This window comes from Cervus canadensis, chromosome 26 (assembly GCF_019320065.1).
Source record: "Cervus canadensis isolate Bull #8, Minnesota chromosome 26, ASM1932006v1, whole genome shotgun sequence".
In the NCBI taxonomy this organism is placed as follows: domain Eukaryota; kingdom Metazoa; phylum Chordata; class Mammalia; order Artiodactyla; family Cervidae; genus Cervus; species Cervus canadensis.
Genome location: NC_057411.1, coordinates 2,821,431 through 2,893,519, shown reverse-complemented (window position 1 = coordinate 2,893,519; position 72,089 = coordinate 2,821,431). Strand labels below are relative to the sequence as shown.

Below are 72,089 nucleotides of genomic sequence, written 5' to 3'. Positions count from 1 at the left end.
TAGTATTTAACATATTTGTTGAGAGCTGATTCTGTTCTAGAGTCTCATTTCTTTGTCCTCAGGTCACTTTGTCTCTTGGTCACTCTATCTTGACAATGGAACTGGGATGCAATAGATTTGAAAATCAAATCAAAGTTGTAAAGCAGTTTGGTAGAAATATGGGATTAGTAGTCAAGAGTCTCCTTTAGCCAACCAGGTGCCTTAGAAGGTTGGCCCGAGCACTCTTCTCCTTATCCTAGCCCATCTGATAGAAACAGAGTGAATTAAAGAAATGCTAAGGTAGCATTCAGATACCTTGCCTTGTTTTCTTTCCAAAAGACTTCCTTTCCATGTAGACCTTAGATGTTTTCTGATTGATTCGACTTTGTCTCCACAGGGCTGTTGACAACTTAGCCTGCCAAGAACCCATCAAGTAGGGCAGTCAGATGTTTATGGTCTGGTCCTGGGCAGCAGCATCGCCCAGATTCCCAGTGTGAGTCAGAATCCCACATGACTGTTCCAGGTCACAAGATGTTTGTATTTCCTTAAGGACTTCAAGTGCTTGCAAAATGCTCTGTCATAGCCACCTCCAGAAAGAAGGTTGCTCATCTTTGAGTTCCCAGGTAGATGAAAAGAGCAGGGAGAAATGGTAAATCATTGCACAAAATCATACACCTTTGCACATACCTTTATCATCAGCTATAACTTTTTATTTATTTTTCATTCATCACCTCATTACCTATCTAACTGCCCACATCCTAGTACATTCTGGACCAACTTCTCTGTTTTAAGCAGTCAGGCCTGTTTGTGGTCCACAGCACATAGAGTTCTGTGTTTAGGGCACTTAAAGTGCCTCTACCCATTTTTTCTACCTTTTTCTTCCTAATAGTGAAAACTCAAGTCATCTAAAATTCCTCAATGTTTACGTAAATAGTAGCTATAAGTTTTATCTCTACATAGTATACACTGGGGTGTAATTTCTCAGGTTCTATTTACACAGATGCTAATCTTTCAAGAGCAGTATCTTATAGACTAGCCCTAGCATCACCTAGAGAGATGGTTGAGTTAAATGGACTACTCAACTAAGACAATTTGAAGTTTCTTAAATGATGAGTTTAATAACAATAGTAACTATCATTTATTAAGTGTCCACTATGCCAGACTAATGGAGACAGGCGTGCCAGCCCACTCCAGTATTCTTGCCTGTAGAATCCCATGGACAGAGGAGCATGTCAGGCTACAATCCATAGGGTCACAAAGAGTCAGACACAACTGAAGCGACTTAGCACACACGCACACATGCCAGACTAAGCATTCTGCCGTGTTATTACATTTGATTGAGTGAGAAGATACCCTCCTCATTTTACAGATGAGAGAATGGAAGTTTAGAAAGGTTAATTTGCCTGAGAGCACATGATTAGTAAAACTCAGAACCTAGATTCAAATCTATGTCTTTGAGACTCTGCCATTCATAATCTTACCAAAACACCATATGTTTACTGTTCATTTTTTAAAGAACAAAAATAGTTTCTGTATTTTCTTGATCTCTTTCCATTCCACCTTGTACAGGGCTGTGTACTGAGTGCTGTAATTAAATGGGCTATTTTTAGTTACAGGAACACACAGATGTTCAATTTTCCTGTGTGGATTGAGTGTTTTTGGTAAAGATAAACAGAGAAGTAAGGATTTGCTGAGGGTGTATCTCAGTAAATGTGAAGCCAGACCAATGGAGAACTGGAAAAATTGTTTCATCTTATGCCCATTTCTTTCAAAGAGACTTACTTAGAGACCCATGGATCCTCCTTCCCTTTGAGAACAAAGCTTGCTAATGTTCGGATAAAAGAACCTTTTTTAGAAATTAGTTCCTTCATTAATTCCACAAATATTTATTGAGTGCTCATTATATGTCAAGCAGTCTTCATGGCACTAGGGCAAAGAAAAGAGATAAAGTTTTCTCCTAATTGGGCTTATTTTCTAGTAGTTCCTTATATTAAGTTTCAGGGATATGTTGATAAATTTCATGGGGCTCATCTTTTCTTAATGCTTATTCTACAGATTTTGAGTCTTCTCCATTTTTAAGATTGCACTTGAATTAAGAAGTAGGTATACGTCAGTATTTCCCAAATTTATTACATTGGTTAATTATTTCTGCAGCATTCGTAGTGTTTGATTTCAGCCTTGGAATTCTAGAGAAGCTGACACTCTCTATGGCTCCAAAGAAGAAGCTGTAATCTGGACTAAGCTGATCAGTGTATATTATCCCTTCCATTATGATTGGCTTGGTAAATAGCTTATAATCTGTGAGGGTCCAATAAGACCAAATCTCAGAACTTCTGTGGGTAGGAGGAGTTTAAGAATACTTAGTCTCCCACATGCTCTGGAGAGTGTGATGTGTAAGTATGAAGGATGGATCTGCTGCAGTCATTTTTCAGAGAAGAGCAGAAATGTAATATATAGATATAAACAGAGTTCAGAAATGGAGCTGGAGGTCTGATCAAATTGTACCATGTTTGTCCCACCTCTAGACTTTAATCATCAGTGAAGTCAACAAATGTCTACCTACTGAGACAGTTTGAATTCAGTTTCATTAATTACACCTTAAAGCATAACAATTGACACCAAACAACAACGACAAAAGGAAGAAAGGAAGAAAAGGAAAAAGAAAAAATACTTACCTTCCCTTTTTATTTTTTCTACAAGCATTTCACTGGACTAGATATTCTCAAAGTGACTTCACATTGGGAAATGCTGATTTTGACAGTTGGTGGCTATTACCCAATGTCAGTCCATCCTCAAGGAGATCAGTCCTGGGTGTTCATTGGAAAGACTGATGTTGAAGCTGAAACTCCAATACTTTGGCTACCTGATGCGAAGAGCTGACTCATTTGAAAAAACCCTGATGCTGGGAAAGATTGAGAGCGGGAGGAGAAGGTGGTGACAGAGGATGAGATGACTGGATGGCATCACCGACTCAATGGACGTGAATTTGGGTAAACTCTGGGAGTTGGTGATGGACAGGGAGGCCTGGCATGCTGCCGTTCATGGGGTCACAAGGAGTCGGGCACGGCTGATTGACTAAACTGACTGACTGACCCAATGTCCTAGATAGGAGAAAATATGCATCCCTTTGTTCAAGATCTTTCCAAGTTTTAAGAAATATCTTTAAACCCACTGTTCTGTAATCTAAGTGTAAAGAGGTATTCTTAAAAGCTAGTCTTAAAAAAATGGCATGTATTTTAAATTTTTAACACAATTTTTCAGTGAGTGATTAAACATCTTTGAAATATTGCATGAATGCAAGCTCAGTCACTCAACCATGTCTAACTCTTTGAGACATGGGATTTTCCAAGCAAGAATACTGGAGTGGGTTGCCATTTCCAACTCCAAGGGATCTTCCCAACCCAGAGGTCAAACCCGTGTCTCCTGTGTCTCCTGTATTGGCAGGCAGATTTTTTTTTTACCACTCCTCCACCTTTGAAATATTAGCTAAGAAAAAAAAAAAAAGAAAGAAAAACAGAGGACACTATAATTATGATGAAAGAAATAATATATCTCAGGGGAAAGAAAATACAGAGAAGTTGGAAGAAAATAAAGATAAAGATAAAAATCAGTTTTCTGCAAAGGGAAGTTTTAACACTAACCTAGAAGAGAAAGTATGCAATAAAATTTCTAAGGTTGTGTAATTTAATGTCATGTAGGAAAAATATAAAGATAATAGTTAATAAGTCATAAGATCTCTTAAGATTGAATAGACAGAAAAATGAAAAGAAGGCTCAATATAGATAAATATAATTCAAATTTTATTAATAAAGTTATTTCCATGTTACTTTAGTTATGATACAGAAACAAAAAGGGGATTAAGGATCGTAGGACTGTTCCTTAATGTTATAAACCTAATCTGACTCAATTAAATCAGATTGAACAGCTCTTCTCAACATAACCATCAAAATGTTGTTTTTGATGATTTTAGGAATGAAAACAGAAAGCAATATCTGACTCTGGCAGTGGCATTTATCAAAATGACATTTGATGCATATGTGATGGTAGATCCTGAGTTACCTAAAGTTTGTAAACTCATTTCAGTAATCTGAAAAAAGTCTCTACTAGTGGGTACTAATTATAAAAATAACATGTTGGAGACATTACATTCAGGGTTTGATTGGTATCACTCATAGTTGATCTGAGATTATCATTTAAAGAGCTTTTGATTTTGGATTCATTTGCCAAGTTGCATCATTCATAAAACATCTCAGATCAGGCATGACAGGATAGAACCACATGCTGGTGCTATGGAGTGTAGCTGGGCCCGAATGGACCCTGATTTAGTCAACAGTCATGCTGTCATCATGAATGATCAGCTGCTCTATGATATTAACGAGAATGGTCACCTGCTGTGTGACATGCCCTTAAACTGGTCCTCATAGTTGGCGGTGGGTGGCAGGAAGGCTGCTCTGGGAATGAAGATACAGGAATCTGACAGAAGGAGGGCGGAGTGGGACTCTGAGCCAACATGAAATCACTTCTAAGGTGAGTGGGAGCTACATCAGCCCAGCAAGGACATTTGGACGAAGCATCTCCTTAGACAAACTGCTCACAGGCTAATCACTATGCTAATCCACAGCAAAGCAGTTTGTCCATTCCTTAGATGATACATACAATACCACCTCAATGAGCCTCTTATAGATAATGTAAACTGTTGGGTTAAATCTCAGAAAACAATTAAGTCAAGTTGACTGTTCCTTCCAGTTCAGCCATTGAATTTTAAGTTGCCCGGCAACTGTGTAGGTCTGAATGGATGGCTACTGAAAAACCCCTTCACTGTCTCACAGTGTGGCTTTGCTCAGAAAGTCAAGGAGGGAGAAAGACAGGATGAGAAAAATGGTTGCGGTATCTTCTTATATTTCTGTAGGGCTTTGTAGATGCTCAGAACATGATCCAGCATGGTGAATTATTTCTGCAGGAGCAGCTAGGAAGTGTATTGTCTTCATTCTCTAGATAAGAGTATTGAAGGAAAATAATTTAGAGTAGGTTGATTATAATGCAGCATGCAAATACATGTCTACCACTCTTTATTCTAGTATCCTCTCCACACTGATTAAAATGACATCATCATTAGTCATAACAACTAGCGCTTATTGAGTACTTATCATTCCTTACAGGTATTATCTCATTTAACCCTCCCAACAGCTCTGTGCAATAAGCGTTATAATTAGCTCTGCTACATAGATAAGGGTAACAAGTATTGAGTCAACCCCAGTTTCCTGTTTCTTAAGTATCATCCTGGGATTGCTAAGTGTTTGGGGAGGCAAAGAATTTTTTTTTTTAATAACCACTCAGCAGCTCCTCATTATGTTGCATAAAAATAGTTAGCCTCGTTTTCTCTTTAAGTTTCTATTTTTTTCCTTCCTTGTGGTGGAAACTTACCCTCAGAATCAAAGAGTCTTAGGTCTTCATTGTATCTCAGCCTTTTAGGAGCCAGTTGAACTTGAGTCTCTCATTTAACTTCAGCTTCCTCTAAAATGTGTAGAATGGAAATAGTATCCCTCTGTTTTTATTTCACTGGAGTGTTGTGACGGTCAGATGAGACATTCTAAGTGAAGATGTTTATGACATGATAAGCACTATGTAAACATTGATATAAATATTTATTCTACTTATAAATTGTCTTTTTTCTTTGCCTCATTTTCCCTTATTTTTCTGAAGAAGAACATTGCATTCTTTTATATGTTCCTATCCAAAGTCTTCTGAACAGTGCAATTAACTGTAACACAAAAGATAATAGGAAGATTCCTGAAAAAGTTCACTTAGAACTACTGTGTTCCTCCAGATCTGAGTTTTCCCAATGGTAACGGGTACATTTAATTTTCAGAGCCTCCAGATTACCTCTCAGCGAGTTATATCTTCAAAGGACACTTTGGTGATCTTTAAGTACATCAAGTACAGAGTTACTAGATGATTTCCCCAAACCTAAAATTATTCATGCATCTTCTTAGGTGCTTAGCATCACTAACAGAAACATAATGTGTTGGGTACTGAAGCCCTGAAGTTCATTTGCTTGAGAGAATTTGTTTACAATTTTAGTTCAACATAAAAGTAACTCAGGTTTTACGAAGAGGCTGAATCATAGTAGGCAATGAAAATAGAAATGAAAGACATTTCAAAAGTATGAATGTAAAAAGCAGGTGTTCAAAAAGAAAATAATGAGGAAAATATCATAAGAAAACAGCAGATGTGATTGAAAGCACGGCATGGCAAGCCTATCCTGTGTGTGTTGGAGGTTCAGTGAGCAGTGCAGAGAGAGAGGCCAGGAGCGAGTTCTCTCCTAAGTTCCCATGTGAAGCTGGGTGTTGTCTAAACTCAATCATGTGAGAAGTCCAGCATGATTGGAACCAGGAAGTCCCAAGTCTTCCCTGTATCATGTTCAAAGAAGCGGAGAAGAATCTCGACATTAGTGAGTAGCAAGGCCATTGGTTCCCAGTGAGAGTTCCCAAAAGGTAGAAAATAGATTTCATCACACCCAATTCAAGAGCAAAGATTGGTTATGTCCCTCAACCTTAAAGATGAAGCCCAATATCACAAAAGTTATGTACTGAGTGTCTATCTAGGGGGGCTTCCCAGGTGGCCCTCGTGGTAAAGAACCTGCCTGCCGATGCAGGAGATGAAGGAGATATGAGTTCGACCCTTGGTCGGGAAGATCCCCTGGAGCGGGGCATGGCAGCCCACTCCAGTATTCTTGCCTGGAGAACCCCAAGCACAGAGGAACCTGTCAGGCTACTGTCCATAGGGTCGCAAAGAGGCAGACACAACTGAAGCAGCTTAGCACACACGTAAGTAAGGCACTGTGGCAATGTACAGAAGCATAAAACAAAACAACCTAACTACAAAAGGTACCAAACACATATTTACACATGGACACACATACACAGATTTCCCCCAAACTGTACAAATTGAGAGTTTCGTCAGTCCATTGAATCTGTTTTTCTTTGTCTTTTTACTGTTGCTACCAGGGTCAAGAAGGAAATGTTAGTCTCTTTATCTTCTGACTTGGCTGTAATAATCATGTATCCCAGCATAACAGATTACCCCAAAACTCAGTGCCTTAAAACAATAGTAGATGTTTGTTATTTTGACAGCTTCCATGGACTAGGGATTGGTGGTCTGGCACAGGATCTCATAATGTTGCAGTTAGCCGGGGCTGTGGTCATCTAAGGGCTTGAGAAGGGCTGTTTTCAGGATGGCTCTCACGGGCGTGGCAGGAAACCTCAGCTCCTCTCTTCGTGAGCCTCCCTGTAGGGGAGTGTCCTCCTGACCTGACAACTGGCTTCCCCCAGAGTGAGTGATTTAAGACCATGAAGTGTATGTTGCCATGTCTTCTATAACCTACTGAGGGAGGGGTCCACGGAAGGATGTGAATACCAGAGGTTGAGGCTCATTTGGGATTATCTTGGACATTGACTATCATATTGGTCAAATCACACTATGTCTGGTCTGAACCCCAAATAATAAAATGGCTATTGACCCAGCAAAGCTGATAAGAGTCAGATATAGCCTCTGAAAAGAGTCAGAAAACTCGAAACTACCTTCTTGGAGGAAAAATGGTGGAAGTAAATGGGCATGTTTAGCTTAAAGAAAAAAGATTTTTTTCACTTACTTGAAGGACTGTTACATAGAAGAAAAAATAAACTTGATTTGTTTCTTTCCAGAAATTGGAAAGAGAATTAATAGAGGAAGATATAGTGAATGACTCTTGAATTCCAGGCAATAAGAAAGGGCTCGGAATAAAAAAATAAGGCCAAGACACAGTCCCAGACCATAAAGAATCCAGTCTTTAAGAACTGTGGAAAATATAATAAAGCATTTTTGCATATATGCAGTACATTACAGATATTTAATATAGCTATCAAAGATGTTCAGTAGAGCAGGACACACCACATGATTTAGGCTGAAGCATGGTTTTGGAGGTTAGTGTGGACAAAATGACTTCTGGATTTCATTCTGGTTTTATGAGCCTATGATTTTAGGAATAGACTCTAGAATTTTGTGGATTTAAAAGATGGCAATGAGGAAAACACAGTACAACTTACATGTCATATTTATAGCACTGGTTTAAATCAGGTGAGCAGCTATAGATAATTATTCTAGGGTAATCTAGGAGATTGGCTTAAAGTTGGCTTAAAGCTCAACATTCAGAAAACAAAGATCATGGCATCCAGTCCCATCACTTCATGGCAAATAGATGGAAAAACAGTGGAAACAGTGGCAGATTTGATTTTGGGGGGCTCCAAAATCACAGCAGATGGTGACTGCAGCCATGAAATTAAAAGATGCTTACTCCTTGGAAGAAAAGTTATGACCAACCTAGACAGCATATTAAAAAGCAGGGACATTACTTTGCCAACAAAGGTCCAGCTAGTCAAGGCTATGGTTTTTCTAGTAGTCATGTATGGATGTGAGAGTTGGACTATAAAGAAAGCTGAGTGCTGAAGAACTGATGTTTGGAACTGTGGTGTTGGAGAAGACGCTTGAGAGTCCCTTGGACAGCAAGGAGATCCAACCAGCCCATCCTAAAGGAGATCAGTCCTGAATATTCATTGAAAGAACTGATCTGAAACTGAAACTTTGGCCACCTGATGCGAAGAGCTGACTCATTTGAAAAGACCCTGATGCTGGGAGGGATTGAGGGCGGGAGGAGGAGGGGACGACAGATGATGAGATGGTTGGATGGCATCACTGACTCAATGTACATGAGTCTGAGTAATCTCCAGGAGTTGGTGATGGACAGGGAGGCCTGGCCTGCTGCAGTCCATGGGGTCACAAAGAGCTGGACACGACTGAGTGACTGGACTGAACTGAACTGAATCTAGGAGAATCCATATGGATTTTATAGATTTTTTATAAAAATATTTGGAGACCAGACATTGAACTAAATATGTATGTACAGTGTGAAATGATCAAAGAAAAAAATGAGAACAAGTTCCTGTGGGTAGTCCCTAATATTTATAAATCACTCACTGTGTACTACGCACTGTTGTAGGTGTTGGGAAAATGAAAGGGATCTGTATTTCTCTGCTGGTGTCTGAGATGGGAGAGCTTAACTGGTAAGATCATGGGGTGAGAAAACATGCTGTTTAGGCTCAAATCCTGGTTCTACCATTTCCTAGCTGTGTGACTTTGGGCCAAGATACTTTAATTTCCTTTTGCTTCAGTCTGCATATGTATGTGTAAAATAGGAATGAAAATGGTACCTATGTTAATAGGATGTTTGTGAGGCTAAATGGGTTGATATATGCAAAGTGCTTAGAACAGTGTCTGGGATACTATGTATGCTACATAAGCATTTGTTTCTTTTCCCTAATAGAGGAGATTCTGCCCTCAGGAAGCTCCCAGTCTAGTTTATATCACCTTCTTTTCCCCTTCCTCAGTCACCACAGTTACTCAGATGACTGTGGAAGCTAAAAAAGATAACTGTCCCTCCCCAAAGGCCTTTCACATGCTTGTATCACACATGACCTTTCCCTAGGTGCTGGAGTGCTGGAGTGAGTGCTGTTTTTCACTAGTTATACTCTGAGCACCACAAACTTGAGGAATTGGGACACACTGTGCCAATTTTGTGTTAAAAATTTTTTTTACAATGATCAATGTGGGTTGAAAGAATTAATTTCTTTTTTGGAATTATATCTTTGAGTGAAGACATTTTGTTTGTTTTCCTGGAGAACCAAGAAATTTGAATTTCTCCAGATAATCTAAAACTCTCCTGATGCAATTAAAAATTCTTCTTTTTTTAAAAAAGTTTTTGTTTTAAAATATTTAGTTATTTGACTGTGGAGGATCTTAGTTGCTGTATGCGAGATCTTTAATCTTTATCTTGGCCTGTGAGATCTTTAGTTGCAGCATGTTTAGTTTAGGCAGGCAGGATCTAGTTCCCTGAGCAGAGACTGAAGCCTGGGCCCCAGCACTGAGAGATCCGAGTCTTAGCCACTGGACCACCAGGGAAGTCCCTAAAATTCTTCTTACCTAAGTACTCATGGCTGGCACCAAATATTTTTTCTCCTAAGGCTATGTTCCCTAATATCACATCTATCCTATCCAAATATCTAAATAAATTATGCTCAAGAACATACAAAATCAAATGTTATTATTGATATTATTGTTCCTATCACTCTTGTTATAGAGTAATAGAGACAGAGTAATAAGAAGAAAAATAGCATCTAACATCTTCTGTGTAATTACCAGGATCTAGGCACTATATTCTAGACCCCACCCCATTTGTCTTTTTCAGAGTTCATATGCTAGATATGATTCCTCCTTCAGCCAGTTTCTTAGCTTGGCCATTCCTATAATACAAGTGTGGTGTAAATTTAGACATAGCGGTAAAGCAGGGTGCAGGCCTGAAGCTTTGATTTTTCACCAAAGATCTTTATTTCCCCAACCCAGAATTCCAGCAGGAAAATTTTCGACATTGCTTCCTTGTCCCATGGACAGAGTTTTTCTGGTTTCTCTCCTGCAGCCTTTCCTGGTTGGATGTTGTGGTCCTGCTTTGAACCTTCCCAGGGTCAAGTCTCCTATCCCAGCATGCTAAAATTCCTACCTTTAGCAGCTGGGACCTATTTCTGGTCCAGTAATTCCCCCCTCCCTTCCCCTCCTAGTCCTATAGTGTATTCTATGAGTCTATTACTCAAGCTTTAAGCTTTATCTTTGCTTCTGGCACTAAAAAATTTCTCCTATTCTTTGAATTCAGTATTTACTATACTACTAACTTTTAAAAATTAGGCATTTTTTAAGAGCTGTTTTAAACTATAAGGGAAATTGAGAATATAATACAAAATGTTCCCTACACTCATGCATGCAGTTTTCTTTATTATTAACATCTTACAGTATGTTTGCTAAAAATAATGAGGCAATATTGATACATTACTATTAACTAAAGTCTATAGTTTATTCAGATCTTCCTAGTTTTTACCTAATTTCCTTTTCCTGTCCCAGAATCCCATCCAGCATGCCATATAACATTTATTTGTCATGTCTCCATAGACTCCCCTTGGCTGTGACAGTTTCTCAAACTTTTCTTATTTTTGATGACCTTGGCAGTCTCAGGAGTACCGTTCAGGTATTTTGTAGGATGTCCCGCTATTGGAATTTGTCTAGTGTTTTTCTTTGATTAGAAAGGGGTCATGGATTTGGGGGAGCAAGATCGGAAAGGTTCAGTGCTATTTTCATCATATCATAAAAAGGCACAAACTATCAATGTGATTTATGGTCAACATGATGTTGACCTTGACCTTGACTGTTTAAACAGTGTTTGTCAGTGTCACCACTGTAGAGTTAGTCTTCCCTCCCTTTCCTTGGGAAGGAAGTTACTATGTACGGTCCACACTTAAGGAGTGGAGAGTTATGCTTCCCTTTATTACTGTTTTTTTTTTCTTTTTAACAGTTATATGTAACCAAGGGGTTTTGTGTTGGCTCTGTCTGTCAAAATGCTACTTACAGAAATTAAGTCCTTTCTCAGGATTTTCTGTTCTCTTTAATACACCTGACACCGGTTGCGATCTTACCTTATTTCTGCAGCATCTCACATGAACAGTTACTCCTTTCTTCTTTGACTTTTCTCTTCCTTTACTTGAAACAGCACACTCTCCGAGTTGCCTTTTATACAACTTTGGTTAGGCTCTCTCAATTTCCTTTGTCAGTTTTTCCTCCTCTCCCCATTTCTGCTCACTGAAATTCCTTCAGCCTACATCCTCTTAACCTTCACTCTCTCCCAGCCACCTCACCTCTTGGCTTCTGAGCCATCCTGCTCACTACTATGGCGAACTTTACCATCTATGAGTTGATGGATCCCATGTATTTATTTTCTACCAAGATTTATCTTTTGAGCCTCTCCCCCAACTCATTCTTTCTCCTTTCCTCTCTCTGTTTTCTCTACCTCTTCATTTATCTACACATACATCTATCCATCTATCTAATATCTCTGTCTGTCTATCCATCTATGTTCTACTGGACATCTCCACTGGGTATCTCATATTTCACAATAAATCCATTATCCTCTCCTACAAACCTGGGAGATTTTAAGTGTAGCTGAACTCAGGGGACTCAGGACATCATTAGGAAAAGTCATGTTTGCTTCATCCCTTGGTTCTGCTTTCCTCAGTGCTGGCATCATTCTTAGACTATTTCTACCATAAGAATGACATGGTTCCTAGTAGATCATAAAAAAGAGGTCCCCATGTTCCCAATAGTTCTATTAAAAGTCCTGATATTGTGAGGATTTCCCTGGTGGTGCAGTGGATAAGAATCTGTCTGCCAATGCAGGGGACACAGGTTCAATCCCTGGTCTGGGAAGATTCCACATGTTGCAGAGCAACTAAGCCCACACTCTAGACTCTAAGAGCTGCAAGTACTGAGCCGGCATGCTGCAACTACTGAAGCCCATGCATCTAGGGCCTGTGCTCCACAACAAGAAAAGCCACTTCCTTGAGAAGCTCATGCACCACAATGAAGAGTAGCCCCCACTCTCTGCAACTAGAGGAAACCCACGTGCAGCAATGAAGACCAGCACAACCAAAACTAAATAATTTTTTTAAAAAAGAAAGAAATTTGAAACTGCCCAAGACCACTCAACTAGGTAATGCAAAAATTTGGAAGTTTTCAAATCTAGGAATATTTGCCTTAAAAGCAACTGCAGATTTGTTGCCTCATGACACCCCCAAGGCATTATCTTGTTTGGCTTTGAACCATTTGGTGTGAAGGTTAAGTGTGAAAGTGTGTGAAGCAGGGATAGAAAGGGGAACTCAAATGGAATGAGTCCATACTGCAGAGTGCAGGAGAGCACATAAACAGTGAGGGAAAATACACTAAGGAGGGAGATTTGTCCCCAGGAAGAAACTGGGGATGGCACGTGACAGGAAGTTGGACCCTGGAGGGCTGGAGGTGGAATTTGGGATTATGATGTCAACCATCATCAGGGAAATGTTTGACTCATTTTCCCTCACCCTCTTGGCATTGTTGCCAGGCCCCATATCCTTTTGCTGGCTCTGACAGGTTTTTCAGAATAGGACAAAGAAGCGCAAAATAGGAAGAGCAAAAATAAGGTAGCCCCCACCTTACACTGAGGTAGTGGGAGTTACAAAGGTCTCTCTGCTGCATAGATCTTAGAATAAAGAACATTTCTCCCACACAGAACCACTGTTAGATAAGGGTGAGGTTCTCACAGTCCTCCGAAGCCTCATGAACTCATGATGTTCTGGAAATAGCACCAGTAACAATGCATCTCAATTCAGATAACATTTATTGAGCCCCTTCTTTGAAGCAGGAGCTGCAAAAGTGCTGTATGTGACTTCCCCTGCCCTTGGGAAGTTGTCAGCTATGTGATGATTTAGATATTTTGGAGCATCGGCCCCTTATCTTGGCCACTATTTCTACAGAAAGGTGAATTCTCAGTCAGAGTACAGAGGGTGTGGGCCATGTGTGGGACATACTGACCTTTCTTCCTCTGATTCCCTTTGCTCACTCTCCCATTTGCTGTCATTCCTTTAACTGAGTGCAGCCACTTGGCCTTCTAGTTCCTGCCAAGAAGGAAATTCAGGAGCTTGGCCTACCCAGTGCACTGAATTGAAGCCCTGAATTAGACTCTTAAATAGTTATTTGGCTATAAGGCAGTCACGTAGCATCTCTGAAGCTGAGGAGTAAGTTACAACCTTGGTTACCTCGCACAGTTTTGGGGGAATGTTAAGTGATATATGTGCTTCATAAACAGTAAAGCATTACATAATGCAAAAAAAAACTGAGCTGATCCTCAGAGAGTTAACCACTTGGATGGGACCATAGAGATACCCTCTTGCCACCCAATGTTTACTATGTGCAAGGCTTTCTTCTAAGCATTTCACATGTAGTGACTTATTTAATCTGCAGAGAGCCCAGTGGGGTAGTACTATTATTATCCTCATTTTACACATGAGGAGCAGAGAAGTTAAGACTGGTCCAGGGTCACACTGTAAGTGACAGAGCTGAATTCAAAGCCAGGCAGTCAGGCAGGGAGTTAATCACCAAACCAAGCTCCCTCCTCTGTGCTTTCTTACCACCCTCTCTGTACTCCTCTGGGAGCACTCAGCAGGGTTATGATTGCTTGCCTTAGTGATAAATGAGCTACTAGAAGGCAGAAACTATACCTCATCACACACACCCCGCACCGTGCCTGCCACATGGTTGGTGCTCAGTACATATCTGTTGAATGAATAAATGTCCTCAGCAGAGACACATAGCAAGTCTGATTCCATCTACTATGTTTTTCCTTCATCTTGTCTTGGCTAACTATGTTCGTTTTTTTTCAACTATTACTAGTAGGAGGTTTTTTGGCATGTCTCACTTGCCCCGATTGCCCGCCTTTGCCCTTTCTCAACTCAACAACGAATCATCTAAACTGGTAGGAAGTGAACACTGTACTTGGGAGAATATTCTGACCAGCACCAGGTCCGGTGTGACTATCCTTTCCTGCTGTCAGTATATATTCCTTATCCTGGACTCTCTCAGGAGCCCACTCCTGCCCCTGAATGATTTGTTTGCCTGGGCAGGTTCTTGACTATGAATACAACCAAGTACCCAGAGTGAACCTTGGGCCTTTAGTGATGATCTAGGCAGGTGAGAGGAATCCACTAAATTCTGCCTCCTCTCTCCGCCCTTCACCTTTCTTTTCCTGGGAGGAGCTGGAAGGAAGGGAAAGGGATTCCCTAAGTTCTTAAAAGAGAAATGAGGTTATGGCTGGTGAAGAAGTTGAGGGAGGCAATTGCATCTTCTAATCTGGAATCCAGAGTTTGTTAATTTTGTGTCATGGCCTGACTACAATGAGCTTTCTCGTAAGAAAAAAAAATGTATCAGCATCACTGGCCTCATCTATTGGACTATATTTAAGGGGACGATGGGACAAGATGTTTGAACTTGGACATATTTTGAAAAATCCTGTATTACAGTGGGCAAACATATTTGCGCTGTGTCTGTTGGGTTCCTCAAATTGGAAAAGTACAGACTCCGGTTCTCATCACAGACTAAAAAACCTGACGAAAAGTGAGATTCGATTGTTGGATAAACCGGCAATCACATGCACAATAAATTCTCTACTTCAAACTAGGGCTTTTATTTTTAGTTGTTTTGGTTAGAGATTACTCTGGGGAACCAAGTGCCCCACTGGACACTCAGAACCCTGTTCTTTGGGTCGGGTCAAAACCACCAGTTTCCAGAGACATTCTCCTTAAGCGTCAGCGACTCTTCTCCTGGAGGGCGAGGCCGCGCCGGCGGGAGCGCGCTCCAGGAATAGACCGCGGGTGCAAGAGGAGGAAAGCGACCTGGGGAAGCGCGCGAGGCCTCACGTGCGCGCTCCCGCTCGCCAGCCCGCGCGCTCTCGCTCCCACGCGCCCGCTCACCCGCCCGCCTGCACTCCCGGGAAGTCTCGCGATGTCGTAGCCGGGTGCTCCCGCTGCGGGAGGCTCTGGCTGTTGCTGTGGTTGCCTGAGTTGCTGCTGCGGCGGTCGCGGCAGTGCTGGTGGAGGTGTCGGCCCTTGGGCGGATGTTGACATTGTGTTGTTGTTATTGCTGACGGTAATGGCGGCGGCGCTGCCGACGGCCAGGACCCCATCTCCTCTGTAGCCGAAGCTGAGACTGCACAGAACGAACTCCGCGGCCTCGGAGCCCGCGGCAGCGACTCCCCTCAGCCTTCGCCGCCTCGCCAGCCCGTATCTCGGCCTCAGCCTCTGGACAGGCCCCTTCGGGCTGGGGGTCTCGGAGTCTCAGGATGGCGGATTTCGACGAGATCTATGAGGAGGAGGAGGACGAGGAGCGGGCCCTGGAAGAGCAGCTGCTCAAATACTCGCCGGACCCGGTGGTGGTCCGCGGCTCCGGTCACGTCACCGTGTAAGGCCCGGTGGAGGGCGAGGGCGAGGACGGGAGGTGCAGGGCTGGGGTGGGCCTCTTACTCCGCGGGGGCCTTCTCTCCCTAGTGTCCGTCGAGTGTCTGAGGCCTTCGGGAAGAGTAGGCGACCAGGAAGTGAGAACTTGTTTTATTTTCATTTGTTTCTGTCTCCGGAGTGGGGACAAACGCTGCCCTGCGTCCCCTCACACTCCTGTTAGCAGGCCCCACGGGCCTGGGCGCTCTGACGGATCCCAGGAGGAAGGTTATTCTTTAGGGTCTGCCCTTCCGGCCACCCCTTCAGCTTCGGGGTGGAAATACACGTATTTCTCAGGTGCCTCCCACAGTTTTCTCACCCATTTACTCTGTGGTTCTCTTTGCTCGTTTGTGCCTTTGAGCCTAGTGACATATGGCTCAGAGACCGGACCTGGGCCGGGTGAGACCCTGGCGACGATCAGTAATGAGTGGTTCCCTGTCTTGTCTGTTTCACTCATACCCACAAGTCTTCCCAGTTTCTTGCAGAGTCAGTTTCTGCGGAACTAATGCAAGTTCCTGTAATTGTATATGATAAAAAAATGTATGGATGAACATATGTATTAAAGATGCAGAATGATGTATGTTTACACATAATTTAAAAATCTACGTGATGGGCACACACTGCTCAGGTTACTCAGGGTTCTCTGTAATCTAAGTCCTTCCTTGGGGCATGAACTCTGGGATGGCTTCTTCATTTGATAAGGGTTCCTGTAAGTTCAGTTGGCAACATTTTAAAAGCCTGATATTATTCAAACAATAAGGAAGGAGCACTTTCTGAAAGGTCATGACTAATAAAGGAATGTGAAGACTTGAACCAAATAATGAGCTGTCCGGAAGCAGGAAGTTTTGTAATGTTTGAGAAGTTCAGAGTTTTGTACAAGTTGAAGAATTTATCCCTTTTCATTTTAGAGCTCTGTTTAAATCCTAGGTCAAACTTCATGCTTGTCAGACATCTCTCCACTTCACCTTTGTAGTAAAATACAAAGGGCCAGTAAGTTTGAAATTGCCTGGAACACTTTATATTTTATTTTTGGCTTAGGGTGAGTGGGATGTGCAGTGAATAACTTTTAGTGAAATAGTAGGACTTCTCATATAAGACAGTCAGCAAAATCCTTGCGTGTCTCAAAACATGGTATGACCAGCCATATTGTTGTTTCGGTGTGCTTATGTAATGCTTTGATTTCTTTAGTACCTGTTAGTTTATATTCTGGTGACTTAGTATAAAAACACTGCATTATCTCTGTCACAGTGCCATGAGAAGACAATAAAATTTATCACTGTACTAACAGTTACTTAGTATTTTAAGTGTCATCACTAGCATAATTAAGACATACAGCCAAATACTGTGGGATATTAAATCTTTTTAACATATATCACAGAAATGTTTATATCTCAGAGCCTGCCATTTGTTTTGTTTGACTATTTGAACCTTAATACATTCTTTTAAACCTAAGGAGTGCTTAAAGATTGGTTTTCACACTTCGTCATGGTATCTGTCCACCTTAATTTCCTTAAATTCCTCATATCAAAGAAAAGCTGGGAAAATTTTATTTTAAAAGGTGCAGCTATAGTTATAATGTTTCTTCTGTTTGAGTAAAAGAAAAGCTAAGTACATTGTTGGGCATGATGGAAAAGTCAGAGAGCTCAGAACCGAATAGGTGATTAGTAAATTTGATTTTAGTTGGCTACTTACAGAGGTTAACAGAGTAGGAGAGAATTATTAGTGGTTCCCAATCTTAATTGCCCATTAGAACCACTTGGGGAGTTTTTGTCATTGCCCCAGTGAAAGCCAAGTATCTGAGTGAGGTCCTAGTTTAAAAAGTTCCACCAGTGACTCAAGTAGGTAGCCAGGATTAAAAACTGCTATTCCAGAGTATTAAGAGAAACTAAATGCCCCGAATAAACAGTATGTCTTTCTACATAGAAGTTAATTTTTCTGTGCTCTCTCTCAACAACTTCACTTTCTTTCCTGTTACTTTGGTTCTAGGCTCTGGGTTCAAATCTACCCTTTGCCACTTCTTGGGTAAATTATTTATCTATGACTCTTCATTTAAGATGGGGCTAGTTGTAGTCCCTGATTGTTAAAATTAAGGATTAATTGAGACAGTACATGCAAAGAATTCATCACATTGTGTGGTACTGTGCTCAATAAATATAGCCTTTATTAATCATCCACACATAGAGTGTTCCTCTTTGAGAAACATAGGTATAAAGCACAGTACTAAGAAATCCAACTGCCATTCTCAAACCTAATAGTGATTCACTTTAGTCTTATTTTTCCATTTCTGGGCAATTTGTATGAGGGTAAATTGTGTGAAATATTTCAAGGAGAATTAATAAGAATCTTCTGCATTGAAGACCTGATCCTGTTTTGTGGTGACATAGATAAGTACCGTTAATAGTAGTACAAAACTTTTTGTATCATTCACAGGCATACAATGCCAGTAGGAGCCAGTTAATACCTATAATGGTTTTTGAAATTGGTATTTGTGGGTTGCTGTAACTGTTGAGCATGTTCAGTTTCTCTTGCCTGCAAGTATAAATGGGAAGAGCCATTAAAATAGTTAAAAGACTACTGGTTAAGCTTATCACTGCAGCTGCCCTATCTGCTCCTCCTTTATTTTAACTAAGGAGCTGCTCGGAGCTGTTTTCCCTTACTGGTTTGGAAGTGAATGTAGTGTAATGTATTGAATCATCTGTAATCTACATCAATCTGAAACTATATAGATCCATTCATGTGTGTTTTTCACAGATTCCACTTTTTTTTTTTTTTTTTTTAATTTTTTTATTAGTTGGAGGCAGATTCCACTTTTGAGTAGACCTTTCTGATTGATTATTTCTACTCTTTTCCCCTCTATGGTATCATACATCATATTATAATATTACTGTTATTTTATAAATCACTGTATTCTCGTATGACATGCGACATGTCATTTTAGTGATGTGAGAAAGTAAGTCATCTTTCATTTTCTACTACACAGGCAGGGCTTGGTTAGTTTTGTGGCATAATCAGATTTTGGGGATACAAGTATTTAAAATGTATAGTTTGCCTAAATGAAGTTTGCTTTAATGTAGTTTCTAGTATTTTCATGTTGACCACAGGTCAGGCTTAAACTGTGTACTTCCATTAAGATCAGTATTCTCTCTTGATATTTTTCTAAATGAGTGTAATAATTTCCTTTGTTTTTGGATTTGCATGTAGCAATATGGAACAAGGTGGCAGCTCCAATAGGAAGAAATCTTATACAAAATAGTATTTTGAGGAAAAGTGGTATTTGAAGGAAGAGAGGGAAATGATAAGTTCCTGTTATTGCATAATTTTTATGTACATGTAATTTAAAAGACGTGAGCTCACGCTTCAGTTAAAAGATTTTTCTGTGTGTGTGTGTACTTCTCAGTCTATTATGTAATGAAGATGAAGGAAAGGTGATTAATTTATTAGGAGTTAATTGGCAAAATTGGTTAGTATTTTTTAAAATTATGACATTCTCTTCCCCGTAGAATAAATTTTTGTAACTATCATTTGTTGAAGAGTTTGATTTTTCACAGTGATGATAGCAGTGTGTTTAATATAAAAATTAGAATTTAAAACTAGGTTTTAGGCCAGTATTTCATGTCTAATCTGTCATCATAACTGACATTATCAATTCCCATCTCATTTCATGCCCTCCCATATAAAAATCAAACTTGGAGCCTCCCTAGGAAATGTGTAATTTTTGACTTCTAATATAAGCCTTGTCATAGAACCAGCTTATTTCTAGGTTTGTTTCTAATGTTATTCTCTTCTAATTTCACTAAATTACTGTGTCTTTGGGTACTTTCCTCTGAGGTATAATCTTTCTACCATGTCCACAAAAATTCTGCATCCTTTACCAGTTTTTATCGATAGCTGTGAGAAATCACTCTCTTTATCATTCATTTCAGGTAAGCTGTGGAAAATTGAAAGATTTAGAAATGTGACTTGAAAAAACATGGAAACACTTTGGAATACAATAGGACTTTTGCATAGGAGACATCACAGAACACCTCAGTATATATTGACCTTTCAGATGGTAGAGTTAAAAAAAATTCTGTCTTGAAATGTACCTGACCAAGATTCCTACTGCATGCTGTGGTAAGCAACAGGAGACCTGAATATGATTTGCTCAAGTAACAGATTCCCTTCAGTTAAATAATTTTGTAAACTTTTGTAACTCTAACCTCCTTACCTCCACTCAGCATAAATATTCCATTTTTAATAAACTTTTTGTCTGGAGACTTTTAAGGTTCTTCTTGATATTCCTCCACAAAGCTGGATAGTCCTTTGAAGGCAGGAATTATGCTTACTGGTTTTTATTTTTCCACTACTTAATACGGTGTCTGGAATAGTGAAGTGAAAGTCACTCAGTTGTGTCTGACTCTTTGCCACCCTATGGACTATACAGTCCATGGACTTCTCCAGGTCAGAATACTGGAGTGGGTAGCCTTTCTCTTCTCCAGGGGATCTTCCCAACCCAGGGATCGAACCCAGATCTCCCGCATTACAGGCGGATTCGTTTCCAGCTGAGCCACAGGGGAAGCCCAAGAATACTGGAGTGGGTAGCCTATCCCTTCTCCAGTGGATCTTTCCGACCCAGGAATTGATCTGGGGTCTCCTGCATTGCAGATGGATTCTTTACCCTTTGAGCTATCAGGGAAGCCCTGTCTGGAATATGATGGGTTCTGAAATGTTCTGTAAATAAATGAGGTAATTCCATACATCTTTGGATCTTGTAAAACTTGTCAAAAGAATAACTGTTTTCTTCTTTTTCTTTTGTACCTCTGAGTGAAGGCAAACTATTTTGCAATAGAACTCTTATAATCACATTCGTAAGATAAATGGGTTATCATTTTTTACTTTATTTTTTTATTTTTGGCTGCACTTTCAAGATCTTAGTTCCCTGGCCAAAGATTGAACCCTGGCAGTGAAAGCACAGAGTCCTAACCACTGGACCTCCAGGAAATTCCCTGGTTGTCTTTTTCTAAAAAGCAAATTTGGTGATTGTGAGAAAATTGTCTCTTTAAAGTAGATATTATTTTCCCAGAGATTTTTCTTGCTCCTTATAATTTGAGAGGAAATTACTTTGATTTAGAACATAGCATTGAGCATATTTCTGACACTATAAAGAAAAAAGTGCTCAATATCTTAACTGGACCAAGTGCTAAAACTTCTCAGTGAGTAAACTTTCTTGAAGAGATGAGAAATATGGTAGTAAGCTTGGTTCAAAATTTTACTGTAACTTGAAATTCACATGATCAGTTCAGTCGCTCATTCGTGTCCGACTCTGCGACCCCATGACTGCAGCACGCCAGACTTCCCTGTTCATCACCGACTGCCAGACCTTACTCAAAATCATGTCCATTGAGTCTGTGATGCTATCCAACCATCTCATCCTCTGTTGTCCCCTTCTCCTCCTGCCTTCAATTTTTCCTAGCATCAGGGTCTTTTCCAATGAGTCAGTTCTTTGCATCAGGTGGCCAGAGTATTAAGAGTTTCAGCTTCAGCATCAGTCCTTCCAATGAATATTCAGGACTGATTTCCTTTAGGATGGACTGGTTGGATCTCCTTGCAGTCCAAGGGACTCTCAAGAGTCTTCTCCAACACCAACAGTTCAAAAGCATCAATTCTTCAGTGCTCAGCTTTCTTTATAGTCCAACTCTCACATCTATCCATGACTATTGGAAAACCCCATAACTTTGACTAGATGGACCTTTGTTGGCAAAGTAATGTCTCTGCTTTTTAATATGCTGTCTAGGTTGGTCATAGCTTTTCTTCCAAGGAGCAAACATCTTTTAATTTAATGGCTGCACTCATCATCTGCAGTGATTTTGGAGCCCAAAAAGATAAAGTCTGTCATTGTCTCCATTGTTTCCCCATCTATCTGCCATGAAGTGATGGGACCAGATGCCATGATCTTAGTTTTCTGAATGTTGAGCTTTAAACCAACATTTTCACTCTCCTCTTTCACTTTCATCAAGAGGCTCTTTAGTTCTTCACTTTCTGCCATAAGGATGGTATCACCTGAATATATGAGGTTATTGGTATTTCTCCTAGCAATCTTGATTCCCGCTTGTGCTTCATCCAGCCCAGCATTTCTCATGATGTACTTTGCATGTAAGTTAAATAAGCAGGGTGACAATATACAGCCTTGACATACTCCTTTCCCAGTTTGGAACCAGTCTGTTGTTCCATGTCCAGTTCTAACTGTTGCTTCTTGACCTGCATACAGATTTCTCAGGAGGCAGGTCAGGTGGTCTGGTATTCCCACCTCTTGAAGAATTTTCCACCGTTTGTTGTGATCCACACAGTCAAAGGCTTTGGCATAGTCAATAAAGCAGAAGTAGATGTTTTTTGGAACTCTGGCTTTGTCAATGATCCAATGAATGTGGGCAATTTGATCTCTGGTTCCTCTGCCTTTTCTAAATCCAGCTTGAATATCTGGAAGTTTACCATTCATGTACTGTTGAAGCCTGGCTTGGAGAATTTTGAGCATTACTCTACTAGTGTGAGAGATGAGTGCAACTGTGTGATAGTTTGAACATTCTTTGACGTTGCCTTTCTTTGGGATTGGAATGAAAACTAACCTTTTCCAGTCCTGTTGCCACTGCTGAGTTTTCCAAATTTGCTGGCATATACAGTGCAGCACTTTCACAGCATCATCTTTTAGGATTTGAAATAGATCAGCTGGAATTCCATCACCTCCACTAACTTTGTAGTGATACTTCCTACGGCCCATTTGACTTCGCATTCTAAGATGTCTGGCTCTAGGTGAGTGATCACACCATCTTGGTTATCTGGGTCATGGAGATCTTTTTTGTATAGATCTTCTGTGCATTCTTGCCACCTCTTAATATCTTCTGCTTCTGTTAGGTCCATAGCATTTCTGTCCTTTATTGTGCCCATCTTTGCATGAAATGTTCACCTGGTATCTCTAATTTTCTTGAAGAGATCTCTAGTCTTTCCCATTCTATTGTTTTCCTCTATTTCTTTGCATTGATCACTGAGGAAGGCTTTCTTATTTCTCCTTGCTATGCTTTGGAACTCTGCATTCAAATGGGTATATATTTCTTTTTCCCCTTTGCCTGTGGCTTCTCTTCTTTTCTCAGCTATTTGTAAGGCCTCCTCAGACAACCATTTTGCCTTTTTGCATTTCTTTTTCGTGGGGGTGGTCTTGATCAAAATTTTACCGTAATTTGAAATTCACATGATATTCCAGTCCAAACAGTTCAGTGTGGGATTTCTGCCTGCCAACAGATGTGAAATTATCTACTACTTAAAATGTTATGTGTTTAGCTAAGTGGAATATAGGAACTAAATGGTGGAAAGTAAATGATAAGAGATTATTTATGATGGTAATCAGAAGGTCTTATTATTCTAAATAACATTATTCTAAAGAATAATATTTTTGAGAGCTGCTCTTGAATCCCAACTTGAGTTTATATTCCTAACAGGTTAAATGCCTAGGATATTAGATCAACTGTATACTCCAAAGGGAATCTTTTTTTCTGTTTTTAGTAACTTTACTTTATTTTTTGTGCTGGATCTTTGTTGCCCTGGGCTGGCTTTCTCTGAGCAGGGGCTACACTTGGCTGCAGAGCATGGTGTCTAGAGCTCAGTCGTTGTGGTGCACGGGCTTCGTTGCTCCATGGCACGTGGAATCTTCCCAGATAGGGATCGAACCCGTGTCCCCTGCATTGGCAGGCAGTTTCTTATCCATTGCACCACCAGGAAAGTTCAGAATGGACTCTTCTTAAGTCTTTTTAGTATCTGTGGCTTAGCTTTTTAATCTACTATAAAGCTACTTAAGATATTATTCTCAATGAAATTAAGCTTTAAAATATAACAGCAACAGATGCTTTTAAGTATCCTTACTCTGATGTCTTCTGTGTAAGATTTGTTGGTGACTTTTCACAATTTGTTTCAGAATCCATTTGTAAAATCAGATGTATTATACCAATGTTTGCATGTTCATGCAGTCTAACTTAATCTCAGTACAGTATTTCTTAAACTTGCCTGATTATTAGAATCACTTGCCTGATTATCAGAATCACTAAGGACATTTTAAAAAATACACATTTCAGACATCCCCAATTAGAATCTTTAAGGGAAGAGTCTAGGAATTTTTATTTTTGATAGGAGCTTGGTTGATTCTTAGACACGTTTGGCAAGCAAGAGATGGTTCTGTGGAAAGAGTGGTCTTTGATGTCAAGCAGATTGATTTCAGTTCTCAGAAACTTCCAAACTGTAGCCATTAACCTTTCTTAACTTTTGTTTTCTCATCTGCAAAAGGGATATCTATCTCAGGGATTAGGTGTGACAGAAATAACTTATCTGATTCAGTTCAGTTCATTCGCTCAGTCGTGACCGACTCTTTGTGACCCCATGAACCTGGCAGCACACCAGACCTCCCAGTCCATCACCGACTCCCAGAGTCCACCCAAACCCATGTCCATTGAGTCGGTGATGCCATCCAACCATCTCATCCTCTGTCGTCCCCTTCTCTTCCTGCCCTCAATCTTTCCCAGCATCAGGGTCTTTTCCAATGAGTCAGCTCTTTGCATCAGGTGGCCAAAGTATTGGAGTTTCAGCTTCAACATCAGTCCTTCCAACGAGCACCCAGGACTGATCTCCTTTAGGATGGATATTACCTGAACCCATAATAGACATTTGGCAAATTATTGCCATATATTTTTATATTTATCCCTGCATGCGTATTTTTTGGTTAATCTTTATCATTGTCTTGAAAATCAGTCTGAAATATGCTCTCCTGCTTTAAGATCCTATCAGAATTATTTGACTGAGTAGAGGAAACTTTTAATGAAAAGAAAATATTGACAGATTGGTACATAGTGATGTTCTTGGAGGCCTTTGAGGTATTTAAAGTTTGAGGATCTTTTCTAAATGGCACTTGCTTTTGAATTTTGCATATGAGAGCTTTTGCTTTCTGTTTATGTTCTTCTTTTCTTTCTAATTGATCAGCTGTAGGTTAGAAATGAGACAACCAACTTTAAAAGACCAATGTATAAAGTAAGAGAAGTTGGTTCTGAGTGCTGGATTTAGATGCTTGAATTTTAATACTTGGGTTTTGAGATTCTTATCTCCTCAGAGTATTTTTCAATTAATCCTTCATTATCAACTGTCTTGTTGAGGTTTCCTGACAAGTAATTTAACAAGTATTTATTAAATTTTATGCCCAGTATTATGTGAGGCTCTGAGTTTACAGTTATGAATGAAACATACATAGTTCCTCTACCCTTCTGGAGCTTACAGCTAACAGATAAATTATGTCTAAGAAAGTTACTGAGAAGGAGACATTAGCATCTGTGGCAGAAAATAATGTGATATAGAGAACCCCTCTGAGAAGGTAACATTTAGGAAGGGTGAAAGAGTCCTGTGAAGAGCCCCGCAGGTCTGGAGAACAGCAAAATAAGTTTGGCTTGCCTGAGGAACTGAAAGGATGCTACTACTGTATTGTGGCTAGAACATAGGAAACAAAGGAGATAGTTCCTTGAAATGAGGTTGGCAAGTTCAGGGACCAAGAAGGATTGTTAGAGAGATTAGAGTGAAACTGGGGAGAGTAGTTAGGAGCTGTTGGAACAGTAAAGATGAGATGTTAGTGGCCTGATTTAGGGTGATGGACTTTAGATAAAGGAGGAATTACAATTCTGGCTGTAAGCCATCAAATTTAGCAGCTTTTCTATGAGGTATGGCAGAACATTTTCTTGGTCACTTTTGCCATCTCATTTCCCAGTTGTGTTATTTTTTGTTTTCTTTTGGTCTTTGTTTTGGCTTTGTGGAGGGTGAGGTCAAAGATCGGTGGCTACGCTTACTATTGACTTGAGACTGTCATGATGACATACCTGCATTTCCTGTTCTGCTGCCACAGGGCAGCTAAGTATGACAAGAGAGCAGTAGCTACTCCACAAGATCGTGGCTTTCCCACAAGGACATAGATTTTGAAGTGAGGACCTTTGTACCCTTTAGCTACAAGATGTGTGGTGTTTGACAGTGATCTGTTCGTTAAATTTGAGGAAAAGACTGCTTTTTACATTTTTACTCTTAAAGCTGAATTGTCTACATAAGGACTGAAATTTCCTCAAAGATCTGGAGAAATGATTTTCTTCTTGATGCTCTTTTCCATTCTACATGTAGTAAGTGAAGTTTACTTAGCATAGAGTTGGTTGGACTATTGTTTTAACTTACTTTTGTTTTTTGATAAGAAGTGAATATATATGTCTGTATCTCTGTCTGCCTCATCTGTCTGTCTGTCTGTTTGCTTCCTACAAGAGTAGCTGGTTTTATTCTCTTTCATCATGCATTGTAAGTAATTACAGTGGAGTCCTTGATTAGTCCAGTGAAGGAGTTCCTATGTATCCAGCCTTCTTTCTCTGCCCTTTCTAAACTATCCAATTATAGATGTTGGAAGTGGGAGGGAAGTTCATGAGGGAGGGAATATGTGCATGCATATAGCTGATTCATATTATTATATAGCGGAAACTAATACAACATTGTAAAGCAATTATATTCCAATTAATAAATTAAAATTTTTTTAAAAAATTGTAAATGTTACTTGAAGTTGATATTTTGGTAGTCTGTGCTCCAAACCAGTTCAACTGTATATTGCTTCTTAAATGGACATAGTTTATCATCATTGTGTTGCTCATCATGTTATATAAATTATGAAGCATACTCTAGACTGTATACAGATTAGATCTATAAAATCTTTTTTCCTTAGTCTGATACAGATAATGTAAAGTAGTTAAGTTAGATTAGTTGAATCCCTATATTATCAGAAGTAATACCATGAAGTTTAATTAGTATATATATTTTACAAAACTTTTACTGCTTAACAACATGTCTGTTGAAAATATAATCTTAATAGTTGAAAATTAGTAAAATTCTAATACTAGAATATTATAAAACTGTATAGTGATGAGGTATAGTGATGAGTGATTGTAGTACATGATTTAAGTAAATTTTTGATGTTGCTAGTTTATGAATGAGATTATACTTTCACAGAGCTGGTTGAACTCAAATGTATAGAATTTTGTCACACAGTTAAAATTTTTAGACTTATATTCTGAGACTCATATATTTATGTCTCTAACTCCAGGGGTTCTGTATCTTCTGGGTGCACTTTCAGTTCTATCCTTCCATGAGCCACATTGATATTTAGATGTGTATTAAGGCAGCCAGATGATTTTAAAGCATGATTTTTATGTATTAAAATCTGTTAATTTCTCCTTTGATTATGACTTTATCTCCCAAAATAGCTAAAAAGTTGACTCCATTGAGCTCAGAGTTTAGCATTAGAAAATAAGTGCTGTCTTCACTTGCCATTTGTATAACTTAGGTGTTCAGATTGAATCTGAAATTTCTGGTTTATATCTCAACACGCTAGCAAGTAATGCTCAAAATTCTCCAAGCCAGGCTTCAACAGTAAGTGAACTGTGAACTTCCAGATGTTCAAGCTGGATTTAGAAAAGGCAGAGGAACCAGAGATCAAATTGCCAACGTTTCGTTGGATCATCAAAAAAGCAAGAGAGTTCCAGAAAAACATCTACTTCTGCTTTATTGACTATGCCAAAGCCTTTGACTGTGTGGATCACAACAGACGGTGGAAAATTCTTCAAGAGATGGGAATACCAGACCACCTGACCTGCCTCCTGAGAAATCTGTATGCAGGTCAAGAAGCAACAGTTAGAACTGGACATGGAACAACAGACTGGTTCCAAACTGGGAAAGGAGTGTGTCAAGGCTGTATATTGTCACCCTGCTTATTTAACTTATATGCAGAGTACATCATGAGAAATGCTGGACTGGATGAAGCACAAGCGGGAATCAAGATTGCTAGGAGAAATACCAATAACCTCATATATTCAGGTGATACCACCCTTATGGCAGAAAGTGAAGAACTAAAGAGCCTCTTGATGAAAGTGAAACAGGAGAGTGAAAGTGTGAGAGTTGGACTATAAAGGAAGCTGAGTGCTGAAGAATTGATGCTTTTGAACTGTGGTGTTGGAGAAGACTCTTGAGAGTCCCTTGGACTGCAAGGAGATCCAACCAGTCCATCCTAAAGGAAATCAGTCCTGAATATTCATTGGAAGGACTGATGCTGAAGCTGAAACTCTAATAGTCTGGCCACCTGATGCAAAGAACGGACTCATTGAGAAAGATCCTGATGCTGGGAAAGATTAAAGACGGGAGAAGAAGGGGACGACAGAGGCTGAGATGGTTGGATGGGATCACAGACTCAATGAACATGAGTTTGAGTAAGCTCCGGGAGTTGGTGATGGACAGGGAAGTCTGTTGTGCTGCAGTCCATGGGGTCGCAAAGAGTCAGACACGACTGAGCCACTGAACTGAACTGAACTGATGTTCATATGTGTTATCATATTGACAAGAAGATAACATTCTTTTGAGTCTATAGATTTGTATGGGTTGAGTGTCTCAGAGTCCAAAATATCCAAAACTGAATTTGTATTTTTCCCCCTGTATCAGCTTTCAAGTGCAGCCTTCTCCTTCTCAGTGTATGGTATACCTGGTATCCTGTTTGCTTAGAGTAAAAAAAGTCTTTGACACATCCTTGATGGTCCCTATTTTTCTTTTACGGCATCTAATCTGTCAAGAAGTAAATCTCTTGACTCTGTCTTAAAAATATCCATGGCTGATTCATGTCAATGTATGGCACAAACCACTACAATATTGTAAAGTAATTAGCCTCCAACGAATAAAAATAAATGGAAAAAAAATATCTAAAATCTAACCACTTTTTGCCATCTCTGTACTGCTGGTGTGAGTTGTCAATGTCTCTCTTCTGCCTTGTGTTTCATACTTTTCTTCACCCTGCTCCCACCTTTGCTTCTCAACCTTTACAGTCTTTTTGGTACATCTGCCACAGTGATTCTTTTAAAACACAAATCAGATCATGTCTATTTTCTGTCAGAACTCCCCATCTTCAGAATTAAAGTTCCTTTTAATGACCTGTAAGACCCTACCTGATGTGGCCCATCATTATTTCTCCGACTTCCACCGTTCTTCATTTGTTTACCCTAGTCTAGTCACACAAGCCTCCTTTCTATTCCCTGAATTATTCTAGGCACACTTCTGGCTTAGGGCTTTGCACTGTTTGGTTCCACTTTCTGGAATATCCCTCTGCCCCAGATACCCAAATGGCTAGCTCCTTCACCTTCTTCACATCTTTCACAATTATCTTAATGAGTCCTATCCTCCTTTCTACTTAAAATTAAAACTCATCTACTTCCCCTTACTCTGTGCTTCTCTTTTTTCATAGTGCTTCCTCTGTCAGAATGTGAAATGAGCCACACTTGGTAAAGAGTACAAACTTTAGGAAAACTCTCAAACTTTGTTGACAGGAATAAAGTTTTAAAACTTTCTTCCATTTTTTGGTAGTAGTAGTTCTACCTATAAAATGTGAATCCAGAAAACCTTGCTATTTTTTTTTCCTTAAAAACTTTGAAATTGCATTTGACCTTTGGGCATAAGCGACCCTGAGAACAGGTTGTTTTATGTGAGGCAAGTAAACCTAGAAAATTTGCTTTCTTGAGATAATATATCTAGTTGATATCAAACCAGGGTTAGAATTCAGGCATTCTGTTTCTCCATTGTGTTGCTCTTATATTTTCACCACAGTAACTTCTTTGTGCCTTTCAACCTTTGTCTTACCTGCATGGATTCCTGGCCTCATGCTTGCCCATATTAGCTCCAACTGTTTAATTTTTCCTAGCTTTCCTGAGGGGCTTCTCTGGTGGCTCAGAAGGTAAAGAATCTGCCTGCAGTGCGGGAGACCAGGGTTCACTCCCTAGGTTGGGAAGACGCCTAGAGAAGGGAATGGCTACCCACTCCAGTGTTCTTGCCTGGAGAATTCCTTGGACAGAGAAGCCCGGTGGGCTTCCTGAACCCAGCAGCTGTGTATCCCGTTTCCTCCACATTACCCCTGACCTTGAAGAGGTTGGCCGAAAGTTGGAGTATCTTTGACAGTTAACATTAGTTAGTTTTATCATTGGTTGTTTTATTTGCTAAGCTGTTTGAAGAGGGTGTTTGTGACGTCATTGTGATCTGGACATTCTCTAGTTTATCATTATCTATAAAAAGTGAAAGTGAAGTTGCTTAGTTGTGTCTGACTCTTTGTGACCCCATGGACTGTAGCCTACCATCTGTATCCTCCATCCGTGGAATTTTCCAGGTGAAAATACTGGAGTGGGTTGCTGTTTCCTTCTCCAGGGGATCTTCTCGACCCAGGGATCGAACCCAGATTTCCCACGTTGTAGGCAGACGCTTTACCTTCTGAGACACCAGGGAAGCCCCCATCATTATCTATAGTGGACATTAAATGATAATATTGTCAACTTTATTAGAAGGGTGATAACCGTAATAAAAACATAGCATTACATTTGCATTGTTTTGTAAAAAGCAGTTAAACATATGGAGTTTATGCAATGCATTGTTGGTGGTCTATGTATGTGAACTCATTTAATGAGTTAGAGGTTGTTATTATCCTTGGTGTATAAATAGGGAAACTGAGGCTCAGAAAAAGTAACTAACTTGCTGAAAGTGACACATCTGGAAAAGGCAGTCAAGATTTCAGTCCAGGCAGTCTGGCTCCAGAATCTTGTTTGCTTAATTGCTTTTATTGAACCAGAGCAGCAAACTCAAGTGTTCTCTATATAATTCATCAACAGAAATACTTATAGGAAAATCTTATATATTTGGGGATTTTAGATACAAATGTGAAAAGCTCAAAACCAGATTTTTTTCCCCTAGATCCATATGAGAATGTTAATATTTATTGTGTGTTATTTTTTAATGCATTCTTGTAGTTTATCAGCATTTTAAAATTTATTTTTAAAATATTTATCTGGCTTCTCTGGGTGTTGTAGCTTGTGGGATCTTATAGTTGCAGCATGCAAACTCTTAGTTGCGACGTGGGATCTAGTTCCCTGACCAGATATTGAACCTCAGGCCCCTTATATTGGGAGCGTAGAGTCTTAGCCACTGGACCACCAGGGAAGTCCCATATGTTGTTTTTAATTTTATAATTTCTGTTTGATGGAAAAAGTTTTTTTCCATCCAGTTCTCAAATGTTTTCTCAATTTAGAGTTTCTAGTTCAAGGAGATAAACGTTTTCTTTGCTTACAATGAAAGTTATTAGAGGCATTGATCAGTAGTAGAAATTACCCCGGCTTGGGTTCAGGAGAATAAGGCTCTAGCCTAGATCTTACATGTTAATTAGTTATGATACCCAAGTTATTTGCATTCTATGCATCAGTTTCTTCATTTGTAAAATTAAATATTTGGACCAAATGATGGTTGTGGCCCTTTTAGCTCTCAGATTCAGAGATTCTATTTTTGTAGAGTTAGGAATTTTTTTTCCTATTTAATTTTCAAATTCTTTACAATTTATTTAACATATATTTAAATATATGTTAAAAATCCTTAAAGTATGCTCTGAAATACACTTTAAACTGGTAGAAGTATCTTGAAATCTAAACATGTCAGTTGCATGTATATTCCCTTAGGCAAGGTAGAAAAAAAAACTCCTTTATCTACTTTTTTTTCAGGTTTAATACTTTTTCTAATTCTAATGAAAAGCCAAAAGATTATTAAAAATTGAAAAGTAGTATTTCCCAGTGAAGCAGAAAGTAAATCATCTATTATCACCAAGAGGAAACGGTCATTTACTATTTTGATGTATTTGTTCCTAATAAAATACTTGGTTTAAAGTACATATATGTAATTATTGAAGTTTTGGAGAATATGAAATTGTGAAAGTGAAATACCACCCATAATATTATTGCCTAAGGTTAATCACTATTTTGATAAACTTTTTCTGTTTTTATGTAAATATTTTTGTTAAAAAATTGAGACCATACTTATAATGTACTTTGTATTCTGCATTCTTTATTTAATATATTGGGAACATTTGCCAGTGTTATTACAGATTCTTACATAGTCTGAAGTATTAGGCTCTATTAGATTCCAAGAACAGAAACACTCAGGGGTCCTTTCATTGTGCAGATTTTTTGTCAGAGTGCGTGGAGACTAAGGAAGACAGGAAACTGCGATTGTATAGCCAGACTTCAAGGAGACTGGAACATTATTGTTTTGGATAACTGCGCGCAGCTCTGGTGATGAAGTCGTTGTGTCGTTTTCCTCAGCAGCGTGTGTCCTCTGGTCTGGTGGTCTGTCACAGCAACGCACCTTTCAGTCCTAGCTTCTGCTGTTGCCACGAACTGGCAGACCTTTTTTCCCTTTTATCTTAACAGTTTCTGCTTACTGTTGGCTTCAGCCTATTCTTTTTTTTTTTTTTTAATTTGTTTTAACCTCTACTTACTCATAACTTTACTATATCTTGGCTCTTGTTTCAGCCTTCTTGTTAGCATCTGTTGTTTCTTTCTCAGATACCTCAGGAAAGAGGATCAGATTGAATTAGTTGATGTTGTCCTGGTTGGGTAGCCCTGGCCATCCCACAGCCCAGGAATTAGTTATTCTTAAAGCGAATGCCCATTTGTGATCTAATTCACCAGAGTTTAGGGGGATCCTAATTAGGCATGCATAGTAACAGGCTACTCTCTAGTGTAAATGGTTTTGAGCTATGTAGTATCTTTCAGATTAGTGTATCATAATTAATTTCATACAATTGTAGTCTTTTTACTGCTTTAAAACTTTCATTGTTAAAAGTAGCACTGCACTCAGAAACAAGGAAAATAAACACAGCACAAAACAAAATTGAAGTCAGATTGTTATACTTCCTCTATTTAAAAGGCAAAATTCACTGTGAGTTCAAAGTATATTTTAATTCAAAATAACAGTGCACCACTGGATTCTAAGAGACATTAATATGAGGAGATACAAGGAACCCAGAAGAATTAAAAATCAAAGTTAAAAAAAAAAAAAAGGACATGGTTATATGAACTAAAACTATAGAAAAAGTTGAAATGCATCCAGGAAAGCTGTTGATTAGTGAACCCCAAACTCTTTTTTACTTATGATAACATACCTAGTTAATACCAAATAAAAGATTGAAATAGAAGAAATTATGTTGATGTTGTCTGTTATAAAATGCTTTTAATATATTTGCTTATATATCTACTGAAAAATAGATCCTATTTTAAGAAACAACAAATGAAACAAAATGTGTTTAGATCTCCCTCACTAGAATAACACTGCAGGGGCTTCCCTGGTGGCCCAGTGGCTAAGGCTCTGAGCTCCCAATGCAGGTGGCCCAGATTCGATCCCTTCTCAGGGAACTAGATCCCACATGCCACAACTAAGACCCAAGGCAGCCAAATAAATAAGTATTTAAAACAAAAAAAAAAAACAACAGAAAACCACTAAATAATACTTGGTTATTCATGAACACGTCTGTGCCACTGTAATGAATGTTTTTAAGACCCTCTGTGTGTGTGTGTGCACTCAGTTGTGTCTGACTCTTTGCGACCCCATAGACGGTAGTCCAGGCTCCTCTCTCTGCACTATCAAATTGTGTGCTTGAAGGGTTTATGATTTTGTAAGGTTTTCTCCTTTACATTCTAGATCATATGCTATGTGTGTGTTTTTGTATTTTTTGCTTAACAGTATATGTTCATATTATTAGTTTGCAACTTCATTTTTAATAGTTGTCTAGTATTATGTTGAGATACTGTAGTAGTTTACTTAACATTCCCAACATTTTATTTTATTTTTCTCTATTGTGAATAAAGTTTCAGGAAACTTAATTATGCATATGTTTTTATTCACATTTTAGATTATTTCTTAGGCAAGATCCCTGAAAGGAAAAATGACTGTACCAAAAGTATAAATATTTTTAATGCAAAATTAATTTCTGGAATGGTTGTAATAATTTATAGTTCACTGACAGTACATGGATATTTTCCATCTTAAGACCTTCTTGCCAACATAAAATGTTTTTTAGTTTTATATCATCTATTAGTCTCTGTAGCTAACTAAATTAAGATGCCACCCACCTTGGATTGTATCTTAAAATTATTAAGTGCTGCTTCCAGTTTTTTGGATTAATAAAATGTTAGGTTATTAGGTTGAATTCAGCTTCCTACCCATTATTCTTCTTTCAAGTATATTGAATTATTATTTTAAGAAATTTGACCTTTTTATTACTGTCCATGGCCAATTATACTTTGACTTAGAATAAAGTAATTATTATTATTATACTTAAAAACCTCAAACTTGAAGGAACATAATGGATAAAAGGAATAATTTCTCATGCTGCCAAGTTAAACTGAAACATATGTCACTTTCATTGTTAACAAACCCTACCCCCTGCCAAACTTAAAAAAAGCAAAAAAAACAGCCCCTCTCCCCCAACCCTCCTGCTGAACTAGAACTAAGGTAGTATAAAAACTAAGTAACTTATGTCACATCAAAATCATTAAAGATGGTATTTTGTAGTCGGCAAACATGAAGTACGTGGCTTTTCTTGTCCATTTAATAAAAAAGGATGGTTTCATTAAAACTTTATCTGACAATATTGCTTTGGTTGGTGTAGAATAGATTAAAAAAGCAAAAGCTTTGGTAGAAATAGAAGACATAGCAAAGAAAGTATTTGCTGTATTCTATGGACTGTGAAGAAAGCTGAGCGCCGAAAAATTGATGCTTTTGAACTGTGGTATTGGAGAACACTCTTGAGAGTCCCTTGGACTGCAAGGAGATTCAATGAGTCCATCCTAAAGGAGATCAGTCCTGGGTGTTCATTGGAAGGACTGATGCTGAAGCTGAAACTCCAATACTTTGGCCACCTCATGTGAAGAATTGACTCATTGGAAAAGACCCTGATGCTGGGAGGGATTGGGGGCAGGAGGAGAAGGGGACGACAGAGGATGAGATGGCTGGATGGCATCACCGACTCGATGGGCATGAGTTTGAGTAAACTTCGGGAGTTGGTGATGGACAGGGAGGCCTGGCGTGCTGTGATGCATGGGGTTACAAAGAACGACTGAGTGACTGAACTGAACTGAACTGAACTGAACTGATACCAAATAAGGGAGAAAGCAATGGCACCCCACTCCAGTACTCTTGCCTGGAAAATCCCATGGACAGAGGAGCCTGGTAGGCTGCAGTCCATGAGGTCACTAAGAGTTGGACACATCTGAGCGACTTCACTTTCACTTTTCACTTTCATGTACTGGAGAAGGAAATGGCAACCCACTCCAGTGTTCTTGCCTGGAGAATCCCAGGGATGGGGGAACCTGGTGGGCTGCCGTCTATGGGGTCTCATAGAGTCAGACACGACTGAAGTGACTTAGCAGCATACCAAATAAGACATTCCCTACTCTGGTAATCAAGCTGTTTGCTAGGAGAAAGCATGCACTATTAAGTAGGACTCAACGAAAAGAGTGTTTTCAGCTATTCTGTTGAGAGCAGTCTCATCAGTAGAGAAATTTGGATTACATCCTGGATTGTAGTGGTTTGAATAATGAATGGTAGGTGAAATAAAGAGATGAATGTGGAAGACTTTTTCAAGGCACTGGATGAGGAAGGAAAAGAGATGAGAGAGAAAGAAATATGTTGAGAGAGAGGAAAATAGTTCAGATTCTCAGGCTGAGTAGACTTAGGCAATTTTGTAAGCTTCGTGTAAAGGAGCCCCAAAAGAGGGAGAAATGAGTAGATTGCAGAGGATACTGAGGGAGCTGCACCGTAGCAAATGATTAGCTTGCCTCCATTGAGAAAGATGATAAAGTTACTGAGAGAAGGCAAAGCAGTTTTTTATTTCATTGGTTTTTTTCTCTTTGGTTGGAGTTAAGGAACTGTGGTTATCTGCAAAAAGAAAAAAAGTGGCTTGTGAGGATAAGGCTGAGCATACAGAGGAGCAGTTGTGAAGTATGGAAAAGGAAGCTGATTATGAATGATTTAAGATTGTTACAGCATTAATCTAACTGAAGTTAGATGTAATTTATGTTTTTTTTCTTCCTAGTGTAGCTCCAGGCAGTGGAAATTGAAGTGAAGAATGTAAACATTTCAGTTCGATTGACAAAAGACTCTCCAGAGGTGCAGAAAATAAAGGGTGTTTTTTGAGTATGGTTAAATGATTAACTGTGTATTTCTGGCAGGTAAAGAGAAAGTAGAGTCCCATGGAGCAGATTTAGAATGGAGAAACAAGGAGGAGGAGTGAGGAGGAGTGGGTTACAACCAGACATGAGGAAACAAATTTAATAAAAGTGGGAGAAATGAAATGATTGATGGGTTAGTGGTAAGAGGAGAAATTTACAGTTCTGAATTTCAGGATATAATTCTAAGTGTTGATGTTGGTTGCTGAATTAAATAGAAGTGAATTTCCTCAGAATAGATAAGGTCAGTTAATAGTTAGATTTAGGTGCTGAATATTGAATTATTTGGGATAAAGACAGGAGTTGTTGTAGAAAGAAAAAACTGACATAAGTGTCTGTGTCCTTAGAGAGTGTGAAGTTGTGCAGAAAAGAACATGGCAGACTTGAGACTGCTATCCTTAAAAAGCTTTGTTTGCTGTGTTGGTTTTTGGTTGGTGTCTGAGAACTTGCACTTTGGAAGTGTTCCCAGCATGCCCAGAATTGATAAGAATGGCTCACTGTGCCTAATCTGTTTGTACAAATAATGTGGTTTGTACTGGACGTCTGCTTTCCTTCTGGGTGTCTGGAATTTTGGTACATGGTAAGTAGAGGGGGCCTATGTAACCAGTCCCTGGTAAAAGGGTACTGACTCTAATGAGCTTTCCTAGTAGACAACGTTATATATATGTTGTGAAAACTAGTGCCTAGGGGAACTGAGCACATCCTGTATTCTTCATTGAGAAGAGATTCTTGCAGGCTTGTTTCTGGTTTCCTCTAGACTTCACCCCATATGCCCCTTCCCTTTGCTGATTTTGCTTTGTACCCTTTTGCTATAGTAAATCTAGTTCTGAGTACAACAATATGTTGAGTCCCCTGAGTCTTCCTAGTGAAGCATCAAACCGGAGGATGATCTTAGGGATCCTCAGTACCGAGGGAGTGACCTGGAATACTGAAAATGATGGTTGGGGCTTGGGACAATGTGAGAATCATGTGCATCAGAAGAGAGAACAGTGGAGTGGAAGTTTGCAGTGAGGAGTTAGTGAAATGTAAACCATTTTTCTGGCTTGGAAATTAATTTATTTAGCAAGTATTTATTGAATATTTATCAGGCATTGGGCCGGACATTTAGAATATAAAGATAGTTAACATATCATGCCTACCTGTAACCATCTCACTGATTATCAAGATAGGGAATTAGGCTTATGACATTATTATAATGAGACATGATAATTGGCTATGCAAGAGAGAATATAGTCAAGTATTATGAGAACATGGAAGATGGAGTCTGGAAGATGGACTCCAGAGAATGAGCTGTAGTTGAGAATTTCTAAGGAGAGATTGTCATTTCATAGGAGAAAATATACCTATTTAAGGTATCCAAGTAGCAGATCAATAATTAGAGGTTCCAAAGTTAAATATTAAAAGAAGTTTGGAAAGGGTAGGATCTGTCATGAAGAGAGGTTCTGAAATGGATGAAGATGAGAGTGCAGGATAGCAGATTAGACTCACTTACTCTGAGTTTTGGCTGTAGATTAGGAACAAGGAGACCGTGACATGAAAAGAAGCCTATTTCAAGATTCCATTTAGACTGAGGTGTAAAGTTTCAGTCCCTTTGCAGAACTTCACCAGGTGTATTATAAGAACTTCTAAGAACTTTCAAAATTAACTCAATTTATAAAAAAGTAAGAATTGGAGGAATTTCCTGGCAGTTAAGTGGTTAGAACTCTGCACTTTCACTGCCAAGGGCCCAGGTTCAATACTGGTCAGGGGACTAAAATCCACTGCATCCCCCACCCCCACACACAAGCAAAAGCTAAAAATAGTCCTCATAAATACCTTCTTCCTTAAAGAAATTTTAAAAAGCTATGCAAGCCTTCCTTTGTAGGACTTTGTGATCATGAAATGTTACATAGAAGGTGCTCAATAGTTTGATTTGAATGAATTCTCTTTTTCTGCAAGTCCTAGTAGATTGTAAACTTGTAATATATAAGAGTAAAATAGGCTAAGTTTGATGTGCCAGTTTCTTCTTGCCATTCTTTGAAAACAGTTTAAATTTTTTATCACTTCTAAAGCAATGATTATTTTAACAGTGATTCAGGACAAAATCTTTCAGGTAATAGGAATAGATGTAGATGTAGCTCAGCTCAGTTCAGTTGCTCAGTCATGTCCGACTCTTTGTGACCTCATGGACTGCAACACACCAGGCCTCCTTGTCCATCACCAACTCCCAGAGCTTACTCAAACTCATGTCCATTGAGTCAGTGATGCCATCCAGCCATCTCATCCTCTGTCGTCCCCTTCTCCTCCTGCCTTTAATCTTTCCTAGCAACAGGGTCTTTTCCAGTGAGTCAGTTCTTCGCATCAGGTGCCCAAAGTATTGGAGTTTCAACTTCAGCATCGGTCCTTCCAATGAATATTCAGGACTGATCTCCTTTAGGATGGACTGATTGATCTCCTTGCAGTCCAAGGGACTCTTAAGAGTCTTCTCCAACACCACAGTCAAAAGCATCAATTCTTCAGCACTCAGTTTTCTTTATAGTCCAGCTCTCACATCCATACATGACCACTGGAAAAACCATAGCTTTGACTAGACAGACCTTTGTTGGCAAAGTAATGTCTTTGCTTTTAATATGCTGTCTAGGTTGGCATAGCTTTTCTTTCAGGGAGCAAGTGTCTTAATTTCATGGATGCAGTCACCATCTACAGTGATTTTGGAGCCCCCCAAAATCAAGTCTCTCACTGTTTTCCATTGTTTCCCCATCTATTTTCCATGAAGTGATAGAACTGGATGCCATGATCTTAGTTTTCTGAATGTTGAGTTTTAAGGCAACTTTTACCCTCTCCTCTTTCACTTTCATCAAGAAGCTCTTTAGTTCCTCTTCACTTTCTGCCATAAGGGTGGTGTCATCTGTATATCTGAGGTTATTGATATTTCTCCTGGCAATCTTGATTCCAGCTTGTGTTTCATCCAGCCCAGCATTTTGAATGATGTACTCTGCATATAAGTTAAATAAACAGGGTGACAATATACAGCCTGACGTAGTCCTTTCCCAATTTGGAACCAGTCTGTTGTTCCATGTCCAGTTCTAACTGTTGCTTCTTGACCTGCATACAGTTTTCTCAGGAGGCAGGTCAGGTGGTCTGGTATTCCCATCTCTTGAAGAATTTTCCACCGTTTGTTGTGATCCACACAGTCAAAGGCTTTGGCATAGTCAATAAAGCAGAAGTAGATGTTTTTCTGGAACTCTCTTGCTTTTTCAATGATCCAGCGAATGTTGGCAATTTGATCTATGGTTCCTCTGCCTTTTTAAATCCAGCTTGAATATCTGAAAGTTCATGGTTCACATACTGCTGAAGCCTCGCTTGGAGGATTTTGAGCATTACGTTGCTAGTGTGTGAGATGAGTACAATTGTGTGGTAGTTTGAACATTCTTTGGCATTGCCATTCTTTGGGATTGGAATGAAAACTGACCTTTTCCGGTCCTGTGGCTACTGCTGAGTTTTCCAATTTTGCTGGCATATTGAGCGCAGCACTTGAACAGCATCATTTTTAAGGATTTGAAATTGCTCAACTGGAATTCCATCATCTCCACCTAGATGCAGCATATGTCTACATTTTCCTTCAAACATCTAATGGACTGATAGGTAGTAAGTATTGAATGGTAATTAAGACAGTTGTTGATAACACTTTGTCAGTCTTCACTTTCTTCTTTGTTTCTTCTCTCTTTCCTTGTGGTTACCCTTTATAACTTTTCCCTGCATTTTTCCTTCTTCTTTTATTGCTTATGGCTACGAAGGACACTTGTTAAAATCCACAGCTACTGCCTGTCTCCAACAGCAACGTTCAAAGCTAGGGAAAAAGTCATCTATTAAAGTAATATGCTTTGAAGTTAGTTTTTAAGGTATAAATGGTAGCTTATATTAAAGCAACCATTTTCTTTTGTTTATATAGTGCTGGTTATTCCGCCTCTTTTTTTTTTTTTTTTTTAAGTAAAGCAAGACTCACTTCAGGTAGAACAGTTGATAGCATTTGTTGTCAATAATTCCAGCTTTCAGATGAAAATTAGAATTTTTGGAAAGCTTATATCTGCCACTGTGAGCTTGACAACTTCCCAAAACTTTTGATGAGATTGGTAGTTATGGTGTGATGATTCTGATATCACACAATGACGTGTATCAACATTTGGAAATCTGCATCACTTAATCTACCATGTTTTTCAAGGTACAGATATATGAACTTATAGAATCAGGTATGGGTAAAAAAAAAAGCTAATAAAAAAAAAGATATACAGTGGATTTTAATTTAAGAGAGTATTAAAAGTTCATTGATAAAATTTTTTTTTCTGCCTTGCAAAAAATTCTTAATAAGCTACCACTTGTCAACTGTTGTTAGAATATACACAATTTTCCAACTACATATCTGATGAAACTCAATTTTCTTTATAAGCATTAACCAAAAGAGCATGGGGGATTACCTGGTGGCTCAAGTGGTAAAGAATCCGTCTGCCAATGCAGGAAACATGAGTTCCATCTCTGAGTTGGGAAGATCCCCTGTAGTAGGAAATAGCAACCCACTTCAGTATTCTTGCCTGGAAAATTTCTGTGGGCAGAAGAGCCTGGCGGGCAGCAGCCCATGGAGTTGCAGAGTCAGACACGACTGAGCACTCATGCACACAAAAGAGCATGTTACTACTGACTGAATGCAGAAGGAGATGTGGAAATTCAGTTCTCTCCAGCTGTTGGACATTAAAGAAATGTGTGACGATCTCATTAAAGTTTTTTGCTTTGAAAAATATTTCTCATAAAAACATTTTCATTAGCATATAGTGGACTCATTTATGAAAAAATATTTTAAATGTTTTAGGGGTTTCAGTTCTAATGTATAATCCAAAATAGTGATAAATATAAATCACATAAACTTAAGTTCAGTGAAGTCCTCAAGGGTTTAAGAGAGCAAAGAGGTCCTGACACCAAATGTTTAAATATAGCAGAGTACAAATGGAAAGGGTGCCTGGTTATCCTGGCTTGATCTGCCTATAATCATGAAATACTTGATTCAAATTAAATGTCTTCTTAAGACTTTTAAAAGGAAAGCAAATTGCTGTTGGGATTCACTCCTGTGGGCTGGTGATACTCCGAGCTCTTCAACAGCAGTATTTTTTTGACACTCTTTACAGGTATTCTTGTTCAGAAGGTGGGAAACCACAAGTGAGGCAAAATGGAAATAGCATTGGCACCAAGTTAACGGCTGGTGGCAGAGCTAAGCACTCTTATCTATTGTGAACACATCATTCTTTTGGGGGTGAGATGAAGAAAGAAGAAGGGTTACTATCTGTTTTAAGACACATCAAAAGTATGACTGAAGAGGGGAGTGCCTAAGGAAAGTCCTTGTAACTGCTAGCTCTTCCTCAGAAGAATAATCACTAGCCTGACTTAAAAGGAACCTTGACTTACAGGAACATCAGGGCAGTTAGCTGGTAGTGCTCCCTGGGTAAAGCATCAACACCCAGCCACTCAACCCTATTGTAAGGACTATCCAGTCTTGGGAAAGAAAGGAAATTGATGTTTATACTCATGCTGGACTGCTCCCTCCAACATAACATATTACCTGGCAAACTACTGGTATTTGATAAAATAGTCTTTTAACTATTTAAATATATTAAATATTAATGGCTGAAGATGGTAGGGGAAGACACTTATCTTTAGAAGACTTGGAGGTATCTGATTGTTGCTTTTCTAAAAAAATTTCAAAATCAGTTGGAAGGAGATGGTTAATTGCACTAATAAACGTGATTGAAATGAAACCTATTGATTAAAGGAGAAAGTCGTCACACAAAAGGAGATGACACAAGAGATGGAAACGTATAATTTAGAAGCCAATACTCAGTAAACATTTGTTGAATTATAGCTCCTCTAAGAGAAATAGATGAAAAGGAAGTCCGTTATCTAGACCTCAGAACTATCAGCAAGCCCTGTACACCTTTTCCTCGTGCTAGGACCTTTGCAGTTGGAGGTGAATTATCTATAGGGGCAATTTCAAGTAGAATCACATTGTTCTGAGGCCCCCGTATTAAAAAATAGGTTTAGCTCAGAGTCTTGGAAAGACAATGTCATCAATACCAGAGTTATATTAAATAGTAATGGTTTATGTTTAGTGTGAAGAGAACTTTGTCTTGGACCTAGGTAATTGTATTGTAGTTTTTTTCATAAATAGTATCCATTGTTTATAAGGACATATTGATGTTATTTCAATGCTACTATTAAATAATTTTTGAAAGTACTTTAAGATGATGATAGGATGGTCTTTGATGCCACCATCTAGATGTTGTGGAGAAGTCTAGGTCATGATACAAATGACAGCCTGACCCACAGAAGTGCTGTGATTGACTTGCACACTATTTTAAATGTGGGAAATTTTGCATAGAGGTCTGGTTTTCTAGCTCCTCCTAGAAGAAAGTCATACAGACTGTCAAGGGTAGGCCTGCATTCTAGTGTGACAGTAGTCAGCTAGATCTGACTCATTACAGTCACACAATACCTGGCCAGTCTCCACCACCCCTTACTGCCTTAACACAGACCACCTACTTGATTTCTCTCTGTGGCTTCCCTGATGGTTGAGTCAGAAACCCTGGCCAGCTCTTTCGTATAGAATATCCCAGGGAATCCCTCTTATCAGTGCCAGCTATTTAAGATGCAGTCTTGTGTATTCAAGGGTTGCTAAGACAGTGAATTTTAACCATTTTCTTCACAGGAGAAAAAAAATGCGTGAGGTGATGGATATGAACTAGTGAACTTACTGTGGTAATCATTTCACAGTGTCGCATGTATCAGATCATTTGGTTGTGTATCTTAAACTAATACAGTTTTATATGCCAAGTAAACCTCAGTAAAACTGGAAGAAAGATTTGGCTCCAGAATCCAGTAAAAATTATCATATATAAGCATCTCAATTTTATTTCCAGAGTGCAATCTGCTGTTACCAATGTGTCTATGTTTTTTTTTCCTTTCCTGCTAACTTATGCTAAGAAATAGTCAAGTGCCCAGTCAACCTTCAAGATCTGTGCAAACATTTAAAAGCTTAAAGATGTTAAAATGTACTACCTTGGTTTCATTTCTTTGGAAATATGTGTAGCAGATGTCTTAGTATTTGAAAGTTAAAGTAGCCATGTTGTTCCAAATATTTTTAACATTCTCTAGGTATAATAGTCAGTGTAGATATGCTGTTCTTAGAAAATGTTATTTGCATTCTTAGAGTAGTTACTACTTTGTTGAGTATTAACAAAATGCTCTTGACCTAAAGAGTAATTAATAGCAGAGATTTTAGCTTTCTGGTACTTAATTGGAAGAATCTTAGTAATTTTGACAAAATTGGACAGTTGTGTTGTTTTCCGTTTCATTAATATTTGGCTCACAAAGATAACTCCAAAAAAAGTGGTTTCTTTATATATTCTTAACCTTTTGTATAAAAGTTTTGATTCAGCTGCAAAATTGCTTTTTGCATTTCATAAATTGCTAATTATAATGTCTTCAGCTTCCATTGTTGTTCTGTGTATAAAGTTGTGCTCTTATTTACTTGACCTTTTACTAAGTTACATGGTCTATTTTTTGCAACAGTGGCATATAATAACATATTTTTCTCTTTTTTTTAAAACAGATTTGGACTGAGCAACAAATTTGAATCAGAATTCCCCTCTTCATTAACTGGAAAAGTGAGTGTCAATTATTTAGACATTATTTATATACCTCAAAAATAGTCTTTTCCTAACAAATTAGAAGAAAATTTATGTTAAAGAGACATGTTTATTGACATTAATATTTCAGTATTGTTATTTCTTAAAATTTTTCTTTAGGTAGCTCCTGAAGAATTTAAAGCCAGCATCAACAGAGTTAACAGTTGTCTTAAGAAGAACCTTCCTGTTAATGTACGTTGGCTGCTTTGTGGCTGCCTTTGTTGCTGCTGCACTTTAGGTTGCAGTATGTGGCCAGTGATTTGCCTCAGTAAAAGAGTAAGTTGAATTATATATTTTAATTTAAATTTAGAAATAGACAAGCGAAATCTTGCACCCTCTAGTTTTTATTTTTTTGTATTGAATGAGTCACTCTTTTGAATAATATACAAAAATAATTTGATCCAGTAGAGAAGTAAGTGATTGATTGACCATATACTGTTATATTCAATAGCCATCTAAAAATAATTTTTATGATGTAAGACATTACGTTAGAGTAGAGTACAGCCTTATCTATATATCCATTGATGGTGGTAATTGGAAATTTGTATTAAGGTCTGCCACTTATCTCTGTGACCACCTCGAATGTGTTTCCTAACCTCTTTAAACTTTAGTTGACATATCTGTAAAATGGCAATATTTACTTCCCTACTGAATAGGACTGTTGTAAGGATGAAATAGTGTTTGTAAAGGTTTTAGATGAGTAGTTCAAAGTAAGTCTAATAAATATTGATTAATAGCATTAGTACTGATCTATAAGATAGTACCTCAGAAAAAAATGGCAACAGTGCTTGTTTTTATTTGTTAAAATTATGGAAAATTTGATTTTCTCTTTTTATTGAAAGAATTTTTGTTGCTGTTATTTTACAAGTTTCCTGTGATGAAATAGTAATCTTATAATCTGAAAAAAAATGATCTGATGGTAGTGGTTTAGTTGCTAAGTCGTGTCCGGCTCTTGCGACCCCATGGACTGTAACCCTCCAGGCTCCTCTGTCTGTGGGATTTTCCAGGCAAGAATACTGGAGTAGGTAGCCATTCTGTCTCCAAGGAATCTTCCTGACCTAGGAATCAAACCCAGGTCTCCTGCAGTGCAGATGAGGATTCTTTACTGACTGAGCCACCAGGGAAGGCAAACAAATGATCTAAAGACTAATAATTTTGACTGCTTATAATAAAAAATTTCCAAGATGTGGGTAGAGGTATGGCAAATTAGTACAGATTGAATGTTACATTTTTTTGTTATAAAGCTTTAAAAAATTATGGTAATTATATGTATAAAAATGAAATACATTGGAAATGAATGAATATTTTGTGTGGCTACATTTCATTTTGTCATCAAATAATAAGAAATATAGAAAAGCAAATTTTATTTGTCCTTTTTTGTCTTACAAAATAAGATGTATATTCTACTGGAAAAGGTTTTTAACTAGTGCATTTTATTGATAGGAAGTAGATACTGCCTTGTAATAGAATTGCTATTGTAATATTTAATTTTTTATGGTCCAAGAATATTTCTTTTCTCCCCCCATATAGTACTCACCAGATCATCTTCCTACCATAGATTAAAAGAAGAAACTCTGGTTTTTCCTGCACGCACGGTTGAGTTTGTGGCTCTTGTAGTTAGATCTCCTCGCTCCCTCCTGCTCTTCGGGCGTTTCCCGTGCTTGCATGACTGCTGTAACTCCCTTGCTTGGTTGGTTGCTGTTATTTAATCCAAGGAATTAAAGAGTATTATTGCTATAGAAACCTTTGAAACAGTTATTTTTTTTTTAATGAATAAACAAGATATTGTAATGTGTGCACAGTGTAGGATTTAGAAAACAAAAAGAAACTTCCTACCCTTCTCCATGCATTCTTAGTAACAAGATCATATTTTGGATGCTTTCACTGAATTTTTTCTTATTTGAGACATAAGGTAGATTGACTTTTTTAGGTTATTTCAGTCTGTACTTTCAGAAAGTACATTTCATTCAACTTTGTATTATTACCTCTGAAGTCTTTCTTGTATATATGTTTATGATTTAATTTTATATGGACTCTGCTGTCCACTAGGCATAAACAGATAATGATTACTGGTTAAAAAACTGTTTCCCCGTCATGGGTACAGGCTGTTACATAATTGGAGAGGGGGACCCTTCCTGTATATATGAAGGGTATTAGAGGCCCTGAAAAAAGGGATGCTTTGTCAGATGGGGGTGGGATTTAAAGCAGGGATTTTTAACCTTTTATTTATTATTTTATTTGCCCTTTTCGTCTTACAAAATAAGACAAAGTAAGCTATAAAGTATTATAAATCAGACCACATGGTATTAAACTCAAGATGGACCCAGAGAAATCAATAGAACAGAACCGATATGTAGAAATCTGAGAAGCATTCTCTTGTATGGATATATTACAATTTGTTTATCCATTTACCAATTGAAGGACATCCTTTGTGAGGTATTTAACTTGCAAATATATTTTTCTAGTCTGTAATTGTTTTTTCATTCTCTTAATGTCTTTAGCAGAGCAAACATTTTTTATTTTGATTAAGGCCAGTATATTAATTTTTAAAAAATTGTGTGTTTGTCATCATATCTGAGAATTCTTTGCCTAAATTAGGGTCACATTTTTCTCCTATGATCTTTTCTGTGTTTTATGACCCATTTTGAATCCATATTTATATATATGTGAGATACAGGTCAAAATTCATTTTTTACATATGACTTCAAGTTTTCCAGGATGATATGTTGAAAAAAGTATCCTTTTCCCATAAATTGCCATTGTATATTGTCAGAAGTCAGTCAACCATATTTACGTGGATCTATTTCTGGACTCTGTTCTGTTCTATTGATTTTTGTGTGTCTGTCCTGATTTTAATACCATGTACCATGTGGTCTCATTTGTAATACTTGATAGCTTTATAGTATATGTATTTGCTATAGTACTATTTGTTGTTTAGTTGCTAAGTCATGTCTGACTCTTGCACCCCCATGGACTGGAGCACGTCAGGCTCCTTTGTCCATGGGATTTCCCAGGCAAGAATACTGGAGTAGATTGCTGTTTCCCTCTATCTTCCCAGCCCAGGGATTGAACCTGAGTCTCCTGAGCTCTCAGGCAGATCCTTTACCATGGAGCCACCAGGGAAGCCCCGCTGTAGTACTGGACTACTATACTGTATAGTAGTCCACTATGTATGTGCTATCCTATAGTACAGGGTGCTATACTGGACTACTACCATAGAACTATAAAGTATTGTAAGCAACACGTGTGTGTGTGTGTGTGTGTAGTTTAGTGCCTTACAGCTTTACAGTAAGGGTTGAAATCAGGTAGGACAAGTCTTCTAAACTTCGTTCTTCTGTTTCAAGATTGTTTTTGCTATTCTGTTTTCATTTTCCACACAGATTTTAGAATCAGATTGTCTTTTAAAAGTTGCAGTTTTGATTGGATTGAAATTATAAATCAATTTGGAGAAAATTGACATCTTTAACAAGTCTTCAAAACCAGGAATGTGTTATACCTCTTCATTTATTTAGATCTTTGATTTCTTTTTCATCAATATTTTCTAATTTTTTGTGTAGAATACAGATCATGCACATATTTTTATTAGCTTTATGTGTATATGTTTCTCTGTTTTTGATGCTATTAATGGTATTTTAAAAATTTTGATTTCTAGCTGTTCATTGCCAGACATAAAAAATGTAGTTGATTTTTGTATATTGGCATTGTGTCCTATGACCTTACTGTATTTCAGGAATACTTTTATAGATTCTATGGGATTTTCTACATAGATAACCATGTTGTTTTATTTCTTGTTTTCTAATCTGTATGCCTTTTATTTCTTTTTCTCTTTTTTTCATTGGGTAGAATTTCCAGTAAAATATTGAATAGGAGTGATGTACATGGACTCCTTTAAGTCCTGATTTTTTTCCATTTATCTGTTTTTAGTTTCATTGATTTTTTTGCTCTTATTTTTACTACTACTACTACTTTGCTTTGGATTTAATTTTTTTATTTCTAAGTGCAGTGACTAGAATCTCCAGAAAGTCTTTGACTGAAATAGTGAGAACAGGGACTTCCCTGGTGGCACAGTGGATGGGAATCTGCCTGCCAATGCCGGGGCACAGCTTCCATCCTTGGTCCGGGAAGATTCTGCATGCCTCGGGCAGCTAAGCTCGTGTGCGGCAACTCCTGAGCCCGCGTGCTGCAGCTACTGAAGCCCCCATGCCTAGGCCTGTGCTCTTCAAAAGAGAATCCCCTGCAGTGAGAAGCCTGTTCACCACAACAAAGAGTAGCCCCTACTTGGTGCAACTAGAGAAAGTCCCTGTGAAGCAACAAAGATCCAGCAGAGCCAAAAATTAAAAAAAAAAAAAAAAAAGTAATGAGAATAGATGTCCTTGTCTTATTGCTGATATTAGGGGGAATGTATTCACATTTTTATCATTCCATATCATATGGGGTTTTATAGACGTTCTTTGTCATATGAGGAAGTTTTATTCTACTGCTTTGTGAAGAGTTTGCATCAGGAATAGATGTTGGATTTTGTCAGATACCTTTTTTGCTTCTTTAGAGTGGTTATATAGTTTCTTATTTTTCGTTTAAAAATATGTGGAATTGATTGAAATTTTAGACTTCAAGTTTGTTTAGAAGTCCTCTGTCTGCTCATGAGAGATATTTTTCTGTAGTCTTCTTTTCTCATAATACCTGATTTTGGCATTAGGGTAGTGATAGCTCACAAAATGAGTTGTGAAGTGTTCTCTCCTCTTCAGTTTTCTGAAAGAGTTTGTTCAGAAAATGCATTATTTCCTTCTTAAGTTTTCGGAGAATTCACCAGTGAAGCCATCTGGACCTGTAATTTTCTTTGTTGGAATTATTTAAACTACAAATTCAGTTTCTTTAATATATATGGAACTTTTCAGGTTACCCACTTTATCATCATTGAGCCTCATAGTTTCTATTTTTCAAGGGATTTGTCTATTTTATTTGAGTTGTTGAATTTTCATACAGTTCATAATAGTCATTATTCTTTTACTACTTGTAAAATCTCTAGTAATATAACTGCTTAATTCCTAAAATTGTTAATTTATTCCTTGTTCTCTTTTTTTTCCTGACCAATCTGGCTAGTGGTTTATTAGTTTTGTTACTTTCAGAGATCAACTTTTGATTTTATTGTTTCTATCAAGTTAATGTTTAATATTTCGTAGGTTCCACTCTAACTTTTATTCTTTCTTCTTCTTACTCTGAATTTGTTTTGCTAGTTTTTTTTAAAGTTGGAATCAAAGGTCATTGATTTGAGACCTTTTGATAGTTAATGTTAAAATTTTTCTTCCTGAGTATTGCTTTAGCTGTATTGCCCAAATTTGGTATGTTGTGTTTTAATTTTCATTCAATTTCTTTTACTTTCATATTTCTCTTTTGGCTTTTTCTACAACCAATGCACTATTTAGGAGTATTTTATTTAGCTTCCAGATAGTTGGGGGGCTTTTATAGAGATCTTTCTGTTGCCAATGTTTAATTTCATTGTGGTTCGATAATACTTTGTATGTTTTGAATCCTTTTAAATTTTTTAAGATTTATTTTATTACCCAGAATATGAACTATCTAGGTAAATGATCCTTGTGCACTTGAAAATAATGTGTTTTCATCTTCCTTTGGGTGGAGTGGTGTGCTTTAATTCAATTAGATTAAATTGGTTAGTAATGTCAGATCTTCTGTAGTCTTACTGAATTTCTGTCTAGTACTATTAGTTATCAAGACAGGGATATTAAACTCTAAGACTGTAATTATGTAACTGCAGATTTATCTATTTATTCTTATTGTTTTTTTGACATTGTAATTAGGTACATAAGTTTCAGATTTTTGTGTCTACTCCGTGAGTTGACCTCTTTATCATTATGACATTGACCTTCTTTATTTTTTTCTCCACAATATACCTTTTTCTAGTTTTAATATTGTCATTCCAACTTTTTTTTGATTAATGTTAGCCTGGCATATCTTTTTCCTTCTTTTACTTTTAACTTAATTGTGCCATTATTTAAAATTTGTTTCTTATAGGCACTGTTAGGTCTTGATTTTTTTTTATTCAGTTTTTATTCAGTCTGACACACTCTGTCTTTTAATTAGAAATTTTGCACCATATAGATTTATTGTAACTATCAATTTGGCTAAATTTAGGTCTTTCATTTTGCTATTTGTTTTCTTTTCTCCCAATCAATTCTTGGTTTCCATTTTCAGCCTTCATAAATTTACAAAATAATAATTTATCAAAGTGAAATTTACATAATAAAAATTAAGTTTTCATTATTAAGTGAACAGTTTAGAGACTCCCTGGTGGTCCTAATGGTCAAGACTCTGCACTTCCAGTAATTCTCTGGTGTCCAGTGGTTAGGGCTTCATGCTTCCACTGCAGGGAAATGGGTTCAATTCCTGATCAGGGAACTAAGATCCCACATGCCTTGTAATGTGGCTCCCCCTTCCCCTCCCCCAAAAAGAATAAAGTGAATAATTCAGTGGCATTTTGTACATTCACAGTGTTGTGCAACTATCACCTCTGTCTAGTTCTAAAAACATTTTCACCACTCAAAAGTAAAATCCTTTACCCACTGAGCATTTTCTCCCCATTGTCCTTTCCCTCCAGCTAACAGTGTGTGTTCTGTCTCTGTGGATTTATTTATTCTGGTTATTTCATGTAAGTGAAATCATACAGCATATGACCTTTTGTATCTGGCTTCTTTCACTTGGCGTAATGTTTTTAAGGTTCCTCCATGTTGTAATAGGTCTCAATTCTTCATTCTTTTTTATGATTGAGTAATATTCCTTTATATACACCATGTACACCATGTGTCCGACTCTTTGCAACCCCATGGACTGTAGCCTGCCAGGCTCATGGGGATTCTCCAGGCAAGAATACTGGAATGGGTTCCATGCCCTCCTTTAGGGTATTTTCCCAACCCAGGGATTGAACCCAGGTCTCCTGCATTGCAGGCAGATTCTTTACCAGCTGAGTTACCAGGGATATACCATCATAATTTGTTTATCCATTCATCCGTTGATGGACATTCAGGTTTTTTCTGCCCAAAAGGTGACTAGTGCTACTGTTATGGACATGGTTGTATATGTATTTGTTTGATGCTTTTTTTCAGTTCTTTGGGTATATACCTAGGAGGGTGCTTAACTTCTTGAGTATCCGTAGCAGTATTTGATCTAGGGCTAATCACTGGTAAGGCAAGATCTTTCTGGCTATTCTACTCAGTAGCTTGTTAATTGTGATGTTCCCTAGTCCGGCTAATGGGAAAGGCTTTGTGCTGTGTCTTTGTCAGTCTCTGTGCTGGATCTTTGGACATTCTTACCGCGCATCCTCTCTAGTGACTCTTTGCTCTCCCTTTGCTAGCTCCCCTACCAGCACGCACTGCTCAGCAGTCACCTTAATACTCGGTAAGGACTGTCTGCACGCAGATCTTTGGAGTTCTCTGAAACACTTTCCTCTTTGGTACTCTGTTCTGTGGCTTCAGGTTGCCTTGGTTTCTCAAATTCTCAACTCTGTCTCCTTAACTCAGAGTTGCCAGGCTTTGTTTAGGCTGTCCTTCCATTTACTGTGGCCTGGAAGCTGACATCAATAGTCTTGCTTTTTGGGTTTTTGTTTGTTTGTTTGTTTTGGTAGTCTCAGGCCAGAGGGTAAATCTGGTGGCTATTGCTGCATCTTTGCTGAAAATGAAAGTCTGAATGTCCTAAAAGCATTTTTGACAAATAAGTACTGTGCTTGGGATTGAAAGATTTATATTAATGCTATATTGAAAGAGCATGTAATCTGTTTGGAGAACTGGCTAGGTGAGCACAGAAATAGTTCAAGTTTATAAGTACTTGTTATGTTTTTCATGAAGTAGCTCTAATAACAAAAGACAATAAATATATGTCCTAGAAATATGAAGTAGCCACCTGCAATAACAGTATTTTTGAAGTCTTGTGTTATATCTCAGACACTCATTTGAATTTTACATTCTATTATATTTATTTGTTTTAATAGAAAATGTTTAAAATGACTTACTGAATAACGTTGATACTCTTAGAGTGTAAACATATCTGTCTTATGAAATTGCTGATTTTAGCTGCCATTAGTTTATAAGCTGTTGGAGAAGGAAATGGCGACCCACTCCAGTATTCTTGCCTGGAGAATCCCAGGGATGGAGGAGCCTGGGGGACTACAGTCCATGGGTCCTCAAAGAGTCAGACAACTGAGGGACTGAGCACTTTAAGCTGTTCGCATGCCATTCTCTGAAAGTTACTTTTTCATTAATTCAGTTAATTATTTCTAAAGCCACACTGTGGGCTTGGTATTGCTTGGTATTGCAATGAGGTAATTACAAATAGTGATACATGCTTGAAAGACAATAAAACAGGACACCTCAGCCTTTTGGTAGTTCTTAGTGTGAGTCTGAGGAGCTTACAAGCAGGTACAATGCTTCAGCTTCATTAAATAGATTTTATGACATTTACTTTGCAAAAGCTTATTTTTGTTAATACTTTTGTTTATACTTTGCTTCTTGATTGTGCCTTAATTGTAGTATTATAGTTTTGAAAATTGATGTCTAAGTAAGTGAACTCTTTATGACTTTTTTGCTTTTAGCCTGGCTCATTTATTGAGGAAAAAGTTTCATTATTTTACTGTACATTGTTACAGTGTTTTTTGTTTTCCATCTTAAAGTAACTATTAGTTTCAGTCTTTTGAGATTTTGCATATATATATATACATATATATATATATGATGTACATATATAATATCCCAACTTTAGTGATTTTATGGACTTTGTTTATATGTATGCTCAGCCATTGTCCTTTCTGATTGAAGAACTCTAAGTTTTAGAATGTTTACATACAGACTTCTTAATCTTGTGAGTTATTGTACTTTTTTTTTTTTAAGTGCTTTAACCTTCTCTTACCTATAAGGAATAAAATTGCGTGGCTTTCTAAAAATGTTCTCAATATGAATTTGTTGTACATAGTATGTATTTCCATTCCCTTTATACTCTTCTGTATTTAGACCTGTATCAGGGAATCATTTCTTTAGGAATAGGGAAGTAGGCTGCAACATGTAGTAGCTGGGACCTGCACTTTGATGCTAGAAAGAACTGGTTTGGAAAGTGGCACTTACTCTGAACATTGATCAGTTCACACTCTCTAAACCTCAGTTTTTACCTCTCTGAGATGAGGTTAATCTCTTCCTTGCAGCATTGTTTTAAAAATAAGAGCAAGTACCTTAGTATGGTTTTTTGGCTATAGTATTTGCTTAGTGAATGGCTGTTGCTACTAAAATCACGTTGTTACTGTTCTTCCAGGGTCTGTCTTTGTAACCACTGCATCTCCAGTGCCTCTCACAGTGCTCTCATCTGTTTTGTGTTCGATAAATGTTTGCTGAATGAATGTACCTTTTGGCTTTTGAAATTCTTGAGTAGTAAGATGATAACATTTCAGAAGACATAGTCCTCACTGTTCAAAACAAGATTCCTAAGAAAATGAAAGTGTTTTGTCTTCTAGAGTAAATAACAGACATTTTTTTCCTGCAGGGGCAGTGTGATAAAGTACAAAAGATAGTAAATCACTGTTTGAAGCTGAATGACTTTGAGTCACTTAAAACCTCTCTGAGCCTGAAGTTTAACCACCATACTCCCTACTTTATTTTTCTCTTAATCTCAGGAGAGGAAAGGCTGACTGATCTCTCTAGGTACTCTCCAGTCCTGAAAATCTATGATTCTTTGAAAACTGAGCTGTGTAAGTCAACAAAAACATCCTTATTTTCAAGCTCTAAGTAAAGAAGTTCTCAATATTGATTTTTATTTCCGATCTAAAGATTGACATTTTAGTAAAATATTTTCTTTATTTTTAAATTTTTTAAAACTTACTTTTTTTTAATTGACGGATAATTGCTTTACAGAATTTTGTTGTTTTCTGTCTTTAGTTTTTTGGTCCTAGTTTTTCTTTTTTGGCTTCTCTGAGGTTTGTTTGTTTTGTTTGTTTTTTGATAATTGCTATTTAGTTTTGAAATGTAGATGAGATACAAGTCTTTTTTTAAATCAAACTTTATTTCTTTTATTTTAAGTTGTAATGTGCTTAGATTTACTTCTAAATGTCTTTTCTCTCGACCTCAAATTTAGTTATTCAATAATAGTGAGTTATTTTGGTTGGGGTATAGTAGGAGTAGAAAATCCAAATGGAAGAGGTCAGGACTTGAGGGTTTTAAGTGAGAATGTAGCCTTGTAATATTTAAAGAAATTCAAGAGAAAGTGAGCCTGGGAGAATCATAACCAGAAAGCTGCAAATATTTGTGTGTATGAGGAACTTGGAGTTTACTTACTCAGTTATAGCAGCAATATTAAAAGTTACCTAAAACTTTTAGAACTCTAATTTATTCTGTGTTTGGGATTTGAGCAATTGTATTCACTTACTCTGAATCATAAGATGAGAATTGCAGTGAAGATATAGATGAAAAATTAGAAAGATGCTTCTAACATGTTGCAGATAATGAAAGCAAAACAAAGTTAAAAGCATCATAATGAAATTTTAGAGAAGGAGGGGATCTTGAAAAGTTTCTGGTAAACAGATGATGAACTAAATGTATTCTTACGACATTATTATAGACTGAAGGTTTAGGAAAATCAGTGCTAACTTTTTTTTAAAAAGAAGCTATCCAATTGCTTTATTTCTATAAATACAACATATTTATTAGGGTATTCATATGTTCAAAATAAGTATGCACCTGTGACACAATCATTATAAACAATGCCATAAGCCTAACCATGGCCTCCAGTAATTCACTCCTCTCCTCCCTCTTTTTTTGTATGTATAGGTATGATGAGAACATTTCACATAAGATCTCCCCCATATGCATTCTTTTCCTCCCAGCTTTATTGCCCCAGTGGCTCAGCTGTGAAGAATCCGCCTGCAACACACTAGGCGTAGGAGATGCGGGTTCCATCCCTGGGTTGGGAAGATCCCCTGAAGGAGGGCATGGCGACCCACTCACTCCAATATTCTTGCCTGGAGAATCCCGTAGACAGAGGAGCCTGGTGGGCCACAGTTCATAAGTTTGCAAGGAGTTGGACGCAGTTGAAACGGCTTAGCAGGCATGCACGTGCACACACAATTGACACATAACACTATGTAAGTTTAAGGTGTACAACATTGATACAATTTATATTGTATCAATTGATAAACATTGATATAACATTGATACAATGTACAATTGATACAATTTTGATACACATATATATATTGCAAAACCCATATGTTCTCTTTTAATCTTTACAAAAATCTATGTGGTAAATATCGTGGTAACATCTAATAACTAATTGTTGAATGTTCACTGTACACCAGGGATTGAGTTAATCAGCTTACCTGTACTGTGTCATTCAGTCTTCCCCAAATCCCAAGAGTAGACATTCATGTTATTCTTGTTTTAAGGATGGGAAAACTGAAGCTCAGATCAAACTGAGATCCCACTGTCTACAAAGCTAGGCCATAGTTAGAACCCAAGGCTTAAAGCTCCAGATCTCATATTTTTTTTTCCACTCTTTGATAAGGATACAAAATCAGTTATTTTTTTATGCTTTATTATAGTTTTTTTATATCAGGAAGCCAGGGCTATTTTAGAGGCTTTGAAGGAACTTAAAAGATCATTATTTCACATGATAGGAAATTCAGGTCCATAGATTGTCGATAATAATTTACCTGTTTATCCAGTTGATTTATAAATGGTAGTAATGTTCAAGCATTTAATATCAGCTTTTGCAATACTTTCAGTTTTTTGGCAGATTTAACTTTCCCATTATTTTTTTCCCTAATAGTTAAGCAAATGTGTATTTCTTGAAAATACAAACTCACAGTAAAGGAAGGAGGCCATAAAAGAAATAAAGATGCAAGAAAACAGTGTATTTTAATCAGATTTTATACTGAGTTTCAGTTGGACAAATGAGAGTTGATATATTGCTTTTGCTTCTGTTTTACTTTTATAAAAACAAAAAATCAGTATCCCTGTATTTGAAAAATTATCAGGTTCTCGCTTCCTAATAAATAAGTACATATTATTTCTGATAAAGTTTTTATTGTTTCTAATATTATACCCTTCCTTAAAACTTGTATATTCACTCTTAGATTGAGAATGTCATGTAGTGAGTTAATGCATTGTAGAAGGGACAGGAACTCTCACTGAAGGTAGAGTTGGGTTTTCTGGATCTAATGCCAGATACTCAGTTTGCAGTTTTTTTGCCTTAATTCCTCCCGTATTATCATGATAAAGAAATAGGTTTAACCTCTTTCAAATCTTACTTCAGTGGGAAAGATTTCATGTAATGAAATGTGGGAAAGGGATCTCGTGTAAAAATTTTATGACCAGAAGAATATATTTATTGCTGTTTCATTTAAAAAAATACCTTAGGGTTGAAACTTGGAAAACATTCTTACATAAACTAAATTACTACCATTAGTGTGAATGACACTGATTATTTGTTTTTAGTTGAAGGGAGACCCTGATGCTGGGAAAGATTGAAGGCAAAAGGAGAAGGGGGCAACAGAGATGAGATGGTTAGATAGCATTACCAACTCAGGGAACATGAATTGAAGCAAACTCTGGGAGATAGTAGAGGACAGAGGAGCCTGGCGTGCTGCAGTCCATGGGGTCACAAAGAGTTGGACACAACTTACCAACTGAACAACAACAACTAATAAAACTTGTTAAGGCTTCCCTGGTGACTCAGTGGTAAAGGATCTGCCTGCCAATGCAGGAGACGTGCGTTCAGTCCCTAGGTTGGGATGATCCCCTGGAGAAGGAGATGGCAACTTACCCCAGTATTCTTGCCTGGGAAATCCCACGGACAGAAGAGCCAGATGGGCTACAGTTCATGGGGTTGCAAAAGAGCCAGACACAATTCAGCGACTAAACAGTAACAACGTGTTACTAATTTCTCATTATAAAGGAGGATAATGCAAAAAAGCAAACTTTGATTCTTAAATGTGCAGAGATAGCACTGGGACTTTAAAGATGTGCTAGACTTCTTTAAAATGTGTTTTGCTGAGAGCTGACCGACATCCAGTTCTTTCTGAATATTTAGGACATGGTATTGATGTGGTGATTTGTAGAAAGCTTTGCTCATCTTCCTCAGTGTCCGGTCTGTTCTTACCCTACGCAATGAGTTCTTAATTTCAGACACTATTTTTCAGTTCTACAAGGTACATTTGGTGTTTTTATGGTGTAGTCCTCTTTTGAAATTCTTCATTTTCCCCCCATTTTGTCCATTTTCTACTATAATTGAACATACTAATCATAGTTAATTTAAATTCCTGTCAACTAACACCAGTACTTGCATTATCTCTGGATTTGTTTCTGTGGGTTTTTTCTTTGGATTATTGGACATATTTTCCTGGTTCTCAAAGTTTTTAATTTTATGTTAGATATTATAAATAGAGTGAAGTAGAACTTCCAGACGAAATCTTCAAAACCAAGGGTCCCATCGGTCCTCTTTTAGGCAGATCAGTTCAGTTCAGTCACTCAGTAGTGCTGACTCTTTGTGACCCCTGGACACCAGGCTTCCCTGTCCATCACCAACTCCCGGAACTTGTTACAAACTCCTGTGCATTGAGTCGGTGATGCCATCCAACCATCTCATCCTCTGTCGTCCCCTTCTCCTCCTGCCTTCAGTCTTTCCCAGCATCAGGGTCTTTTCTGATGAGTCATTCCCTCGCATTGGGTGGCCAAGGTATTGTAGTTTCAGTTTCAGCATCAGTCCTTCCAATGAATATTCAAGACTGATTTGATCTCCTTGTGTTCCAAGGGTCTCACAAAAGTCTTCTCCAACACCACAGTTCAAAAGCATCAATTCAGGCAGATAGGGTGAGGAGAAATGATCACTTTGATCTAATCAGAGATCGAGCTAGGTTGGACTGGTAAGTGATTCATCGTCAATACCTAGTTTTCTGTTTCTTGGTTATGGCCCTTCTAGACTTTTGATTGAGGCCTAGCAGGTCTTTGCCTCATTTCCTCAGAAAGTTGTATGTATCCTTTGGATATTTTGAGTTTAGATTTTATGCATGTTCAAGTGTTTTCAGGAGTATACCAATTTTGAGTTTGTTGCCGATCCTCCTCCCTCTAGCAGAATTTGTCTCCTAAGTACTGAGAGACTATGAGTAATCTTTTTCTGCCTGTTTGTCTTGGTCCCCCACCCTTCTATGCTACCCCAGAAGTCAGTAATGTCTTTTGGGAATGTCTCTTGCATTTTAGGGTACATCTAATTTCCAGTCCACTGAGCCAGGCTGTGCAATCTGTCAAAGCTCTCTTGATTTCCTCTTTCCTTAGTAAGAGTCCCACTGGTTGTGCCAAACCTAATCTTCGGCTGATTTCTCTAAACAACAAAGAAAGAAAATGGTTGGTACCTAATCATCAAATGATTTAGAAAGGGTGCTTTCCTTCTCTGGATTTTATTTCATCTAGGCCTTGTTGCTTCCCAGAATGTTCTGATGTTTTAAAAATAATGTGTGTGTGGTTTTTTTTTTTTTTTTTTGGTTTGTTTTTGTTATTTCTTCAATTTATCCATTTCAATTTTTGGTGGAAGTGTTGGCTTGATGTTCACATCCTACCCAGAAATGGAAGTCTCTAGTTACCTTGACTTTACATAAAGAATTGTGCTGTTCTTTGCATATTGGGAGGGAAAGAACAGTGTGATTATTATTATCTTGCTTTTTAACATTTTGTTTGAAATTTCTTCATATTTGGAATTAAAGAAATCATATTTTAAGGACATGGTATTCATTTTATGTTAGTGCCTTGAATGGAAGGATTTAAAATTGATTTCACTTAATTTAGATGCAAGTGAAAGTAGTTAATGTTTGCTGATCCCAGGTAGAAAGCATGTTTGGTTTGGAAATCTCAGTTTGAGTCTTATCATACATACCCTTATTGGTATGTGACCTTGGGCAAACCATTAACTTTTGTAAAATCTGTGTACTTAATCTGTAAAATAATGATATACCTCAATTCATGTTTAGTTGCACAAAGCAAGTTATAAACAAAAAATACATTTTGGATAAATCTCATTGAGACTTAAGAATAGAGTAGAATGAGTATTTCCTAGACCTCAGCTGGAGAAAATTTTAGTTTTAGATTAAGTTGGCTGTTCAAGGCCAATAGCTGAGTTAGTGGTTTAAAATACCTTGCATGTCATAGAGGTGTTATCCAACAAATTACAAATTCTTTACAAATTTGTAGCTTCATTGAATAATGGAGAGAGCATGTTACTGAAATCCTGGATGTTTCAAATCCCAGTTCCATCATTTCCTAGTGTGGCTTTAAGTTTCTTAACCCCACTAAGACACAGTTTTCATATGTAAAATAAAAGTTATACAAGCTGCCTTCTAGGTTTATTGTGAAGATTGATTGAGATAACAGGAAAAACAGTTAACATGGGGTCAGATCCAAAGTGAGGATCACCAGATATGATTCCTTACTCCTTTGTTTCTCCAATTGTCATTATAATCAATTAGCAGTATTTTTCCCCCTGCCTGCTGTGAAGTAATTCTTCCTTGTGAAGTCATACAGTTTTTTAAAATCTCTGATAGTAATATGTTTGACTATTATATAGTCATATTATATATATATATTATATATACAAGCTATATATATATTAGCTTAGTGAAATTCATTTGTCTTATGAACAATTTTTCTAATTTTCTTCTGTCGTTTGAAACTCAGTTTTAGCTTTCTGAGATGTTATCAGTATTTTCTGAAAAGTTATCGGAGACTTGTGGATAGCCCTTTAAATTTGTGTGCAAAATTTTTATATATAGGTGCATAAATGCCTTTTTCGTCAAATCCCATAGTAGTCAGGGTAACCTTAAGAAGTCAAGAACCACTAGCCTAGTCATAAACTCTTGATTAAATTGTGCTTAAAATTAATATTTGTAGGTCACTGCTCAGTACTAAGTTAAAGGGAATTTTTTGTATACAAAATATTTGCAGTTGTTTAGCTTATCTTCATCTGAAAATAGTATTTTTAACAAACAGTATGAAAACGATTTTTTTTAATATATTTTGGTGGATATTTAGCTTCTCTAGATTACATAAAAGTTAATATTCACAAATTATATTTCTCTTTACATACCATACTTTTTATTTATTATGGTTTTGAAACTTTTTATTTTGTATTGGGGTTTAGCCAGCTAACAGTGTTACGATAGTTTCAGGTGGACAGCAAAGGGACTCCACCATATATATATATATATATATATATATAAAAACCATGTATCCGTTCTCCCCAAAACTCCCTCCCCTCCCATGTGTTTAACATAACGTTAAACAGAATTCCATGTGCTTTACAGTGGATCCTTGTGGGTTATCCATTTTAAATATGGCAGTGTGTATATGTCAATCCTAAACTCCCTGTTACTTCCTCTATCCTTACTCCCCCTCCCCGCAGCCGTAAGTTCTTTCTCTAAGTCTGAATGTTCACATAAATTTTTTTGAACTATTTTTCAAGTCTTTATTGAATTTTTTTACAATATTGTTATGTTTTGGTTTTCTGGCTGAGAGGCTTGTGGGATACTAGCTCCCTGACCAGGGATTGAACCCACAACACCTGGATTGGAAGGTGAAGTCTTAGCACTGGACCACCAGGGAGTTCCTCCTCACATAAAATTTTTAAAAGGGGCATTTAAGTACAGGAAGGGACGTTTTCGAGGAATTTAATCATATTCTAGCTTGTCTTTTGGTGAATCTAGATTTTTCATGTATTACAGTACTGAGATATGCCATTTAATTTTCTGTATATTATTGCAATATAAAATTTATATTAATCCAGGACAGAGATAAATCAAGTAACTTTCTCTTAAGATAATTCATTTAAAATTTTGCATGCTTGCTTTCTAATGACTTATAACTAATAACATTTTTGTTTCACTTATTTTAATGATTTGAATTTGCACAGATGTCAAAAGATAAGTATAGTTCTTATTTGAAAAATACTTGAAAAATTAAAAAATTATGAATACATTCAAAGCATTATTCTAGTTAAAGCTTAATTAATGCATTATAAACTTAGGAGTTTAAAATTTGTTTTAAATAAGAAATTGAACATTTAAAATTGCACTCTGAGCTCTGTGATATGAATAAATCCTATTCAAAAAGCTTTAATTTTAAGTTTAAATAGTTGAACTTTTATAAATAGTTATTAGTGAGCTACTCATACATTTTGTTAAATATTTTAGCATCTTATATTCTAAAGACTGATAAAAATGCTCTTTCTTTGGGGAAAATTCAGAGGAATTTTGTTACAGCTTCCACATTTAACATTTTTCCTTTGGTTTTAAGTACTTAAAAATCCATGAGGTTTCTATTGATCTTAGCAAGTTCTAGAAAACCAGTTCTTTGAAAAAAACATTTTTTCAAAGGATTGTGAGTCAGTGAATAATTGGTAATGAATATACTGTTATGGAAGAGTGGTAACAGTGGTAACAAAATGGGGGAGTAATACAGGGAAAACTTTCTAAATGATTTGCTGTCCTGAAAGACTTATTTATCTCTAATAGTGCATAGTTCATTTATGAGGAATAATAACATATTCATTAGTAAGTATAATATTTAGAAAAATTACAAAAATGTTTCTTCTCATATAAACCAAATTTGAATTTTCAGAGAATCCTAATTTTCAATTGCAGTAGCTTACTATATCTGGGTGTTTCATATGTATTTTTCTATTGTAAGCTTACTTTGATTGCTTCTTTGGAAATTGATAGGGATTTATCAACCTAATATTAATTGTTGATCAGTTGTTATTTAATTAGCCTTTTTGTGAATTATCCAGGCTGTTTACCTCTTTTGCATTTTTCATGGTTGATTTACTTCCACAATTCTACCAAAAATTTAAAAGGAACCAAATAGAAGCCAAAATTTCTATCCTTCTATTATTATTACTTGTTATTCAAGTTAAGTCTGTTTAATAAGTCCATTTATAACGGAAATGATGTTTTTTAGTTTGTTATTTTTTACTTTAAAGTTGCAGAATGGTTATATTAGAATTAGTTCACCAGTGAGAAAAATACAGTTAGCAAAGTGTTGAAATGAGGAAATGTGTGAAAAAAAAGTAAAGAGAGCTTTGTGAGGAGGGAGGGGGTTCAGAGCCCAAATGCTTAGAGCGGTCCTTTTTCCAACCAAGTTAGTTGACATGATGTTATTTTCATAAAAACCTTGTTTTGATGACATGGTGTGGATTGGTGGTCTTGGTCCTTTTAACTAAGGGTAAAACTCCACGATGAAATTAGCTTTCTTGTTGATCATCTTTTGCAGGACTGAGGACTCGTTGGTTAGGAACCGCTAACCTGTCCTCTAGCCTGCAGGGTGCGAGCACTGGAAAGGATTAGGCCCACTGTGGGGAAGCCGGCACTGAAGCCCGCTCTGCCCTTTCCCCCGTCCTTTCAGTTAGATGAAGGCTGTCGGTTCCCAGGACTGTCAGTCTGGTGCTTTTCACAGCACCACACTCTTTTAAGAAAACTGATTATTTTTAGATCCACTGGCCTAGAACACTGAAAGATTTTTTTTTTTTTTTAGTATTTTCTGTTGATAGACCCTATACATACTGTTTTTTTCTGAGGCATATTAGTTTCCTTTAATTTATGTAGATTTGGTGATCGATAGAAATACTTTAAAAAATCAAGGACAGGTTTTTATATGGTTAAGTTTGTTTGCTCCGTCATAATTATAGAGTTTGGCAGTGTTTAATCTTACATTTTGTTATAAATAGTTATCTGACAACCCTGTGGACATAAACTCTTCACTTTTATTTCTAGAGTACTCAGTAATAAGGTACTTTCTTCTCACCTTTAAAGGCTTTTAAATAGATTTTTATAAATGCTAGTGTCATTTTTTAAACTCTCTGCCAAATTGGTGTTGTACTTAATTGTGAAAATATATTTTGATTTTGTTAACTGAAAATAATTGCAAAGTATTAAACATTCTCAGTAGTTAAAGCTTCCCCCCCCCCCATTTAATTTGAGCTTTTGTTGTTACTAGCAAATAATTTGTGGCACAGTTTCTTTTTTTTTTTTAATGACTGCTACAATCTATATACTTGTCATCTTAGTGTGCTAGAAATGTTCCACTCAGATCAAGAGTTCCTTTCTGGTTTTGTATGTTCTCACCTGCTCCTCACTGTAAATCATTGAGATGTCAAGTGCAGTGATTAATTAAGCTGCACGTGCATGTGCTTTTTTTTTCACCTGTCAAGCAGGAAAGAAGTCTCATATCAATAGCAAGATTAGATGCTGCAGATTCAGAGCTATTACTCCAGACTGTCAAGTGTATAAAAATATTTTATATTTAGATGCTTATTTGGAATATGGCATGCCACCATTTGTTTGGTTTAGAATTCTTAAATTTTGTAAGATACATAAAATCCTGTCATTAAACTTCCAGTTAGAAGCAAAGGATAAATTTGGCATTTCTACATAAATATTTTGGAATTTAAGGTTCATACTTTATACTTGTCTTTTATTCACATATGGGTAGTTGATTTGAGTTATTTAAAGTAAATATTTTAAGTTTCTAAATTGATGTGTGTTTGTGTGTATGTATCATATACACCATGAGATCCATTCATAATGTTTGTTCTTGTTATAGTATGGGTTTAAATTTGTGATGAATGATTGTGGAAACTACACTTTTTTTTCTGTGTGTAATGAGTATTTGCAGAATGTAATGTTAAACTTTTAATTTTTATATATTAATATGAAACAACAGACTTGAAAGCTTGTTCTCCTCACTCTAATTCTTTCATACCCCCTGCCCCCTTTTTAAACATCAGCAAAAGTAAAACCTCAAATTGTATAGTAATCTTAATCTATTATTAAAAGGTCCTAGAAAGGAAGATTACAAGGTAGATTCAGGTTTTGAATCGGTTTTGCCATTGGTTTAGCAGCGGGTGGGCAGGCAGATGCCTGCTCAGAGTAGAACCTATTGCCATTTTTCACCATTGATAGAGTAGCCTTTCAGAGTCAATGAGCTCTGTCAATGTGAGCTTGTCAAGGCTACAACTTCATAGACCTGAGAGGCGGTTTGAGAGGTCAGCCCTTTTCAGGTTCGCTGTGATGCAAATGAACTTTAATGCTTAAACAACTATTGGAATTTTTATGTCTGCTCCTTGTTCTTTTTTCTTCACAAAGTCATTGACGAGACATTCAGTGCTTTTTAAATTGGAAGTTGCATTGTGCTAAAGACCTAGTACAGATTTACGGAGGGCTGAAAGCAGTTAGATCATGTTCTTTTCATGGTGCGATTAGAATCAAATCGATTTCCCTACAGCCTTCAGCATTCAGATGGCAATTTTAACAAAGCTTGGGGGCTAGACAAGGGACAAAACGACTGAACTGAATGTTAATTACACTCTGCAGCCTTATTTTCTTTTGATTTGGGGCTGACTGGCAACTAAATTAACAAAAAGTGTGACCATAACTGCTGCCCTATTTTCATTTAAAAGGAGAGCTGCCTCTAAAAGGCTATCTTTACAAAGAAACAAGTGAGGTCTGCTGATCATTGTTAACAAGGGCACTTTTTTTCCTTTAAAATTCTTGCCAAAAAAACTGTTCAAAAAAGTAATGTAATAAATTAGTCATTGGCATATTATTACCCAGGGAGTTAGCTGAGTTTCTGATTTTTATGACATAAGCTTGGAAAATGTAAGGCAGTAAGTGGTAGTTATGAATTATAATTGGCACCTCTGTGACTGTGGTGTGTCTTTAGCATGTTCCACATGCTAAAAGGTAATATGGTAACTAGATTACAGTAGATACTTTAAATAGATATTAACCGTTTTATTATGTAACATTAGAGTATTCAAACTCAGCTTGACCATAACAGTTTTCCACCTCGCTCATCCTTGTTTGATAGGCAGATTTTCATATTTGATGCTTAGTACTTATGTGGTTGTGCCACATTGATGGAGCTGGATGCTGCTTTCCTTTCCTGGCAAGGACGCCGCAGCTGCCGCAAGTTGCGTTTGTTCTTGCGGCAGCGCTGTCCTGTTTGCACCTGCAGCTCTGTCAGTCTCATCCTGGCACCTGGCGCCGTGGATTGTCCTCCTCTTCACTCCTCCTCAAGCAAGGAACAGTTCATGCTGCATAGTGGGTGCTGCGAAGATCAAGTGACCTTCAGTGTAAATTTCCTAGTTGTTCCTTTAACAGTAGTGTTGAATAAAGTTTGATTTTCAAATAAAACCAATTTAATTTGAAAACCAACAAAAGTGGTTGGATTAAATGCAGTTTTGCCTCTGAAAATCTTTGTGGAATAATAAATAAGCTTAGCTTTTAAATTTGGACATTATTTTTAAGTATGATATAAAAATTAGTTTGATTTGACACAGATTGATATTTTTTATTAACTTTTAATCATTTCCTTCTTTAATTTAGACTAAAGACCCTTTTCATTTTGTTAATGTATAAATAGCTTTGTTTTAAAATATGTATTAAGGTATTCTTATTACTACTAAATATTACAGAAATATTTTTGAAAGCAATGGGGATTTCAATTTGTATTTTTTGCTGGATAACATTAGCTTTTTAGACTTAAATAAATCAGAGACTAGTAAGTTTGAAACAGTTAAAAAATACAGTGCTGAAAACCAAAACCATATCTTTATCAAAACAGTACTATTTCTGTTCAGGCTACTGTTTAGTGCTAGAATGTTACTAGTGTTAGAGACCACTCTAAACTCAGCCACTGTCTTATACCTCTTTCCTTTTCACACAAAAAACAGCTGCAAAACCAAGTTTTTCTAAAACCAGTCAAGAGTAAACTTTTTTCTCATTTGTCTTCTAGACACGAAGATCGATTGAGAAGTTATTAGAATGGGAAAACAATAGGTTATACCACAAGGTGAGTACCACAGGGAGCAGCTTCGTACTGTTGGGGTCTGAACTGCACAGTATGGAAACAGATGCTTTTGTTGAACTAAAAATATGAAAGATGGACAAATGGGTTAGTCTGTGTGCTGCAATAAAATAGAGCTCATTTTTCTTCTTTTACTCTCCTACTTGTCTAGCTGTGCTTGCACTGGAGACTGAGCAAAAGGAAATGTGAAACGAATAACATGATGGAATATGTAAGTTAAAGGGCTGTTTTGTGAGTTTCTCTATTAAATGATCATTTATTTTGCTTCTGATCTTATTCTTTCCATGATTATTAATCAGCAAAGGTGTCAGAAGCTTAATCTCCTGAGTGCAAGGATTTTCTACGGTTCACAGATGCATGGTTTCATGTGCAAGACTGATTTATAAAGTTATGAATGACTTGAAAACAAGGCTTCACTGTGTTCTGAAAAATAATAAATTAATTGCCAAGATAAAATAGGCTGAACATGTGTTGATGGAGTGTGAAATTTTAGATGCTGTATAAAGAATAACCACAACTTTGGTTACGCAGCAAGTCAGATATGGCTTTATATAATGCTAATCAGGTTTCCAAGTATGGAAGAAAACCTTTCAGCCAAGCCGCTGGAGCTTAAGAAACCTTTAGCCTTTATAGATTCTAACTGCCCATACCTCAGTGGCCTTTAAAGAATCTTTCAAAGTGTTGTTGGAATATTATTCTGTAAAAATTATCTTAAAAGTAAACAGGAGATAAGATGTTGCTCACCCTGTGTTTATTCTTTAAAAGATATCTAATGGGTATGTGTATACAGTGAATTTTAGAGCTTAGAATGGGATTTAATTTACCAACTACTTGATTTACTTGAAAATTTTTTCTCAGTTTGAGAAGTTCAGAATACTATAGAAAAAGTATGAATCTTTATTCTCCTTTGAGCCTGGGTGTTTTATGTTAAATATGAAAAGATTAATATATGAAAAGAAGAAGATCTGAGCACAGAGTTAAGTATCTAGCACATCATTTCTGACAGATTTTGTCTATTCTTTGACATAGTATAGCCATCATAGGTAGCATGTGTGTGTGTGTGTGTGTGTGTATAAAAGATTAATGAAAACAGTGCCTGGATACTGGAAATAGTTGGAAATTATCATAAAATCATTTTTCTCTATAGCATTTTCTCTTTCTTTTCGTTATCACACAATCAAATACCATTTCTAGCCTTGAACATAAAAGATGTCTTTAAAATGTCTTTTTTCATAGAATAGCTCTATTCAGTGAACTAAATAATGTATTTATCATTATCTATTATATCAAACATGTTAATTTATGATGGTAAAAAGGCACTTGATACTTTTGTATAATAATAAAAGCACATTCAAATAACTTGGTTTTGAGATTGACCTATGAAAATACTAGGCTTGTATTTTCATCATAGATGAAAACTCACTGGTGAGAGAGTTTATGTATTTTGTGAGAAGGGATGGATATGTAAGTGATTTAAAGGATTTTGTGAAAAAACATTTGCTATATTTACAAACCCAAACACTCAGCTTATTAATAAAGTAGAGGCTTTTACTTATTTATTTAGCACACTTCTAAATTTACTTTGGAAAGCAAAACATAAAAGTATCCCCAATACTATTATTTCCAGGTAGAACTATAAGATCATTCATTCATAAAATATGCTCATTCTATTTAATGTTTATTTTTATGATGTTCTAGTATTATTTAAAATAATTTAACCTTCCAAAACATTCTGAGCTTATGTGCTCTGTAAAATATGTGCTCTTACTGCTCTGTTAAACTGTCGTTAATTTTTAGATAAACACTTTTGTACTAAAGCCATTATATTTTCTTACCATCATAAAAGGTATCTAGAAGAATAGTTTTTAAAAAACTTAAAAATTATTTTAAAATGTATTTCTCTTCAGTTTTCTTAGCGTGTGTGTGTGTTTGTATGTGTATTTATGACAGTTGAGTGGAGTAAAAACAATTTTAAAAACTCCCTAAAAATAGTTTTGCAAAGTTAAGATAGAAATAATCTGTATATCTGTTTGACTTCACATTTTCTTCAATTTACAGAAATTTCATTTGTTAGTTAAAGGGAAATATTTCTCCTTGATTATGTTTTCAATATTGGTGTAAATCTATGAAATATACCAAATTTTCTTTTACTCAGATATGGCAGAAGAAATGAGAGAAATGGTTAACTTCTTTGTATGGCTTCTGAAGGGAAAAAGTTTGTAGGATATATTCTTTTAAAACTAGTAATAATTTAGATAGTTAAAGATATCTTTTACTATTCATTGTGCAATATATACTGGAAAATATAATTTAGTCATCAAATTTTAGAACTACAAAGAATCTTGCCATCTCTCCAGTCCTTTCATTTTATAGGTGAAGAAACTGAGAAACAGAGGGCTCTAGCTCAAATACAGAAGCTGGGTAGGAAGCTAGTGAACATTGTATAGGCAAATAACAGGTCAGGAGAGCAGCACAGGGGCACCGAATAATGAGTCAGCTAGGGGAGGAGTATACTGGAGCAACGTATAGAAATACCTTCTTTATTGAGACAGGCCAAAAATCAGGAGAACTAAAGAGTGAAAATGAAGATTTGTGGCTCAGATGGTTAAATGTAGAAAAGTATCCAAACCTAGAGGTCATATCAAGACAGTTTCTAAAAAGACAGGAGTTCCTCAAACTGGAGACTGTTCAAATTGAATAATTTTTTGTTTAGCATCCATTCCATACAGAGTTCAAACAGGGAAAATTGATTATAATTTAAGACAGTTCCAAGTTTGGAATAAAAATTAGCTCTGGTCAACTTGTGTCTTTCTGTGTTACTGTGTTATGTTTTTTGATTGATTTTCATTTAGTTTCCTAGTAAAAAGTCCTTTGGAACAGATATTAACCTTTAATTTTGCTAGCCTAACCTTTAATTCTGCTAACCTAAAAAGAAAAGAATGTTCTTAAAAAATTAAGAGAGAGAGGACCAACACTTTGTCTAGAGATAACATGTCCTGGTACAGTAAAATGAGAACAGCTCTAGAACCTAAAGACCCGTGGAACTGGGCTGTAAATAAAAGGGAGAAAGCCTGTGGAGCTGAATATTAGGGTCAGCTGCAGCCACCATAGGGGAGTAGAAAGGTCAAGGCTTTGGAGTTAAGACAGTCTTTTGTTCATATACTAACTCCATAATCTATGGTGTTATACTTCTCAAATCATCAGGTTTCTCATCTGTAAAGTGAGTATGATAATACTTGCCTCATAGAGAATTGTCGGGATTAAATAGATGCATGTAGTATGAAATACTTGGTATGTAGTTAGCTTTCAGTAAATGCTAGCTCTCTCTTCTCATTCATTCATGCATGCGTTCTCCTCTTTGTCAGAGGCACTATAAAAATTGTTTTAAGTGATGAAATATAACTGAAGTATTTTTAAGATAAAATTTTAAAGAAATCCTTTTAAAACTTGTTTTCTCCTTCTACAGGTCATCCTCATAGAATTTTTACCAAAGACACCGATTTTTCGACCAGATTAGCATTTACTTTATTTATAGAGACTTTCCAAGTATGTTGTCTTTCCAATGGTGCCTTGCTTGGTGCTCTCCTGGTGGTGACATAACATTGGTTCTACAGAATCGTGTGGTGTTTTTTTCTTTTTTTTTTTTTAAATAACCGCATGTTCTAAGTGTGCATTTTTGTCAAACTTTGCAACAGTTATTTCATACAGATGTTTAATACTTAAGTTATTGTGCTCTTTTCTGTTATGTATTCTGAATTTCAAGGATTACTTTTTTGTATTATCAAAAAAAAAATACATTTGAACTTAGCATAAAAAGTGGCCAGCTTTTTTATTTTACCACCAAGGTATACACAGTCCTTTATTTATTAATTCCTTAATATAGAAAAAGACCTTTGTAAGGCTCTACTTATCTATCATTCTAGCAAGCACACTCTGTATTATTTCTCTTGCTTTTTAAATTTATTGTCATTATTTTAAAATAGTGTTTTCTTTCATAGCTTTTTGAACCATAACATATTCCTTCTCATACAATTCCTAATGCTATGTTTACAGCAGAAATATCTGTAACATTATAAAGACCTGTCAAAAAGTTTTGAAAGTATTTCTGTCTTCAAAAGTCATAAGGCAGGATTAAATTATTTTCATTAGAATAGACAAATCAGTGAATGATATGCATGCATCTAATGTTTACTAGAGCTCAGGATCACAAAACATAGTAGCATTACAATCTGTATATTTTTGATCAAGGTGTATTAATAATGGCCTTATTTGGGTTATTTTTTATTGTTTTATCAAATCTTATGTACAAAAGTATAGGAATACTAGAAATATTCTTTTAAAAAATTTCTAAGGAAAATATCTCCCAATCTAACAGCAATTGTAGAATGCATATGTGCTTCTGAAAAGTTTTTGAAAGAAAACAAACATTATAGAATTAAACTCGTGTTTAATATCCCATTGATATTTAAAACAGATTATTACTAAGAAATGGAGGGCATATCTAGTACTGTTTTAATCCACTAGTTTGCTTTCAGTCCAGTTATGTATGCTTTTTTGATTAAGAGTATGATACACAAGTTTGAGTCAGATCAGTTTGTTTCTTTAAAATATGTACAGGCATACTTTTTTGTTTTCCTCCTCCTTTTGGTTGTACATATCTCCATGCATTTAAAAACTTTCTAAATTTCTGAATGGCCTATGTGTAAATTTTTGTTTTTATAAACCTTGAAATTATACAAATTTTGTGTGTGTATACAACATGTTCCATACAACTGTGGTATCGAGCAATAATGTGAATAACTTTTGAAATTATATAAACTATGCTTAATTTGTATTAAGAATTGGTACCACTATATAATACTTTTTTCCTTGTATTAGATCTTTTAAATACCAGTTTCATTAATTTATATACCTGTATTTTTTAAAACTATTTCTTTGTACTTCTCCAAAGTACTGTAATTCTATGTGAATTTGAATAGTTTAATGACATATCCTATATCAGATATTAGGAACTATCTTAAAAATTAGGATTTTTGGAGAAGGATGTGTCCTGAGATTTATTTGTTTCCTTTGCTTCCCAAAACACCAACTTGAATTTATAAAACACTTTTCCTATGAAGAGCTCAAAAGTACAGAGAATTCATACACTTCTCATTTTATTTACTTTGTGTCTTGGATATGTCCTATCCTTAAAGTAGTGCAAATTAAAAGATAATGCTATTCAGAAACTCTAGTTTTCCTCTGTGGTTTTCCTGTGACAAATTATCTTATGGAGAACACTAATTTTGCCTCAGGAGGATTCCAAAAGAACAGAAAAATATGACTGTGTAGACTGTGCAGCACAGTTTTCCAGATCTGAAATTGTGTAAATTTGTGGAGCATCATGTTAATCAGCTTTATAGGAAGAACTGTATCCATTTAGGCATAACTCTTTTCTCCTATTATTCTTCTATAAATTGTATTTTTAACATTATTATATTCCCATAAGAATATTAATATTTTTAGCAGGATAGTTTTCATACTTGATAATGTTAAGTATAAGATTTTAAAATATTTTCCTGATTTTATTGAGAAATATGTTGCCTAAAGATTCCCTAGAAATGGGCACTCATATTTCTAATGAATGTATGGAAAAGAGCTGTGAATGCTTAATATGTGACATTACCATAAGCCAGTTATGCTTTGAGCAGTTAGGTTTCCATGTTTGGGTTTTCATTAGTAGCCCCCAGTGTAAGCCCTTTGGTTTACCGTTTCTTGAATCATAAAGTGTCCAGGTTACTGAAAATTAGGAATGTCGGAGATGCCTGCGTTATATGAACATTAGTCCAAAGGAAATGTTTTAAATGATGATCTTTAGTTTCTGTTTTCTAACTTAAAGTTTGTGAGACATGGACCATAGCACATGATTATAAAAATGGCCAAGAAAAGGTATTATCGGCAGAAAATCTAATGTATAGATTTTACACAGGTTAAGTGAATATCTTACGATCTTCATTCGTATATTACTGGCATTTTACAATTAGTCCAACATCCCTTTGTAGAAACATTCCTTTATCAAACAGTGTACTTTGCAAACCCTATTATATTTTAGTACATGACTTTTGTATACCTGAATTAAAATATATGGTTATCCAAAATCTAATGACTGTAGTAAAACTGAAGTAACATTTAGCTTTTAAGGTAAATATGCCCCTCTCTCACAACCTTACTTATATAAAATAGTCCTCAGATGCTCTATTATGACTCTTTAATGACTAGGTTTCATCCATTTAAAATATAAACATGTAATTTTGGCCTGATATCAAGAAGTGTTCAACCTTGAAGACTAGTAAACAGTGATTTCCTTTCCTTACTAGAGAAGCTGGTTTTGTAATTGAATAATTTAAAATCAGGAAGGATCACAAGTTTCTCCACAGTTGTATTTTCAGTGTTACGCATAGCTTCCAATTGCCCCTTTATGTTAATAGACACAGA

General features: G+C 36.8%; 1 protein-coding gene across 1 annotated transcript; it reads left to right on the top strand.

The window, feature by feature from the left end:
• The first annotated feature begins 15,390 nt into the window (after positions 1-15,390).
• Positions 15,391-70,351, top strand: CHIC2 (cysteine rich hydrophobic domain 2). The gene is made up of 6 exons (XM_043447613.1): positions 15,391-15,879; positions 43,647-43,701; positions 43,843-43,998; positions 65,544-65,600; positions 65,767-65,826; positions 69,082-70,351. The coding sequence occupies exons 1-6, from the start codon at positions 15,761-15,763 to the stop codon at positions 69,130-69,132; spliced, it is 498 nt and encodes a 165-aa protein (XP_043303548.1). The 5' UTR covers positions 15,391-15,760; the 3' UTR covers positions 69,133-70,351.
• Positions 70,352-72,089: the final 1,738 nt, after the last annotated feature.

Excerpts from the sequence above, each read along its gene's own strand:
- CHIC2 (XM_043447613.1), top strand. The coding sequence starts at position 15,761 with ATGGCGGATTTCGACGAGATCTATGAGGAGGAGGAGGACGAGGAGCGG. Across the intron at positions 43,999-65,543 it reads TGATTTGCCTCAGTAAAAGA|ACACGAAGATCGATTGAGAA; the intron begins GTAAGTTGAATT and ends TTTGTCTTCTAG. Across the intron at positions 65,827-69,081 it reads CGAATAACATGATGGAATAT|GTCATCCTCATAGAATTTTT; the intron begins GTAAGTTAAAGG and ends CTCCTTCTACAG.